This window comes from Amborella trichopoda, chromosome 7 (genome assembly GCF_054954075.1).
Source record: "Amborella trichopoda isolate Santa Cruz 75 chromosome 7, AtrichopodaSantaCruz75HAP2 v2.0, whole genome shotgun sequence".
Taxonomy (NCBI): Eukaryota; Viridiplantae; Streptophyta; class Magnoliopsida; order Amborellales; family Amborellaceae; genus Amborella; species Amborella trichopoda.
The window spans coordinates 27,270,323-27,335,353 of record NC_142342.1 but is presented as its reverse complement, the minus strand read 5'-3'; the positions used below and the strand labels follow the sequence as shown (position 1 = coordinate 27,335,353).

Below are 65,031 nucleotides of genomic sequence, written 5' to 3'. Positions count from 1 at the left end.
AAGGCCCATCTCCTTATAATCCAACATAGAAAGATGATAAAGAAATCGAAGAACTTTAGAGAGGATGTGAGAGAAATCAAACTTGAGAGGGAGGAGAAAATGGACTGGCCAGAGTAGTGAAATAGCCTCTCAGGTTTTAGAAAGTCTAAATAGTTGTCTGGTATTTCGCAACAAATTGACCCAAGTTTAAATTGGCGCCTGTGTTTTTGGATCCCTTTGTTTGACAACGCAATTGCCGACAATTCTCTTGAGTGCCAAAATAAAAACCCTATCCAATTTTCATATTGCCGGATAGGGAAGCCACTTAGGAAAAAAATTATAGCGGGAGGGGGGTGGTGTTCGTAATTTTGGGCAAACGAGTGCCCATTTGATAATTGATCCCTCCCAATAATGTCCGTACATAATTTGCACTCTTTTTTTTTTGGTTTTAAAGAGATTTTAAAAATTGTAAAATCTCTTAAAAATTCAACACTAAAATCACAAAAAAGAAAATAATTTTTTTCCATTTTCAAGTCTGAAGTGCTTTTTGAAAAATAAAAACGTAGAAGCCCCTAGAAACCAAAAATGCATAATATAAAAGCGGAACATTGCAAAAATTAAAAAAATTGTACAAAAGATAAAATTTAAAAATGAATACTGAATGCTTTCAATTTTTTAAAAATTGGAAACAAATAAACTAAGAATATATTTATTCAGAAAAAATAAACTAAGAATATATCACATGGCACTTATTTGGGGGTTGAATAATGGATACTCCTGATTTTGTCATCGGATTTGATTGGAGAAGTCGTGGGAAGTTTGTGCTAACCTGGTTTTCCTGTTGAGATAGAGAGATGAAGAGAATTGCTAAAGCTTTCCTCTCCCTCCAAGGGTCCGTTTTGGAGAGAGAGATATATATTTTTATTTTTTATTTTAGAGAGAAAGAGAGTCTACTTTTTATTTAGAGATAGAGAGTCTACATTTTATTTAGAGAGAGCGAGAGTTGCATTTTATTTAGAGAGAGCGAGAGTGCATTTTATCGAGACAGAGAGGATTGTCAAATTAGTTCTATATTTCCCATATTTACTTTTGTGTACTATTATGGATGTGCTACGAGAAAATAAAAATGAAATTCAATGCAAAACAATAATCATTTGTCCTTATATTTGTGAGATCTAAACCGTCGATTATGTTAAAGATGTATGATCGTTAAATATTTGTCATTGAAACTTTATTGAACGGTTAAAATTTGCTAATATCTTAATGTATTATTTATGGGCGTCATTAGACAAGTGCAGCTTGGTTCGCAGTCTCAACCCCGGTTCGAGAGGATATCGTGCATGGGATGGAGCTTCCTATGGGTCTTTGGTGCGAGTCTTGGTTTGAGTGGTGTAGGTCGAAGCTCTTGAGGTTTGTGGAAGTTGCTTGGGTATGCTTAGTTGGGGTCATTTTGCTTGCACTACAGGGCCTTAATGGGTCAGGGATGTTAAGTTTGGGTTGGTCGTCTTTGGCAGTATAGGCTATTGCTCGCTATTTTATTATGTACTATGGAGCTTTTGCTCTCTTCTAACGATAGCTACTGTTAATTGTTCCAAAAAAAAAAAAGGCCAACTTGTTAATTGTTCAAAAAAAAAAAAGGAAAAAAGGCTAACTTTTAGATCTCCAAGTTTCTAAAACTCTAGTTTCAATCAAACATGGCATATAGCAATTCCCATAACTCCAGACAGGTTATACAACATAATATCACATATTACTATATAGGTAAAGTTTTAGGTTATCGCCTCATGGGTGGTCTATTGCTCATATTTTTTGTGAGGTGAATATGGAAGCTGATGCTCTAGAATCGCTTTATACAAGAGCCGTAATTTGACGTAATCGTTATTTTTTGTTTTTTTTTATTACATGATTTGGCGCAACTGCCTTATTATAAGGTTGTATAATAACGTGTTATCCCTTTTCTATGAATAAAAAATCGGGTAGGGAGCCTTCTCTCCATTGACTTACCCAAAAAAAAAATTTAGGTTCCAATTCCAGAACTTCAAACTCTTTGAGAATTTTCACCTGCCAGTGGTCAAGGGTACCCCTTAGCAGAAGCCTCGCTGAGTGCTTGGACGAAATATTTAGTTAAACACGAGAGAGAGAATATGTTCTCAGATACATATGCTAGCGTTCGAACGTTAAGTTTACATGAGTTATCAATCATATATTATTGAAGTAAGGTGTTCAAAATTTTTCTAAAAGGGAGTGTTCTTATGTTTGGAAACATTTCAATTTAGTGATTTCGATCTCAAGACGTATGGATATGAAGAAAAAAAGAATTTCAAGTCTTAAAAATAATACATCTTGTAACAAATTAATTGGACCACGGTTTTCAAGATTTTCAACTGTTTATAGATCTGCTCGATTTGTAATATTTTAAAAATTTTAAATTTTATAATTAGGGTTGAAAATATATTTTCAAACATTATAAAGTTTTCGAAATATAAAAAGGGTACCTTATACAAACGTCATCCATATTAAGCAAGAGATATATTGTAATAGAGGCAATTCGTGACTATTTTACGTGAGATTAATAAAAAAATTTACCCCAGTTGTAACAAAAGGGAATATTTCTATAAAGGGGTTTACAGCTAGTCCTATATTTTTGAGCTAAAATTTTGTCCATCTTGAATTTAAAAAATAAATAACTTCCAAAAAAGATCGCTGAGTTCTTGAAGACCTAGACCCGCCTTCACCAAATGAGGGGTCCTATTTCTCGAAATGGTACTCATTGTCTCTCATTTTTTTTATACGAATTCTTTTTTTTTTGTACCTAGTTGAGGCCCCATTTCTTTAAAATGTTACTCATTGTCTCTCATTTTTCTTATAAGCAATTATTATTATTATTATTATTTTTTGAGATCTACATATGTAAAATTTTGATGTCCCATTAGACCTCTACTTTTCCATTTTTTTTTTTACCTAGTTGAGATCTACATGTATGTAAAATTTTGATGTCCATTAGACCTCTACTTTTCCAAATGGTTTATGCTACTGCGTGAGTCCATCTGTCCATGTACTTAAACAATATATTTTTTTAAATAAAAAAATTGTCTACGTTTGAAGATGTTTTTCAAGAGTGACATTTTTTTAAATAAAAAAATTGTCTACGTTTGAAGATGTTTTTAAACAAAAACGCATTTGTCTACGTTTTTTTAAATAAAAAAAAACGGATTTGTCTACTTTTTTTTAAATAAAAAAAAAACGCATTTGTCTACGTTTTTTTACACCAAAAACGCATTTGTTTACGTTTTTTTCAACAAAAACGCATTTGTCTACGTTTTTTTAAATAAAAAAATTGTCTGCGTTTGAAGATGTTTTTCAACAAAAACGCATTTGTTGGGGTCCATTGTTAAGGTCTTGTGTCCACATCCAGATAGCCATATCTAAAACCTTAACTTTAGTTTTTTTACATGCGCAATCATGGAAGTCGGTACTTTTGAATTTCTTTTTTTTTTCCTCTCTTATATCCATAAGATTAAAGGGTGTGCTTTGTGACCTTAAACAATTAAAGTAAGATGCATCTCTAAATTTTATCATGAGTTGTAATTTTGGTGTTAAATTTTTTTAAGATAGCCCGAGAATCTATTTTATCTTTAGTTTTAAAATTTCAAATTCCAAAAGAATTCAAATCAAACAGATATATAAACACTTCAAAAGCTTGAAAATGAACGTTCCAGATAACATTTCGCAAGATGCACTATTTTTTGTCACTCGAAATCTTTTATATATATATATATATATATATATATATATATATATATATATGGAAAATGATGAGACTAGCCTACTAGCTCATATAAACATATGAGCCCAACGGCCCAGAATGAATCTAAGCCAACATGATGATCACGGATATCCTGTAGTGCTTGAATTTTTTTTTTTTTTCTATAGATCCAAATCACTTGAAATTTTAGTTGTGTGTTATTCTCATCAAGGCGCACTTAATAAAAATATAAAAAAAATATTCGTTAAAAAAAAGGACCAAACTACCTGTCGAAAATTTTTGGGGGTATTTTGATCAATTTATTTTATGTAAAATATTTTTTAATATTTTTCAAAGATTCACTTGTTTTTGTGAACACATGCCTCAAATTTCAAGTGATTTGGATTAGTAAAAAAAAAACTAAAATTAAAATACTAACGGACATCCGTGATCGTCAAATCAGCCCAAAATCAATCTGGGACATTAAGCTCATATGACCTAGTGGGCTAATCCCATCTTCTTTCTTTCTCTCTCTCTCTCTCTCTCTCTCTCTCTCTCTCTCTCTCTCTCTCTTTCTATATATATATATATATATATAATTTAAACTTCACAACCCTTCAAATTACAAATATTAAAGATAGAAAGAGAGTTGTGAAGGGTGGATTTACTAATTTTGTAGTCTACTTTTTTTAAAAAAATTACTTTTTGTGATATCTTCATCATTAAATAAGGTATTATTACAAGACAATGAGTACTTTTGTTATCTTCATAAAGGGTAAAGTTAAAAATTTTACTAATAGACGATAGCACTTTACAAATAAAATTTGAGGACATTAACTTTCAGAATCTCATATATTTTTGTAAAAATTTCAAATTTACCTTTGCTCAATAGTTAAGTTATCTATTAAAATAATTTTTTAAACAAAAAATAATTATTTTTTTGATATATACACCGATCACAACCCCTTATAACTTTAACCTTTGTATTTTGAGGGGTTATTAACTCTAGACAAGCTATATATATATATATATATATATATATATATATATATATATATATATATATATATATATATATATATCCTATAGGATCCTCCCCCACTCGTGTGTGTAAAACCCCAAAGGATCACCATTGAATTTGGCATGGATTTATAGAAAAGTCAAGTCCCACACCCATGTGATAATTTTTCTAGAGATCTATGCCAACTTTAATAGTGATCCTTTGGGGTCCTACACACATGGGTAGAGGAAGGTCCTATACGATCATTACTTTATATAGACACAGCCTTCTTAGCAGATATACCAATTTCTGATAACGATGCACAAATTGACCCAATAAATTTGCTCCCCTTTACCTTGTAAACCATTTAAATCCATCATACAGGGTCAAAACCCGTGAATGGTATGAATCTATTCTCATGGAAACCGGTTAGGTTTCGATTGTTCATTTTTATCAAGGAACTACTAAAGTATATGCTTATTCAAAATTTCAAATCAAAAAATTACTTTCTTATGACGATTGGGGATGTAATCGTCTCCAAGGGAAAAAATTGTTAAATCCAAATTTCCAATATAAATATTATAAATATGCTGAGTACATAGAAGTCTGGCATAAGGTATTCTCATACCCGAATCCAAATAATATTCATTCTTGGTACTTGCAATTTAAACTCTCTATTTACGAAAGATTCCCAAATTGGTTCTGCCACTGGTTTTTATTATGGGGATCACATACCCAAATCTTACCCGATGCTTTCCAAGCCTTTCAAACCAAATTTGCACAACATAATACCTGTACCGAACTGGATGATTTTCATCTCTACTTCATGGCCATCTACCAAATACCTTGGATCCTAAAATGGGATTATACTATCTCTGAAAATAACACGAATAATTATGAGTACATTCCTAAACTTGGCAAAACCCTTAAAGTTAAATGTGGGAAATTTTTAGTACTGATCCTACCTCCTTATCCCTTAAACGTATACCTCCGCAGAACAATATCCTGAACCTACAAGCACATAATACAATCAGCCTACCTACATTATCTGCTTATCTAAAAAAGATGAGACTAGCACACCCTAATGCTACCCTTGAAGAATTAGAGCAAAATCTTCTCAATATCTTTGCTCTCGATACCACTGCACCGACTACGTCAGAAGAGACAGTTCAATCTGGCAATCCATTGTTATAAGATTTCAGCGAGAGGCCCGACCAATAATTACAGCTCGAGAATACGACCCGACCCGACCAAAACCCGATCAATACAATCAGCATCAGCAACAGTTCACATGATAAGATATAAAGCAGATTAGCGACATAAAGCAGATTCTTATATTCGCGATATGACTCCACTATATGCCGACGTGACTCCACCGACCGCAGACACTCGCCGCGACGCCTCAAGCATAGTACTAAAGATTCTTCCGTCACATCAACTCCCCATCAACTAATACACAACCAACACGTATTTGACAACACGACAAAACGTTACATCCCATCCTTTACCTTCGGCACTAAGCTACCTCCCGCCAATCAAAAGATAGCTTCAACACCAAGATACCTTCAGCCAATCAGAGGAAATACCTTCGTGACCAAGCAACCTCTCGCCCTCTATAAATAACTCCTTTCACTTACCAGAAGGCAGGCAAGGACTCCCCGCAGACTAAAGAAGATCAAGCCCAGACCTCTACTCTTTCCTCTTCTACCTTCTTCTATTCTCCTTTGCTTTTCTCTCCTGTTTTCTCACTCTTTCTAAGACAGTAGTTGAGTAGCGCTGTAACTCTACCGTCTCTCAAGTCGGTAACTTCTTACTCTTTATTTTTAGTATACATATGTGATTGTAATCTATCATCTCTACCCTCTTACTGCCCTCACGAATGGCAGGCATTGTCCAGCCTCTGTATTTGTAATAATCCGTAAGTGTGAATTCCTTTCCTGAATCAATATATGATTTGTATGTTTTTGTACAATGCAATTTAAATTAGTCTTTAGCATAAAAATTCAGAATCATACTCATACTTCGTGGATAGTCATAGATATATCTATTGTGTCTGTTATTTTTATTATCTTAGTATTATTCTATTATGTTAACATATTACAGCAAGTAATTTCTTATCATGGTATAATATTTCAATTCTTAAGATAAGTTCTCTATTATTTCGGTTATTTCGTTTATATTTATAGGTTTCGTTTATAGGGTGATCTCACATTTATGGTATCAAAGCCAACCCTGTATTAGAGGACTAAGAGTTATCACTAGTTCTTCTATCTTAAGAAACTTAACAAATTAATCCATTAAAGAAAGTTGGTCCGAGTATTGAGGTTAGAGACGCTCAGACACCCAGTCAGTTGACCGTTTAGGCCAGGAGAGCCGCTGAGGTCTAGAAGACGTAAGAGGTAGTCAAAGAGGACTGTCAAGATAACACTCAACAGCAACCTAATAATGGAAAAATTTATTAAGAATCTAACGGATAAAACAACTAGTGCAACTAATAGAACTCTAAGGATAAAAAATAAAGAAGAAATTATTATTAATGATATTGAAAATCAAATACAAAATTGGAACATACCCAAAGTTCCAATATCAGATGTTTATAAGAAAGGCACATTCGATTTAAAAATCGGATATGCTATTAAAACAGTAGAAGAGACTCTATCTGTTACAAATAATCAAGAAGATTTTCAATTACTATCTCAAAAAACTATAAATATTTACATATAGGATTAATCCAAATAGCTGTAAAACCTTTAACTCGTTTAGGATTAAATAATTCTATCCTAGTATGCTTACAAGATACTAGGCATAATAGATTTTCTGATTCACTACTAGGAATGGTCGAATCTAGTTTATGTAGTGGACCAATATATTTCAATTGTTTTCCAAATTATTCTGTATCTCTTACAGATCCAAATATTTTAAATGTTTTATCTTTAAATCTAAAAACTCAAGGATTTAATATGATGTTAGGTTCTCAAAACATAGCCATCATTTATCGTATTTATTATAAAGTAATGAATACATTATGTCCAAATGTACTTCAAATAGATACTAGAGGACAAACAATATTTTTTCAAAGCAATATGGAAAAATCTAATACGATTATACCAAAGACAATATCATGGTCAGATATTGTTCTACCACAAACATGGTCCATCCATAATGAAAATCAACCATCACAAACATCTACCCAAAACATTCCAGATAAAATTATTGAATATACAGATGGAAATATTGAAATCCAATTCACCACAAATAATAGAATTATGGATGATGCATCCATCTCAGGTACTTCAAGTACTTATTCCTTCCGAGAACCAGAACCAGCAAGAAAATCTGTTACTACTTACAATAGAATTCCTCCTATCATAAATATTCCATCAACACCAATAAAACCACAATTTGATGGACTATTAAGAACACCTGATAATATCATTATCCCTCAATATAAACAAGCTCAAGAAGAACCTGCTGAAGCAGAATTCATTCAAGTACTACAACTTGAAGAAACGTTGGATGAAGAATTCATCATAAATGATTATTTATCCCTCGAAAATAAAAATATCAGAGAATGGTATGTAGAAACTTTTGATCCTAAATTAGTATCTTTGTTTCACAAAAGATTCAACAAATGGAGAAAACAAGGAAATAAAGGAACATGCTTTTTTGATTGGCTAAAAGACATCCTACGCCAAAAACAAATCTCTATTCTCGATTTTGAAATAAACACACTGGAAACCCAGTATACAGTATTTAATACTACTGAAGGAAACACAATTAAAGCCATACATCCTCCTGAATAAAGTCTGAAAATACAAGGAATAGCTACGAAAGGATCCGCCACTACAGGATCAAACATAGAGCAAAATATGGGATCCTCAACCTCAACCCAAATGATTGTATACGAAACAGTAGCTACTACATATAAACTAAATAATGCAAATTTAGCTCGTATAGAATTACTTTCACACATAATTGAACAAAATAATTATACGAATCTCTACCTTCACACTATTGGACAACAAACTATAAGAATAGAAAACTTATTACATCCTCCCACCTTTAAGGAAAAGAAACAATTATTTTTTAAACCTCCTCCTGAATTAAATAAAGAAAAATTTCATATAGGTGATGATAATAAAACACTCATGGATCAATTAATTTCCAAATTATCCAAATTAGAAATAAAAGATCTCAAACAAAATATTGTTATACCAGACAATGATAAGGGAAAAACAAAAATCCCAGAACATGATAATATGACTCTTCAAGAAGAAATAATGTTCCAAGCAGATGAAAATATGGAACCATCAATTGCCAACACAATAACAAATATACAAAAAGCATTTTCTGAAACTCATATTACTCCAGATACGATAAATCGAGTAAATTATAATAGAAATTGGCAACCAATAAATGCCCGACCATATTATAAGAGACCAACCCCAGTTGATATCAAATTAGAAGAAGACCTTACAAGTCATACTTCTACATATACTGGTCGAACTGTTATAGACTGGAACATTGATGGAATTTCCGATCACCGAATATTAGATACAATGAAACATATGACTATGTATGCTTCGGCATGTAAAATGGCTGGTAGTCATGATCAAGAAATAGCAAAAGCCATAGTCTCAGGATTTACTGGATGGCTAAGAGGATGGTGGGATTCCTATCTCAATGAACAAACAAAACAACAAATATTAACAAATACTCGACAATGGACAACAAAAAATGAACATAACCAAGATATGGTATATTCTGAAAGTGATGCTGTCAATTCACTGATTTATACAATTGCCCTTCATTTCATAGGAAATACTTCAATACTTGCAGCTCAAACTGCTGATCTTTTATCTAATTTACATTGTCCTACACTATCTCACTACAAATGGTATAAAGACGTTTTTTTCTCTCGTTTACTTATACGAGAAGATAGTCATCTTGACCACTGGAAAGAAAAGTTCGTAGCAGGATTACCATATCTATTCGTTGAAAAGGTCAAAGAACGTCTGAAAAATAAAAATAGTGGTGTAATCAATTACGCTCAATATACTTTAGGTGAATTATCCTCTGAAATATGTGCTGAAGGCTTAGCCCTATGCACAGATATGAAACTTAAAAAGCAACTTGATAAACAAAACATAAGTGGTAAAAAGGAGTTAGGAGACTTCTGCCGACAATTTGGCTATTATATTGATAAAAACAAACTACATAACGAATTTTTGCATGGGGGACCGCACCTTATCCACACTTCCTAACGAAGATACACTTTCATACGGTTTGCAACTCTTTCTTGCCAATAAGAATATCAATATGAATAATCCTCCTAATCCTCCAAACAACAAAAGAGGAAAACAACCCATGGACTTAGTACCAAGCAATATGTTTGGGCTTCTTATGCCCATCCATTCCTCTTTGAATCTGACACCTATGTCACCTCTCAGATCTACAAACATACCTGAATAGTTGATTCAAACTCCTCCTCAAAGTCCAATACAAACTTCAAGTCTAAGTCCGGCATTTTCCCCTGCAACATACCCAAATAAGCAAACCTCTACTTCTGCTAAATCAGTCTATATAGACACAGCCTTCTTAGCAGATATACCCATTTCTGATAACCATGCACAAATTAACCCAAATAAATTAGCTCCCCTTTACCTTGTAAACCATTTAAATCCATCATACGGGGTCAAAACCCGTGAATAGTATGAATCTATTCTCATGGAAACCGGTTCGATTTCGATTGTTCATTTTTATCAAGGAACTACTAAAGTATATGCTTATTCAAAATTTCAAATCAAAAAATTACTTTCTTATGACGATTGGGGATGTAATCCTCTCCAAGGGAAAAAATTGTTAAATCCAGATTTCCAATATAAGTATTATAAATATGTTGAGTACATAGAAGCCTGGCATAAGGTATTCTCATACCAGAATCCAAATAATACTCATTCTTGGTACTTGCAATTTAAACTCCCTATTTACGAAAGATTTCCAAATTGGTTCCGCCACTGGTTTTTATTATGGGGATCACAGACCCAAATCTTACCCGATGCTTTCCAAGCCTTTCAAACCAAATTTACACAACATAATACTTGTACCGAACTGGATGATTTTCATCTCTACTTCATGGCCATCTACCAAATACCTTGGATCCTAAACTGGGATTATACTATCTCTGAAAATAATACGAATAATTATGAGTACATTCCTAAACTTGGCAAAACCCTTAAAGTTAAATGGTGGGATATTTTTAGTACTAATCCTACCTCCTTACCCCTTAAACGTATACCTCCTCAGAACAATATCCTGAACCCACAAGCACATAATACAATCAGCCTACCTACATTATCTGCTTATCTAAAAAAGATGATACTAGCACACCCTAATTAGCCATATGCACAGATATGAAACTTAAAAAGCAACTTGATAAACAAAACATAAGTGGTAAAAAGGAGTTAGGAGACTTCTACCAACAAGTTGGCTATCATATTGATAAAAACAAACCACATAAAATACATAAAATATATAAAAAGGAAAAACATCGCATTAATAAACCTGAAAAAACATATACGTCTTTTCCAACAAAACATAAAAAATATAGGAAATTTACTAAACGTTTTGCTTCTAAAAAATTCCAACAAAATAGTAAGAAATTATCTGTTTGCTATAAATGTGGAAAAGTTGGCCATTATAAAAGCCAATGCAAAGTCAAACAAAAATTAGACTCTATTACATTAGATGAGTCCATCAGAAATAAAATATATGACATTATTCAAATATATGATTCGTCTAATAGTTCAGATACAGACACTACTTCATCAAGTAGTGATACATCTTTTATAGGAACTATGCATAATGATTATTTTATATATATATATATATATATATATATGAGTAATGACACTATGAGACCCTCCCACACCTATGTGAGTTTGACATAGATCTCGAGAAAAGTCATCACATGGGTGCGGGACTTGAGTGAATGAATTTATTGATAACTTATATATATATATATATATATATATATATATATATATATATATATATATATATATATATATATAAAAGATTAGCCCATTAGCTCATATGAACATATGAGCCCAATGGCCCAGATTCAATCTGAGCCGATCTTACGGTCACAACCTCATTTCTATTTGAATTTTAATTATTTTTTACAAATCCAAATAACTTGAATTTTAGGCATCCATTATTCTCTTCAAGGCGCACCTAATAAAAATATTTTAAAAATAATTTATAAAACTAAATCGACCAAAATACCTCCAAAACCTTTTAACGGTATTTTGATCAAATTATTTTATTGATATTTTTATTAGATTCTCTTATTTGTGAAGAATACACTTCTAAAATTTCAAATTATTTAGATTTGTAAAAAAAAAAAATCAAATACAAAATGAAGTCGTAACCGTCAGATCGATCCAGATTTAATCTGGGCCATTGGGCTCATATGAATCATATGTTCATATGAGCTAGTGGGCTAATCTCAGTATTTTCTTATATATATATATATATATATATATATATATATATATATATATATATATATATATATATATATATATATATACATTGATGTCGAGGTTGCCAATTAGAGGGTTTCCCAATATTAAAACAACATTTTCTAATAGATTTTTTGGTGCACCTTAAATTTTACAGATTAAGGTTGCAACCTTAGATAAGCTTTTGCCTAAGATAAAACACCAATTTTTTATTATGTTGTGTTGGTAAGTGATGTTCCACTCTTTAACTGGTCCCATGAATATTGATATGGCAACCTGGCATACCATGTACATATATTATGCTATTTAAAGAGAAAGGTTATGTTAGGGTATTCATACATGTGAGCATTTACTTAATGTACCAATATTTTTAGACATTTAATACCCTTACCCTATAATATAATAACTTTTATCTAAAGGTATTTTGGGTAATTATTTAGGGGTAAAGTAGAAATTCATGATATAAAAAAAAACATTTATTAATTATAGTGGAGAATGACACCATCTATATGGGTTGAACATGATCCACATGGTGCATTAAATGCCCACTAAATTCTTCTAGAATTATCATGCCTCTCATAAAGAAGAAAAATATCATTGTTCAAAAAACTTTTGTAATAAAAAGTAACGTACTTAATGTAAAAAAATGTTTGAGTACTTTAAGTAAATGCTTTCATGTATGAGTACCTTAACGTAACCCTTAAGAGAATTGATGTTCTTTTACTAAGAGTTAGTACTCCAACATGTGCTTTTTCTGCACTTGAAAGAATGGAAAGTAAAATGCTTGAGCTAAAGGGCAACCAGCTTTGCCTTGGATTTATATATGGTTTGCACCCCTAAGTCGGCCCTCACACTAGGTTGGGCTTGAAACCCATGCTTGGTGGCTTGGCATTGGCCAAGGGACTTCCCAGGCCATTTTTCTCTTCTAGTTTAGAGGGGAAATATAATTTAGTGCCAACTTGGTAGATTTACTATTTTTAGGTAGGATTGAAATATAAAATTATATTAAAACTTTATTAAAAGGTGAATTAGATGAATTTAAACACAAGAAATAGTTATCACCTTAAATGCTAACCATTAAAACTCCAAACCAATGCAAATAATCTTACTTTTAAAATATGGGATTGTGTACAATGAGACCATTTACCTTTAATACAGAGAGGTCACAGTTATTTATTACCATCTGATGTGAAATCTAGTATCTTGAGTGCATCACAAAGTTCGAAAAAATTCTTTTCAACTTTGAGCTTAGTCAATGAAATAAATGCAACCACCCAATTTTACATCTAGTGGTTAAGATTAATTGTGACCACCTTGTACTAATGATAAATGGTCTCATTATATATTTTTTCTTAAAATATTAAAAATCCTCTTAGATGTGGAAACAAGAACTTCAAATGTTGGATCTTACCATGATCGTGTACCTAACCAGCTATGATCAAAATAGGTGAGACTACGAACCACCATAATTGAGAAATAAATGATAAAACGCATACACCCACCCACCCACAAGAACACAATCATTTACGTGGTCCACCTAAAAGGTTACAACGATGGGCATGACAAACTCAAACCTACTATACTAATGAGAGTTAAATCGTAGATTTTGGGGCACATAGTTACTTCTCTTATTAAAGACTCAGAATAATGTAGAGAACTCTCTCTTTATTAATTAATAAAAAATATACGAGACCCCATATAAATATACAGCTAGTAACAGTTCTGGATAGATACCTATGGATATACACCAATAGTTCTGGAGATGCACCAACATTTATTGATAATTACTAATTAATCTTATCATAGTCCTAGACACCTCATTTTCTCAAAAGATATATATCCATACAATCAAGATAAATATATACGCTAACACTTCCTTTCAAACTCAAAATGCTTTGATACAAAGCAACTGGAGTTTGAACAATAAGTTGTATAAACGAAAGGGTTGGATCTTTAAGGCTTCACGTACATGGCGTGACCAATAGGAGCAAACAGTTGAGACAGCTGAGAAAACATAATGGCACTTGGAAGAGCCAAAAAAAACAAGGGATGAGAAGCATGGTTGGAAATATGGGTGTGAGGCTAAGGGGTGCACAAAGGTTTTCCATGCCTGCTTCAACCTAAGATGCTTGTGGAAGACAACCTAAAAGAGAGAGGCTTTGTTTTTTCTTTTAGAGAAAGAGTTTTTGGGATTCTGTTGGGTTCCTGAATCAAGAAGAGGGAGAGAGTGGTCGTGTTCTTTAAATGGGTAAGGGGTTGAAGAATGGTGTTTCCAAGTCATCTTCTCAAAGGGTTTTCAAGGACGAGGCAAAAACTAAAGAAGAAGAGAGAGAGTTGTTGGATTTGTGTTGTGTTGGGTTTAAGGGAGGTGGGAGTCTAATAGGAAGGGTTTTCATCTATGGAGGTGAAGAGTACAGGAGTCTAAGGTATGACGTGATGCCATTTTGGGGGCCATAGCTTTGTACGTTTCACATGGTCCTGCGATGGGGGTCGCCTAAATAAAGAAAATCCAACTTTATGTGAGATCACTTTAGAGAGAGAAATGGTGCACTAAGATCACTTTACAGAGAGAAAGGGTGCAATGTGTTGATATCACTTTAGAGAGAGAAAGGGTGCAATGTGCTGATATCACTTTAGAGAGAGAAAGGGTGCAACAATTTGACAGAGAGTCAGAACAAATCTGAAGACGAGCTCAGATACGGCAACCTCAGATCTGAGGCACGAGCTTAGATTTGAGGTTGAGGAGCCTATGGCTTTGATACCATATTAGAAACTCAGAATAGTGCAGAGAACTCTCTCTTTATTAATTAATAAATTATATACTAGGCTCCATATAAATATACAGCTGGTAACAGTTCTGGATAAAAACAATGGATAGACACCAAAAGTTATGGATAGACACCAAAAGCTATAAATAATTACTAACTAATCTTATCATAATCCTAAACACCTAATCTTATCAAGAGATATATACCTATACAATCAAGATATATATATACACGCTAACATCTCTAACTCTCACAAAACCCAGTCTAGTAACCTTTTTAAACGCAGCCTCTCGACCGACATCGCTTGCTGATCTCTCATCTCAATTCCATAACTAAACCACTGTCCAGGAAGATAATCTTGAGAGCAACAGAGACTCTCTTCTACTAAAAGAGGAAACCACCAAAAATCTCTACGAGAATTGTTTCTCTATGAGAAACTAGCATCTCACTCTATCAGAAGCATCGTCGCAATGTTTTTTCTATAGGAAGCTCACTTCTCTCCTCTCTTTTTTTGTTTTCTCTCTCTCTCTCACACACACACTCTCTCTCTCTTGTGAGTCACATATCTCATATGGTGACCCAAATAAGGCACATATATTATTTGTTCTCTCATTTAGGATATAGAAGTTAGGAATTCACATTGAATAGAAACCTTCCCATTGATGTCACATACTAAAAAACCAAGAGATATAATCAAGAGTTCTAATTATTTTGGACTTCTATTTTCTTTAGGAAACTTATCAATAACAAGATCAACTCCATAACATGAGATTTCCTTTTGCGGTGATTTTGTATATCACTGTATCTAACAATCTTCATCTTGATCTCAAAATCACGTTATCACCATGCCAACATCTATCAGATAGCTTTATGAATTCTTCCTTTTTGCCAAATAAAATTTTTGTCATTCTTGTTGAAATGCCTTTGCTTTCCATCATATTCTCCACCGCAAACAAAATATTGTATATTTTACCATGTGTTTTTCTTTAGCAGAATGGACAAATTCTAGGCTTGTACTGAACTATGCGCTCTGATAGCACTTGTTAAGATATAAAAGTCCTCTTGGATGCGAAAATATGAACTTCAAAAGTTACCCTTAGTCATCTATGATGAAAATAGGCGAGACTACGAACTATAATACGAGAAATAAAAAGTTAAATGCAAATACCATGAGAACATAATGATTTACGTGGTTCACGTTAAAAGGCTACACTAATGTGCATGGAAAACTAAAATCCACTATATTAATGAGAGTTGTATCACATAGTTTGGGAGATATAGTTGCTTCTCTAAGTTTTAACAAAACGCAGTCGAGCAACCTTTTCACACTTAGTCTCTCGACAGACATCACCAGTCGATTTCTCATCTCTATTCCATAGCTAAACTACTGTCTAGGAAGAAAACTTTGAAAGTAATATAACTTTCTCTTACTAAAGGGGGAAACAACTTAAAGTCTCAATACGAATCACTTCTCCACAAAAAACTAAACTTTCATTTTTCAAGAAGCACCATCGAAGTGTTTTTCTCTTTAGGAAGCTCACTTCTCTCATCTCTATGTGGAGGCCTTGTCTCTCATGCATAGGAGGCCTATATATATCTCTCTCCATAGAAATCTATCTTTCCCATATAATGACTCAAATAAGTTAAACATATTATTTCCTCTCTCATTCCTCTTATAGGACTCCACTCAAAATAGGAAATTTTCTAAAGATATAAAAAATTCGAAAACCAAGAGAAATAACCAAGAGTTATAATCTCTTTGAACTGTTAACTTTTTAGGAAACTTATCAATATCAAGGTCAATTCTATATAACATGGTATTTTTTTATGAGGTTGATATTATATATCACCATATCCAATATTCTCTATCTAGATATCAAAATCACTTACCTTACATGGCAACATCTATCAAATAGCTCTATGTATTCTTCCTTTGTGCCAAATAGATTTTTCATCATTTTTATTGAAATGCTTGTGCTTGCCACCATATTCTTCACCTCAAACTAAACACTTCTAATATTTTTTCATGTAGTTTTCATTAATTAAATGCACAAACTTTAACCATGTACTTAACCATTGGTCTGATACCACTTGTTAGGATTTAAAAATCCTCTTAAAAGAAGAATTACAAACCTCAAAAGTTGGATCCTAACAAGATCATATACTTAACCGGCTAGAATAAAATATGAGAGACTACGAACCATAAAATGAGAAATAAAGGTTAAATGCATACACCCCAAGGGTACAATGACTTACGAGTTTCACTTAAAAAGGTTACATTAATGGGCATGACAAACTGAAATCCACTATACTGGTGAAAATTACATCACATATTTTATGACACAAAGTTACTTCTGCAACTCTCAACAATTCCCAATCGAGCAACTCTTATAGACCGACATCACTATCGATCTCGCATCTCTATTCTACAACTAGACCACAATCCAGTAAGAGAGCTTTGAGAACAACAAAGAATTTCTTTTACTAAAAAGGAGAAAACATATAAAATTATTAGGAATTCGAATTCTGCAAGAGGAAAATCTACAACTAGACCACAATCCCTATATAGGAAAATGATTAAGAACTCGAATTTGGGGATATAACCTTATCAATAGCATAATTTTCTTTTTCTTTTCTCCATATGCACTCTATAAGTATGCATTTAACCTAGACTTCCTCATACTGAATAAACTCTACTTTTTGTATCAACACATGGATATAATCGGATGGGTCCATCAATTTGAATAGTCACACATCAAAATTCAAAGGATAAGATTGCAATTAATTACATTTTTATTATTATTTGTTGATTGAAGAAGGAAACCATATGTAATAAGAACAATAAATGGAATAAAGACCATCTTTTTTCTATACGAGCTCGAAAAATTAGCATTCTCATGTTGAAAACTATCTTTTTTGCATGGTCACATATGTTAGGTTTGGTGATAGTCAAAATCATCACACCTATATTTTATTAAAAAATTGAGGGTATTATGGGAAAAAAAAGGGGGGGCTTCTGTGAGAAACATGAAAAAAGCACAAGTGATATCTAAAAGAGAGCCAAGGAAGACATAAATACTCATCCACCGCTTTGGGATTATGGGAAGGGATTTCTAAGATGGAGATGAATTTACAAGAGAGAGAGAGAGAGAGAGGTGTGACGTCATAGAAAGAGGCAATTTTCCTATGGGAGTTTTGAATTGGTTAAGTTTTTTCTTCTCGAGACAGAAGAAGTCTCTCGGTTGCTATTGAGGTTGTCCTTTCGATAACGGTATTACGGTGGAAAAGAAATATTGATCGGGAATGTTGCTCGATCGGTAGAGTGGGTTTAGAAGGGAAGATCGGTGATGTTCTTACTTATATTTAGAGACATGTATTATCTCTCGTAAACCAAAATTATAATTTTCATTGAGATAATAGATTTCTAGTTACTGAGGTAGTGGACGTAACTCTATGGGTGAACCACATAAATCTTGTCTTGTTGGGGTGTGATTATGGTTTTGTTAATTTCTTGCACTTAATTTGTAGATCTATTTATGTATTTCGCATTTAGCCAATCATGTACACGATCTTGGGTGGGATCTGTTTGATATGGTGATAGTCAAAATACCTACATAAGGAAATCCCATATTATATGATATTACATTGATATTGATAAGTTTATTAAAGAAAATAGAAATCCAAAAAGATTAAACCTCTTGAGTATATCTCTTGCTTCTTGAGATATATGTAACATTTATGAAAAAATTTTTATTTAATATGGATTTCTCACCTTATTTATATGAAATGAAAGAGGAAAGAATATATGTGCCTTATTTGGATTATCATATGGGACATATGGCTTCATCTAGAGAGAGAGGCAGGAGCATCCTGTGCATGAGATGAAAGGCCTCCCATTAGAGTGAATAGAGCTTCCTATAGAGAGAAACATTGCGATAGTGTCTCTTGTGGATTGAGAGGTTGGATTCTTGTAGAGAAGCAGTTTTCATGGAGATTTTTGTTGGTTTCCCCTTTTAATAAGATAAAGTCTTGGTTGTTTTCACCGTTCTTTTCTTGGATAGTGGTTTTGTTGTGGAATAGAGATGGGTTTCTTCTTGGATAATAGTTTAGTTGTAGAATAGAGATGAGAGATCGGCGGGTTGTACCGATAGAAAGAGTGGGTCTAAAAGAATTTTCTCGACTAGGTTTTTTTTAGGGTCAAAGAGGCACCTCTATGTCACAAAATCTATGATTTAACTTTCATTAGTATAGTGAATTTCAATTTTCTGCCCATGGATGTAGGTCCTTTTGGGGTAAACCACATAAATCTTTGTACTATTGCGGTGTGTATGCTTTATGTTTTACATATCGTATTATGGCTTGGACTCTCACCTATTTTGTTTTTAACTGGATAAATACACGTTCCTAGTGGGATCCAACTTTTGAGATTCCTATTTCTGCATCTATGAGGGCTATTAAATCCTAACAAGTGGTATCAGAACACATGGTTCAGTACATGGCTAATGTTTGTGCATTCGGTTGAAAAAAGCACATGGAAAGTATACGAATGTTTTATTTGAGGTGGGGAAATATAATGACAAACAATGTTTTATTTGAGGTGGGGAAATATAATGACAAAGACAATCTTTCTAACAAGAATGATGAAAGAATTTATTTAGTAAAAGATAAAGAATTTATAAAGTTATCCAATGGATGTTGACATGATGAGCAAGTGATTTTGATGTCAAGGTGGAGATTATTGGATACAATGATATCCAAACTCACCCACATAAGGTAATCCTATATTATGTCGGATTAGGATTGATATGATAAGTTTCTTTAAGAAAATAGAAATCCAAAAAGATTATAACTTTTGGGTATAGCTCTTTGTTATATAAATTTTGGATTCTTAACCTTATATATATATATATATATAGACCTTGTGAGACTCTCCCACACTCATGTGTATAGGACCCTAAAGGATCACTATTAAATTTGGCACAGATCTCTAAAAAAATCAAATCCCACACCCATATGATAATTTTTCTAGATATTTGTACCACATTTAATGATGATCTTTTAGGGTCCTACACACATGGGTGTGGGAAGGTCTCGTAGGATAATTACTTATATATATATATATATATATATGGTAAACCTTACAACAACTGGCTAGCCATAATGAATAGTGTATAGGTGGAATAGGAGTCGTTAAATCTTCATCATGCGGTTCAGAATACACATCACTATTTTAATTTTAATTTTTTTTATATAAATCTGATTAATATGAAATTTTGGATGCTAACACTATTGTGCACCATATAAAAATATAAAAAAAAGTATTTTCAGTAATTTAAAATTACCACCCCCATAATTTTTCAGGGGTATTTTAGTTATTTTATATTTTGAAAAATAATTTTTTTTTATTTGTGCGCCCTATTTTTTAGTATCTATGTATAAAATTTCATTATGATGCTATTTATAAAAAAATAATTAAAATTAAAATAGTGATATGCATTATGAACCGCATGATGAAGATCTGACGATTCCCATTCCACCTATATTACTATTCATTATAGTTGGCTAGATATTATTAGATTTTTTAATATATATATATATATATATATATATATATATATATATATATATATATATATATATATATATATATATATATATATATATATATATATATATATATATATATATAAGGCAATGATTTCATGCAACGGTTGTATCATAGTATGATGCAACTACACTTCTAGAAATCTATGTTTTTGGTATTTGTATAACCTAAAATTTTGCACACACTCCAATAGCGAATCTACACCATTCATTTTGTGAATTTCAAGATCTTATCATTTACAAACTCAAAATCATTTTTTCCTTTTTTAACATTGTTCATCTAATGATAATAAAAGCATCTAAAAAAGTTGGAAAATAAAAAATATCTCTAAGGGCTAGATCGAAGCATCTTATCAAAATGGGCGACCTATGTTAATTGAGCTAAATTTTTTTTTCTGGTTTAGGTTTTCAAAATTTTATTGTTTTGTGATCATTCATTAGAATGAAAAGAATGTATATTTCAAATATTGGATCAAACAAATGGCCCTAACATTTTTTTTGAAGATGGTTGCATTCTATTACTATATAACTGTTACATGAAATCATTGCCCATATGTATATATATGGAAAAGTCTTCCCAATGTCTATAGGCGAAAATGAACAGTGATTTCTCCTATGCTCATCACCGTCCAAAGTTCATCGCACAGTCACGATTGCCCGGTAGTATTTCATTTTTCATTTTTTTTTTTTTTATAAATCAAAATGATTTGAAATTTGAAGTGTGTGTATATATTAGTGGGGCTTACCTAATAAAAATATGAAAAAAAATATTTCACAAATATAAATTAATCAAAATGCCCTTATAAATTTTCAAGGCATTTTGGTCAATTTAAATTTTAAAAATTATTATTTTTATTTTTATTAGAGTCACCTATTTCCGATGAACATACACTCCAAATTTTAGATTATTTTGATTTATAAAAAAAAAATGAAAATTGAACACTACCGGACAACTATGATCGTGCAATGAACTTTTGACGGTGATGAGCATAGGCAAAATCACTGTTTATTTTCGCTTATAGGCATTACGTAGTTTTCTTATATATATATATATATATATATATATATATATATATATATATATATATATATATATATATATATATATATATATATATATATATATATATATATATATATATATATATATATATATATATATATATATATATAGGCCGATTTGACGATCACGACTTTATTTCGTATTTTAACTTTCATTTGTTTTCTACAAATCCAAATCACTTTAAAATTTAGACATAGTTTTTACTAATCAAGGCTCACATAATAAAAATATTTTAAGCATAATTCGAAAAATATAAATTGACAAAAATACCCCGGAAACATTTCAAGGGTATTTTGGTCAATTTATATTTTTCGAATTATTTTTAAAATATTTTTATTAGATTCTAATTGTTTAATAATAGATGATCAAAATTTCAAGTGATTTTGATTTGTATAAAGCAAATAAAAATTCAAATACCAAATGAGGTCGTGACCATTGGATTGAGCCCAAATTTAATCTGGGCCATAGGCTGACACTGTAGTTATCAACCTATGGGTTGACATGATCTTTTTCTATATATATATATATATATATATATATATATATATATATATATATATATATAGCAATGATCCAATGTAACGGTTGTATCATAGTATAATGCAATGACACTTCTAGATAATCATGTTTGTGGTATTTGTATGACCTCAAATTTTGCACACGCACTCTCTTCATCTCAATAATCAATCCCCCCCCCCAAAAAAAAGTTCAATTTGAACGCTAGATATGGTCAAAATGAGTCCCCAAAAAAAACGAATCTAAACCATTCATTTTGTGAATTTTAAGATCTTAGCTTTTATGATCTCAAAATTATTTTTTTATTTCTTTAACATTGTTCATCTAATGATAATAAATCCATCCAAAAAAATTGGAAATAAAAAAAGCCTTCTAAGACCTAGATCTAAGCATTTTACCATAATGAACGGCTTATTTTAATTGGGCTAAAAAATACTTCTTAGGTTGGGCTTTCAAGATTTTCTTATTTTGTAATTGTTCATTAGAATGAAAAGAGTATATATTTCAAAATTTGGGTCAAACAAATGGATATAAGATGTTTTTTTAAGGTTGTTGCTTCATATTACTATACAACAATTGCCTGAAATCATTTATGGGTTGACAGTACCCTATTTGGATCGCCATATAGGAAATGCGGCTTTCTCTAGAGAGAGAGGTAGAAGCATCCCATGCATGAGAGGCAACATCTCCCTTTAGAGAGGAGAGAGCTTCATATGGAGAGAAACCCCTTAGGGGGCGTTTGTTTTTCTGAAATATTTCTTTTAGAAAAAAATCTTTCTAATTTTCCAAAAATTCCATGTTTGACACACAATTTCCATCTAAAAGTTTAGAAAATAGTCTTCCAACAAAGTTCCCATTCCTTAATTAAAACATAAAAGATTAAATTCTTGGAAGGGAGTTGGGGCGAGGGAGGGTAGGAATGTTTTTGTTGATCACTATTTACTATATATGATATAAATACATAATATTAGTATTATTAATATGATATAATAAATATTATAATATATATAATATATATTTATGATATTGCATATAATATTTATATTTATCATATTATATATAATATGTAAATATCTTATATTATATTATATATTATATGTTACATATAATATAAATTTACATTAATAACATATATAAAGTACATTATATTATATATTATATTATGTTATATATTTATATTTATATTGTTAATATATATCTTTAAGGAAACAAACACGCATATATATCTTTAAGGAAACAAACACGCCCTTAGAGAGAAGCGAGCTTCATGTTGAGAGAAACACTACGATGGTGCCTCCTTTAGATTGAGAAGTTGGTTTCTTAAAGAGAAACGGTTCTCCTGAAGATTTTGGGTAGTTTCCTCTTTTAGTTAGAGAAAATTTTGGTTACTCTCAAAGTTATCTTCCTGTATAATAGTTTAACTGTGAATAAAGATGTGTCTTTTCCTGGACAGTAGTTTAGCTGTGGAATAGAGTTGAGAGATCGACGAGTTGTACCTATTGGGAGAGTAGGTCTAAAAGGGTTTGTTCATCTGGGTTTTGTCGAGGGTTAAATAAGTAACTCTATGTCCCAAAATCTATGATGTAACTTTAATTGGTATAATAGATTTCAGTTTGCCGTGCCTGTGGATGTAGCCCTTTTGGGTGAATTACTTAAATATGTATACTCTTGTGGTGTGTGTGTTTTATGCTTTATTTATCATATTATATCTCGTACTCTTGTATTTTGTTTCTAATTGTATAATACCATGCTCTTGGTGGGATCCAATTTTTGGGATCTTGTTTCTGCATCTAATACGACGAACCATGTAAATTCTGGTGCTCACTTTTGTTGTTATTAATTTCATGCTTGATTTTTCTTGCTTGTTGCCGGCTCTATTTTTCTCGTATTATATTTACCAAAAATCAACCTGTCAGGTTTAGATCTTCTGCGCACAACAGGACTCTGGTATTTGGGATCCTTAGTTCCGCAAGCGAGGGTTCCCAAGAACCCCACAACATAAAAGTATTTAGGATCTGAAAATCTTTTTTTTCAAAGAATAATAACATCCAATGATTTTTAATTCCAAAATTTAAAAAGATAAAAGATCTCAAGGCAGAAAACACAGCGTATGCTCCCCTTTTTTCACATTGTTTTTCCTTATGCATTCTTCCAAGAGTGAGTTGTGGCTTGCAACAATGTCAAAAACATCATTTCACATTTCAAATTAAAGTTAAACATAGAAATAGATATTTTGAAAAATGGGAGAGAAATGGGATCCACTGTGGGTCACTGTATGAAGAAGAATGAAAAGAAAAGAATAAATAACTACTGGTGTAGACAGCTTTTTGTTGCTTTTTATGCATAAGAGGGAGCTTTTGGGCATCTTTATTTACATACGCTATAGACTATGCTCTTCTCTTTCTAGGAACTAAGAAGAAAAGTTGTCTCCTTGTCTGCTAAAAGTAGTTGTTTTTGCTTTGAGGAAAGTGATAAAAAAAGTTTATCTTCTTTCACAATTGCACGCCAAAGCCAATCCGCTTTTCTCATGAATCACCATGCGCTCCCCATTTTCCCTCCAATTTTCAATTTTTTTTAAAAAAAATTCCTAAAAGGAAATGATATTAATTGAATATTTGAAAATTTGAAAGTCTATATAATACCTCTCTCACTTATCCATCCATCTCTTGAATGCTTGGAGTTCAAGCTGGAAATATGTCGGTGAGTGTTTTCTTATTTTATAAAGACTTATGTTTAGGTTTATCTTCACTAATTAAGTAATATCTTATTAGTAAATATTGTGCTTAGCCTTAAATGTTCATATTTTGTATAATCGGATTGCACGATCGGAACATTTTAATGGAAAATAATTTTATTTTGTGGGTCATTTTCCGGCTAAAATTCTGGCAATTTTGTGGTGTTTAGGTGGTGGAAGTCTTGGTAAAAAACATGGATTGCTGCGGCTGCACCGCCAAGATAGAGAAAGCTCTCTTTAGACTCAAAGGTATACTATCACATGAGAGAGAGAGAGAGAGAGAGAGAGAGTAATGAGATCCCTAAATTTGTATTAGTCACTAGTAACCTCTACAATCTTAAAGGAGCTTATTAACTTAAACTTGCATATCTTTGCATCAATCATATAGTGCATTCCTCTCTACGCGTTCTTTCAAGGGTGATGTATACTATTGACGTAAGGTGCACCTCAAAACGATGCCGAAAATGTAGTTTCATGGCGCAAAGCCTTGTGATAATATAAACTATATTGTTGCCCCCAATTATAAATTTCAAGTTCTAGAAATGACTATGATCAAGCATATTTGCGATGACTTAAAAATCTTGAAAATGGACGGTCTAGATAATGTGTTAGAAGATAAATTATTTTTAGGTCTAAAAATCTTTTTTTTTATATTTATGAATCTTGACATTGAGATAATCGATTTGAGAGTTTTCTAACACGACCTTCTCTCCCCCCTCCCCCCTCTCTCTCTATCAATCACATAGTGCATTCCTCTTTCCTCATTATTTTATTAGGACTCCCTCTCTCTCTCTCTTTCAATATTTATCTCAATCTCTTTGGGCTCTTAAAATAATCGCCTATCAAATCTAATGCTTAGTAAATATACAACTCCAAAGCTTATCAAATATTCAATTGGAATGTTTATTAAATATTCAACTCAAGTTCAAATCCTTGATGTAAACCATGAAGACTTCAAATGATTAATATATAATTTTATTGAAATCCTTGATGTAAACCATGAAGAATTCAAAATGATTAATATATAGTTTATTTTTTTGTCAGGTGTTGAGGCAGTGGAAGTTGACATGGAGATGCACAAAGTAACAGTTCGAGGGTACTCCATTGAAGAGAAAAAAATTGTAAAGGCCATTAACAAAACAGGAAAGGTGGCTGAGCCATGGCCTTTTCCACAATATTCATCCCATGTTTCGTCTTTCTACAAATTCCCAAGTCATGTTGCTGAGCAGTACTACGATATTTCACAAGGCACGGCCGCGGCCCACACATTTTTCCATACCCCTGCGGCTTACTCTGTTGCCCTGGCTTCTGATGAGGCTGCGGCCTCACTTTTCAGCGATGAGAATCCGCACGCGTGCACCATCATGTAAAATAAATATAAATATATTCTAAAGTGATATTAGTGGCTCACATTTTCTCAAATATGATTATCTTGGAGGCCACTCATTTTCATAAAATTTGTGGTTTGCTTTTTTTTTTATATATATAATTTTCCTTTTGGTTTTTGTGTGATGAACACTGAATTTATATCTTTAATTTGATTGTTTGGTGTCCTTATGCTATTGTCACTTGCGGCCTATGAAATACTATGGAATGCTAATGTTTATTAATTCTGTAAAGACAATTTGCTAATGATTTTTCAACATATTATATGAAAAAAAATGAAGTAAATAAATAGGGCAATTGGTTGATTACGTAATAGTGCATACCTAAATAACTTATTATATTGGGAGTAGAGTTACATAAATGACAAAAAGTACAAAAAGTATAAGTTTAAATGGCAATTTAATTTGTGTATAAAACACTTACGAAGTGTTTCATGCTGCTTAGGACATTATGAAATAATTAAAATTAGGAAGAGAATATAAAAGGAATCGCGCATGCATGTGCAATGAAAGACAGTTGGAAAAGAAATTGGAATGGACATGAGAAAGGGGCCTTTTGATGGGAGTACATCATTTTTGTTAAAAGAAGGTCAAAGCAAAGGTAGGCAGCTTTCACCCCAAAAAGAAAAAAGAAAAAAAGGTCAAAAAAGAAAGAGGTGAAAACAAAGCATGGTTTAAATGGACTTAGGGGGAATACACCATGAAAATGGTGCAGGGCATGGGGCCAATTGGTGTGAAAAAGTGACATGGGACCAATTGGTGTAAAAAACTCCCAAAACCCCTAACCAAAAAAAAGTGACATCACCAAAAATAGCCCAATTCTCAAAAGACCCTCACTTAAACCCCAGATCTAGGAAACATTAGCATTCAATAGTATCTCAAAGGTCATAAGCGACAATAGCAAAAACACTCTAAAAGAACCCTAGAAAACCCTAACGAAAATCCTAGATCTAGGAAACCCTAGCCAATTCTCAACACATCCTAAACCCTAATTTTAGATTACAATTTTATTCAAATCCAAAAGCCCAATAACCATGCCCTAAGCATTCTTCAACAAAAGAGAAGGAGATCAACGTAAATAACCCACGGTCTGATACAAGCACCAACTCCAAGTCTTCAGGCTGGCCAAGCCAACCAGCCTGGCTACATTAAGTTTACTTTTTTTCTTTATTTTTCTTTAATTTTAGTTTAATTTAATTTAATTTCAGTTTCCTAGGGTTTGTGAGGTGGATTTTTAATTGATCTCAAGATAGCTTTAAGAAGAAACCAATCTTTGGAAACCGACATCTTTATGGACCATAATTTGATGGTGTTCTCTATCTATATTCAATTTTCAAAAGTTTAGACCAAACATTTGGGGAGGTTTCTCATAAAAGCTTGTAGGCCCCCCCAACAAGTTGTATTGCATAAGATCATCAGTGAAAGTCGTTTCCTTTTGTAACGGTCACAACATATAACGAGCGTTCTCGAACCTTGGAAAATATGCCGTGTGATGCACTAGCGGATGACAAGATTGCGTCCGCTGCTGCATGGGGTCCGAGATAATCTATCTTGCAATATTTAGTATCAATAAAATAAGAGTTTTTTTTTTTTTTTTCTTTTTTTTTTTTGGTTCAGACACCTTTTGTGTCTTTTTATTACCATTTGATGTTTATTTTTCCTAAAAATTACAAAGAACACCCATTCTACGCCGTTGTTTTTCTTACTTTGAGTTGCCCTCGTATGGAGCAATTACAATAGGGAAAAGTTTCTATACTTCCCCTACAACATAAAAGAACTATGCTTCCTTTACCATCCAGCCATCCAATTTTGATCAAGAGAGCCACTCACTGTTTGATCTTAGATCCGGCGTCTTAAAGTATTTTATTTTTAGTTTTTCTTATACAAATTGTATGAATATAAAATTTGACACTTGCCATCTTCTCATTGGGGCGTACCTATAAAAAATATTAAAAATAATTTTTTGATAAAATATAATGACCAAAATATCATTTAAAATGTTCAAAGGTATTTTGGTCATTTTATTTTATTAAAAATATTATTTTTATATTTTTCGCTAGTATGAATTTAATAGAAGATTGGACTTCCAAACTTTGGTGTTAAAATAGTTTATATATAAAATAAAATAAAATAAAATAGTGTAAAGACATGACATTGTGATTGTGACAATATTAATCCTCCATTTAGATTGGAAGGTTGGATTTGGAAAAATATATAAGTTTTATGCTATAGGGCCTATACAAATGGCCTAAAACCCACACGCGTTATGGCCGGAAAATTAAAGAAGAGGACGTACTCCTAGGGGAGTATAGTATAAGTATACTCCCTTGATAAAAAGAGTTTTTTTTTTAATTTAAAATTTTGAGAACCACTTAATAACCATTATTTTCAAAAGTCAAAATTTGAAATTTGAGTTTTCTAACACTTACATCTCCCCCTCTAAATATTGGGATAGGCCCTATTTAATTTTGAGACAATGTTGTTTTTTTTCAAGTGTGCTGAGGGCGCAATTAGAAAACCATTTTTTATTGAGGTTAATCTTTAGGTTGAAGAAGTTGTATCTCAAAATTTGGGTTACTTAAATTAATCTTGGGACAGTTTCACTTGAGGGAGTGAATGAATAATATACTCCCAAAGGACTATAATATCTTTTAATGGGGGCTGGGCATGAGGGTTTAAAGGGAAATAACCCATAAGACCGCTAAAGACGAACGTGTCGGGGCTGCTTTTTTGTTTAATTACCAAAGAAATTTATGCTCCCTTGGCAATAGACTGTTCATTTACTACCATATGTAAAACTACATCTATAATTAATTTTAGGAACCCAAATTTTGGAGATTAAACTTGGGTATAGAGCCTAGGCTCTAAACAATCAAATTAGAGCCTACTTTCAAATAATATCGAGAAATATAGTTTTAATACTGGAAATTTTTGTAATAGCCTTAAAATATATTTTCATATTTATTTATAAAGTTAAAGCTTAAAAAATAATGTAGATCGACATATCTATGAAAACTCGAAAATCTTGAAAATTGACGGTCCAAAAATGCATTACAAAATACATTATTTCCACAACTTGAAATCTATTTTTTTTCTCATGTCCATGCATCTTGACATCGCTATGATCAATTTGAAGATATTTGGGTATCAAAACCACGACTTCTAGTGAAAGTTTTGAGGTAGGTTCAAATTTGATTGTTTAGGGCCTCGGCTCTATATAAACTTTTCCCTATAACGTTTTCATGGATGAACCTCCATACAAAAAATTCCTAATTGCTACACATTTGAAAAAAATAATGTCTCAAGATTAACATAGACGGCCTAATTTTTAGAGGGTAAGATCTAAGTGTTAAAAAACCCAAATTTCAAATTTTAACATTTGAAAATGATCATTTAGTGATAATTAAGTAGATTCAAAATTTTAAATATAAATAACTTCTAAAGTAGGTATTTTTGCCGAAGGAGTAAACATACATTATACTCCCTCAGGAGTACGCCTCGTTCTTTAATTTATTCACAACGCATTTAACGAGCGTGTGCATGTTCATTAATTTAACCACAATGCATTTAAGGAGCGTGTGCCTCGTTCTTTAATTTAACCGCAACGCATTTAAGGAGAGTGTGGTTTATCACATGAAGGGTATTATTGCGGACACGAAGGGCAACTTACCAAAAAAAAAAAAAAAACAGTAATATGAAAAGAAAAGGTGTTCCTCATAATTTTAATAAAAAATAATATCAAATATAATAAAAACACACAAAAAGTGCCCGTACGTTAAATGCTGATAGAATACATATGCATTTAACTGAAGGATGTAGTTCATATAAGGCCTAAAAAATTAGTAAAGCCTCACCTAGAAACTTTGTTCGGAAACCTCATTAGGAAAATACCTTACGTGTAAAAAATCTTTGTGATAGCTTTAAAATCAATTTCTGTAATGGACTATGAAATTTGAAGCTAAAACAATAGTATAGATCTTGTGGATATGTGAACACTTGAAAATAGATGGTCCAGATAATGTATTATAATATATATTATTCTCAGGGTTTGAAGTCCTAATTTTTTTTCTCATTACCATAATGATTAAGGTTGAGATGATCGGTTTAAAGGTTTTTCAAAGCCGAAGCTGTAATTTTTAGTGAGTTTTGAAAAGAAGCTCTACTTTTTCTCGTAAGGTCTATGTCATTTTTAACTATTTTCTTACCTAAAAAAAAATGGGCTAGGTTAGCTTCTTTGGGTTTTCAAGCAAACAAAGGTTGGGATCTTAAGCTCTCTCACCTTTATGTGATCTTGTTGCAAACTAATGAACACTTATATCAGAGTGCCAAGCACCATAATAACTAGTGAAGATTAACATGCTAATCTAGTGCTTCTGATTTGGTGGTGGATAGCAAAAAAATGAACTTCAGTTGGAGGTGGAAATACACAACCACTTTAATTAAATCATGATCCCACGGCTTATTTATAGGGAAAACTAAAATGCGGCACAGTTAAAATGCAACCCGCTTCCAAAATTTACCTTAGAGATACATCTTAGAGTCGAAATATATTTTCACTTTAAATCCACGGCTTTGTAACTTAGAAAAATGTGCAGATTCGCTAAGAATTAAAATGAATAGTTCAAAAATAATAAAACAAGGCTATATTTACATCTTTAAGGATCAAAATACATTTTTCCATTTAGATTGAAGATTGTGGTGGTTGAGGTTATAAACCTGATAAAATTTAGGTCCAAAGTTTATCTTTAAGGTTGATTGCTGGAACCCCATTTCTTATGTATACCTATGCATTGTGAAAGAAAAATATATATTGCCATCAGGTCAATGTCGCATGTGTATATTGTAATTTATGTATTTTGGAAGGGCAAATACAATATCTTGTATTTATAGTTATACCTTCCTTTTACATGTATAATCATGCTCCTATATTTTCCTCTTTGGAAGGAACACATTTATTATGTAATGGCTCTATTGATAGGCTTATGATTGGATGAGGTTTGGCCCCAATTTAGATATATACACTGCTAAAAGCATGCTAGAAAATTTAGATACCATGCCAAAATCCTCATAATGGCATGTAAATTTATGTCACCCTTGAGAACTTGGTGCAGATTTGGTCGATCTAATGATTTGAAATTGAGAATCCAAAATGAATATGAAAAGATGAAACACTTTGAGGGCTTTAAAACCATTTTCTTGCTAACTTAGATAGTTTTCGATCTGGTTATTCTTCTAGTGATGTGCGAAGGGCAAGAGTATACAATTGCAGTCTTGTGAAAGAAAAATTGTTCCTTTCCTTTTTTGTGCAACTTCAATGAGATCCGACCATCATGCGGCCGGCTGGGTATGTCTATTCTTAATCGTAGGTAGGGAATCCCAATCCCCTGCTTACATAGAGAGAAGACTCATAGGTTTAAGAGAGAGAGAGAACCCTTTCCACCATTGCCTTGAAGCAGCTTAATATGGTCCTCTAGTGGAAAATATGTGGGCCCCATTGGAAATGATTGGGTGAAAAAAGTGGCAAAGCTAGAATGAACCGGAAGCCTACTGTAGAGCACTAGAGTATGTAAATAAAAAATTTAAATTTAAAAAAAACAAGGGAGAGAAAAATGAGTAGAGAAAGACAGCGTGAGAGAGCTTTGAGCCTGATCCAAGCATGTGCTCGGGCTGAGGGCCTGATCCAGGCATGTGCTCGGGCTAAGGGCACCTTGCGTCATCAAGTGTCCTTGCACAGCCATACACGTTAAACGCTTCACTTGTTCCAAAAAGACACCCACACTCTCATTTTCGTTTTAGGGATGAAAGGTATGAGACTGTCTACATATATAAACCACTTGATCCTTCCTCTCTTCAATGTGGGTTTAAAACCCACACCTTAAAACTTCGGAAAACTATATAAAATATAATGCTGTTTTGAAATAAAACCAATCGTTTTTCCATACCAAAAATACTAACATCATTCACCCACCACATACCCATGTTGAATCGTTAGAATATGTGATTAGGATCAAGTTTGGATTAGTTCGAATTAGTGATTTAGAAAAATATTAAAAATAAGTAATAAAATTAAAATTAAAATGGAAAAGTTTATGGGACGGGGATTTAGAAAAAGCATTAGACAAGTTTAAAAACAAAATTTTAAAAAGAAAAAGTATATAAGGGCATCTAAGGAATGAACCGGGTCAGGAACCATACCATCTTCGAACTTGTTCGGTCATAACGGATTCCTATCTAGATCTACAATCCACATAAAAAATTGACAAGTTTTAAAATAAGGGTTGATTTGTATAAGGCTGAGGCCATAAACAATCAAAGTAAAGTGCACCTTCAAATAATGTAGAAAAATGTTGTTTTAGTACTGAAAATATTTATGATGACCTCAAAATTTATCCTTATTTATAAAAATTAAAGCTTAAAAAATAAGTGTACATTGTGTAGGTCTACGAACTCTTGAAAATTAATGGCACAAATAATACATTATAAAATGCATTATTTTCAAGACTTAAAATCTATTTTTCACATGTCCATAAACCTTGAAGTCGAGATGATTGATTTTGAAAACTGTTGGAGATCAAAACAATCTTTTTTTTTTAGTTAATTTTTTAAGTGTATCCTAATTTGATTGTTTAGGTGCCTCCCCCTTATATTATGTTTTTCCTTAAAATAATTAAAAAAAAACAATAACGTGTCTTTCTCTTTTAAAAATAACCCCAATTATTGGTCTTGTCTTCCTTATTTTGGGCTATGTTTAATCTAAGAGCCGTAATAGGCCTGATAAGGAAAAAATTCTCTCTTGACAATCAAAATCTCTCTCTCTCTCTCTCTCTTATTCTGGATACGTGGCAGGCATATTTAGGAAGCGGCTGCTTTGGGGAAGAAGCTTCCGTAAGACCTAGGTTTTTTTTTTGTTTACTTTTTTGACAAATACATAATACCTAGGTTTTTACGAAAACAAATTGAAACCTCACCTAAAATTTTTATCCGGAAAATTAATTTCCGCAACAAAAATCTCCATCATGACTTTAAAATCAATTTTTAATACGGACATTCAAATTTGAAGGTAAAAAAAACAGTACAAATCTTGTGGATAAGTGAAAACCTATTTTTTAGGGTGAAATAAACAATGCAGATAACGTGATACAATAACCAATAATTTTAGAACTTAAAATCTTAATTTTTTTTACAACATAACGTTAATCTGAGATGATCAATGCAAAAGTTTTTCAATATTTGAATTACAATTTTTCTATAAATTTTAAAATGAGGCTTTATTTATTTGACAAGGCTGCCGCCCAAGCAAACCAAAGGGTCCACCCTCGGGCCTCTTTCTAAAGATTACGCCAGTTTGCAAGGACACGTCTCTAATTCCCCTTCTCTCTCTCTCTGTAGATTATCTCTCTCTCTAGATTTTCGTGCTCTGAAGGACGAGAAACACGAATAAATCACCGAAAGAAAAATAATAATGATGCCTAAAATAGATCACTCTCTATCCATTTATTTTCGACCTTTCTTTTTTCTTTTTTTTCGCCCTTTTTCAAGAGACATCTCCTCCCTACCATAGTCAATTTTTGCGGCTCTCTCGTTTTCTTCCATTTTTATTGATATATAAAAATCCATTTATTTTCGACCTTTCTTTTTTATTTTTTTTCGCCCTTTTTCAAGAGGCATCTCCTCCCTACCATAGTCAATTTTTGCGGCTCTCTCGTTTTCTTCCATTTTCATTGCGGCTCTCTCTCTCTCTCTCTCTCTCTCTGGTTTGCCATTTGAATGGATATATAAAACGCAGGAATTGGCTGCTCAAAAGCTTGCAAATTCCCCCCACGATTCTTCTTCTTTCCATTCCATTTTCCCATACATTTATAGGTTTTATTCATAATATCCCCTCCTTATTTCCCTTATTTGTCTTTAATTTCCCAAAAGCAAGCATTCATCAGATGGCCCAGGTATGGCAACAATTTAGATACTCAATTAGCAAAATTCATCCTTTTCCTCCCCCCCTCTCTCTCTCTCCGTGTTTCTGTTTTTTTGTTCCTAACTTTCTCTAATTTCTCAGCAAAAAGTGATATTCAAAATCACTGCAATGGTTGATGAAACGACAAAGAAGAAAGCCATGGAAGCAGTCGCTGAGGTTTACGGTAATTTCCCTGAAATTTCACGAAATTAAATCAGTGATAAGAGAGGGAAATTTTATTTTTTAGTTGATTTCACGAATTAAATTTGCCCTTCAAAATTTACCCCTCAAAATTTACCCCTTTAACTGGTTTTTCACTTTTTGGAATAGGAGAAAACCAGAGAAGAAGTAAAACAGGCTTCTTAATTTTACAAAAATATGCCTGAAATGGGCAAATTGGAAACATGAGGCAGTCTTTGTATTATTCACAAATTTCTTTCATTTTATCATAATATTTATCGTTTATTTTTCAAGAACTTAGCAACGATTTTCCATTAAAATCTCCATTTCTGTGTTGGTAGGGCCTATAATCAATCATGGGTTTTGCTAAATGGAATGAATTGTCATCTAATCGAAAGGTTTGAGAAAAAACTTCTAACTGTTTTTTTAGGGGTGGATTCAATTGCCGCTGATTTAAAGGACCAGAAAGTAACGGTAACTGGAGAAATGGATCCCATCACTGTCGCTAAGAAACTCAAAAAACTGGGGCATGTGGACATAGTATCAGTTGGACCTGCAAAAGAGGAGAAAAAGGATGAGAAAAAAGATGGAAAAAAAGATGAAAAGAAATAAAGGCATTGAAACTCAGGCATTGAAGCTGTGTTTCTTTTTTTTTTTGACCTTTTGACAGCCATTGTGGATTATGCCGGGTACGAAGAATCTGAGAATGGGGATTGGTGAGAATATGTTATGTAATTTACTTGTATTTTGTATTAAGTAATAATCTTGCTCCGATATGTCTGATGGACGGTTCAGATCATTGACTTTTTGTTCTATTTCAGTTTTATCGTAAGAGGTAAAAGAAAACAAAAAAAAAGTGACCTCGGACAAAGTTTTGAGGCTTTTTTTTTTTCCAGCAATTTATTTATGAAAAAGCATTTGTGAATCCGGGGTCACTTTAATATGGAGTTCCAGCGCCATAATATTAGCAAGTCAACGGATCAATTATATTTACTTTGATTATCGTGGATTTGAAAAAAACAATCTGGTTTTGAGATGGTCAATCTTGTAATATTTATTTTGACTATCCATTTCAAATGTTTATAAATTCTCCAGATCTACATTATATTTAGAGTTCTACGACTTCTCTAAAGTCGGATTTGATTTTTGAAGGAGCAGCCTTATTAAATTTATGAAAGGCGCATGGTTACCAAGACCTCTCATTTTTATCTACAAAAAGCATTAATTTTTTAAAATAAGAAAATGACAGTGTAGTCTCAAATCGATGCTTTCAGGCGCGTCGTTCTTCCCTTCAATCCTTTTTGTTCCTTTCTAAGAAATTAAGACTAGGAATGGAGGGTGGAATGTTAGGGTAAAGCGCTTAAACCAGTGACCAGTTGGGTCCCAACTCCATATAGCTTCAATTAGCCGTCTTGGTAGAACTCCTGTATCAACTTTTCCTGATTTGTCAAAAAATTCCTTTTCAAATCCCTTAGGGCGTGTTTGTTTTTAGAAGATGCGGAATAGATACGCCTATGGAACTTGTGGTATCGACTTTTTAATCTAAATTTTTTTTTTTTTGGTTGTACTAAGGTGTTACACAAAAATTTGGGGGTCCTAAAATTAATTCTAAGAGACAAAGTAAGTGGACTCTTGTGGGGGTATAATATCTTTTGGCTTGTTTTGAAGAGAGAGGACTATTTTTTTAGAGAGAGATGGTGGTTAGAGAGAGTGTGTGTGAAGAAGTTAATCAATTCATTGTATTTTAAGGTTTTAAGGATTAATAGCCGTAGTCTAAATAATATAAAAAGTATAATTTAAAAAAAGTGAGGGTGATTTCGCTAATGTGATCAACCGGTGTACCTACCCCCATTCAACACTTGATGATGGAATTTTATTATGGATGAAATAAGTTCTCTTTTGCCATGTCAACCGTGAGAAAAATGGTGAGAAGCGCTCTAGCACGGCTTCCCCCTTAACCCTTTCTCTCCCCTACTCTCTCTCTTCCTTCCTCTCCTCTCCCTCCTCTCTTTTTTTCTGTTCTGTTACTCTCTTTGTGACGCCTCCGTATCTATTAGCTATTGCTCCTTATTCACGAAACTCTAAGTTAAAAAATGATAATTTGGATAAAAAATATTGAAGATAAAGGTTTAGTCACAAATAAGTATGCCGCCTGAAAGGAACGTATCGGTGAGGTGCCTGGGACAGCAAATGAGGGGCTTTTAAGCTAATTTCCCTTTTAAATAAAATAATAATTATATTATTTTTATTTATAAAAATTTAAAATTAAGAATTAAGATAATTTGTGGGCTTTTAAGATAACGAAAAAGTTTATATAAGGCTGCAATTTTAAAATGTAGAATTACATATGCACCTAAAAAATCCATCGGAAAAAGTTGTTTTAATATTGAAAGACCTTCTAATTGACCATCTCGATATCGAGATATATGAATATGAAAAAATAAATAAGATTTTGAGTGCAAGAAAAAATGCATCTTGCAATACATTATCTAGACCATCCATTTTCAAGATTTTCATATATTGATAGATTTACTTGATTTTAACTATTTTTAGAGTTTAAAATTTTATAATTAAATGTGAAAATAGATTTTCATATAATCCTAATAATTTTTTACATCAAATTATATATTATAATAAAATTTAGAAGTGCACCTTAATTGGATTGTTTAAGGTTGCAACCTTATAAAATCCACACACCAATTTCATAGAACTAAGGAGAGTTGTCATCATTCACTCTAGATTCTCTAGGAATTGGTGAGATCCATTAAAGCTAAAAAAGAGCAAAAAAAAACAAAAGCAGAAAAGAAAGAAAAAGAACTCACTAGTGGGGTATCTTGTTTTCGCTGTGGCAATTGCGCAACTATTCATGTGGTCTTGGGCAATGAAATTTGAGTGGCAAAAAAAAAAAAAATCGATTTGAAGGTGCCATTTGTGAATACTGGTCTAGCAAGCCTAATTAATAAAGGGTGAGGTCTATGCATAATTTATTTATTTATGGTGTTCCCCTTTTTGAATGGCTGTAACCTTTGACTAATAAATAAAACTTAAGTAAGACCGTCAAAAAAAATAAAAGAAAAAGGGGCAAAGTTTAAAATAAGGTGTGCTTCGAAACTATTCTGAAAATGTAATTTTGGTACCACAAAAGACTTGCGATAATATGAAAATCTATTGTTGACTCCAATTATGCAATTTAAAATTTCAGAAATGGTGATGATCAAGCAGACCCGTGTGCACTTGAAAATCTTGAAAATAGACGGTTGATATAATGTTTTAGAAGATGAATTATTTTAAATACTAGAAATCCATTGTTTTCATGTCAATGAATCTTGAGATTGAAATGATCGATTTAAGGGTTTTCCAGCATAGAAATAACTTTCTATAGCGGTTTTTTAGGTTTACCATACCCGTGTAGTATAGACACCTTATATAAACCTTTTTCCTTAATAAAATGTCAGCAAAAAAAGAGAGAAAAAGTACCAAATGTCACAAAAGTGAAGTCATGAATGAATATCTAAAGAGCCCAAACAAAAGAAGAGGTTCAAAAGGGACAAATTATTATGTTATTGCCTTTTAGATTTGGGAATGTTTCCATGATATTTAATTTTATCTTGAATGTACAATTTTATCTAAAATTATTATACTTTGAATAATTCTATCCTATCTAAAATTAATATAATCTGGATAATATTATTTTTTTAGTTGTTTGGTATATTATATGTAGTCAATATATATATATATATATATATATATATATATATATATATATATATATATATATATATAGGATATTCTAAACTTCACAATCCTTCAAATTACAAAGGTTTAAGATAGAAAGAGTTGTGAATGGTGGATTTATTAATTTTTTTGTCTATTTTTTAAAATAAAGTTACTTTTGTGGGACAAATTTGTAAATATTCTTGCAAGACAAATGTTACACTAACTTCCAAAGTGCCATTGTACTTTTGTGAAAATTTCAAATTTACCTTGTTTAATGATAAAATTACCTATTTAAATAATTTTTTAATGAAAAAATAATGATTGTTTTGATAAATACACTCATTACAACCCCTTCTAACTTGAACCTTTGTATTTTGAGTGGTTGTTAACTCTAGACAAACCATATATATATATATATATATATATATATATATATATATATATATATATATATATATATATATATATATGAGATTAACCTACTAGCTCATATGAACATATGAGCCCAACGTCTCAAATTGAATCTGAGCCGATTTGACGATCAAGGATGTCCAGTAGTGTTTGCATTTTATTTTTTTTTCTACAAATCCAAATCACTTGAAATTTTAGATTTGTGTTCATAAAAATAGATGAATCTTTGAAAAATATCAAAAAAATATTTTACATGAAATAAATTTATCAAAATACTCTTGAAAAGTTTTGGGGGTATTTTGGTCATTTTATTTATCACGAATAAATTTTTTTATATTTTTATTAGGTGTGTCTTGATGAAAAAAACACACACCTAAAATTTCAAATGATTTGGATCTGTAAAGAAAATAAAATAAAATTCAAGTATTGCCAAACATCCGTGATTATCAGATTGGCCCAGATTCAATATGAGCCAGCTCATATGTTCATATGAGCTAGTGGGCTAATCCTTTCTTTTCACACACACACACATATATATATATATATATATATATATATATATATATATATATATATATATATATATATATATAAGTATATTATTTATTTATTTTATTTTTTTGGGTAATTTTCAGCTATTTGAAATATTTATGGCCAAAAAGTACGTGATTTCCAGCCAATTACTCTTAATAAAGTAAGAAGCATAGATACTATGCTCTTGTGAAAGCATACTGTATATCTAGTCCCTTGCTCAAAATATCTATTACGGAAGATTTTTTTTATTTGGAACCACATAAGAATTACTACAAGACTATTTCTAAAAGAAAAAACATTGGATTTTAAGTTTTCTGACACATAGATCTAGCACTTCAAAAATTGGATGTCCTCTATTGGATATATATATATATATATATATATATATATATATATATATATATTTATTTATTTATTTTATTTTATTTTTTTTGAGATTTGTCTATAGTTGCAGAGATTACATCTCTAGAATTTGAGATCTAACTAGCATGTGTTTTATCTGAGGGAGTAAATTGATAGTATACTCTCAAAGTAGTAGGAAACTTTTTAGGTAACTTCAAAACAGACAAATTTAATATATAAAACTTCCTATAAAGTTTCCTCAAATAACTTTATGATGGTCACTATTAAACAACAAATAGTTCTTCATCAGAAAAACAGTGATAACAAATACATCCAAACTGTCTTTGTCTTTGTTGTTGGGAGGTAAGGCTATTATTTTTATAGGGCAAGCTGTCCATGTTTTCCCGATTGTATAAAACTTCTATACTTCCTATTATTCAACCATCCATTCATTTTGAATGGAGATTGAGATGACTTTAATCACAATGTCATATCTCTAAATTATTTTATTTTTAATATTTTTTTACAAAATATTTTGACACAAAATTTTGGGCACCTACTCCTCTCTTAAATGTGCACTTGTAAAAAATATATAAAAAATATTTTCAATAAAATAAAATGACCGAACACCTTGAAAATCTTTAAAAGGTATTTTGGTCATTATATTTTTATCAAAAAAAATTTTTAATATTTTTTTAAGTGCACCCCATTGAGTATACGGGACATACCAAATGTCATATTGATATAATTTATAAAAAAAAATTAAAAATAAAATACTATAAGATGTCAAATCTATATCAAAGAGTGAGCAGCTTACTTGATCTAAACTGGACTGCTCGAAAAAAAAAAGCAGTATATCTTCTATGCTGCAGGGAAAGTAGCAAAGCCTTTCCCAATTTTATATTCTACGTGACGGAAACAAGGATTGTGAAAGCCAATATCCACCGTCCATCCATACTTGATAAAATCTTGAGTTGGGGTAATCCTTTCCATGTCTCAATCACGGTATTGATATTTAATGTCTTTGTTGATGGACGGTGTAGGTCATCTGTCACGCGCAAATCGCAATATTATGTGAAGTCGTCACATAATTTGGGATGAATTGAAAAATAATTTATGTTTTGGAAACTATTACTTTTTGTTAAGTAAAATGTATATATCCACATAGTTAATTATGGTAAGGCGTTTATTACAATGGGTTGTATACATTGAGGCTATTTATTTTTAGTGTAAGGAGGTCACAATTACTTATAATCATACGATATAAAATCAGATAGCTTGATGTGTTTCAAGGTTCGAAAAAATTTGTTTTAACTTTGAGCTTAATCAATGAAATAAATGCTGCCACCCAATTGTACATCTAATGGTCGAAATATATTGTGACCACCGTGTATCAAAGGTAATAGTCCGAGCTTGTCAATAAATAATATTTTTTAAATCTAATTTGAACCTAATTTTTAGAGAATATATAGTTTTTAACATGGAGATCATGAATATGAAAAAATTAATAAAATTTGGAAACTATAAATAATAATAATTATATTAAAAAAACATTTGGGCAGTTAGTTATAATTGTTTTTAAATGGATCACCTATTTGCATCCATCTTTAAGATGGATTTGGACCGTATATGCCGTCCAGCGTGCGTGAAACAATTATTTTCTTTCTCTTTCTCTCTCGATATATATATATATATATATATATATATATATATATATATATATATATATATATATATATATATATATATATATATATATATATATATATATATATATATATATAGGAAAAAGAAAGGATTAGCATATTAGCTCATGTGAACATATGAGCCCAATGGCTCAGATTGAATTTGGGCCGATCTGACGATCAAGGATGTCAAGTAGTACTTGAATTTTAGTTTGTTTTTTATACATCCAAAATACTTAAAATTTTAGGTGTGTGTTTTTCTCATCAAAGCGCACCTAATAAAAATATAAAAAAAATTATCTGTATAATAAAAATGACTAAAATACCCCCCTGAAACTTTTCGAGGGTATTTTGATCAATTTATTTCATGTAAAATTTTTTTTTGATAATTTTCAAAGATTCACTTATTTTTTTATGAACGCACTCCTAAAATTTCAAGTGATTTATATTTGTATAAAAAAAAACTAAAATTCAAACACTACCAGACATCCGTGATCGTCAGATCGGCCTATATTCAATATAGGCCGTTGGACTCATATGTTCATATGAGCTAATGGGCTAATCCCATCTTTTTCCATATATATATATATATAGATTTTATAGGATTAACAATCCCCCGCCGCCCCGCCCGAAAACACTAAGTTCAAGTTAGAAACATATATATATCCTAAAATTTCAAGTGATTTATATTTGTATAAAAAAAAACTAAAATTCAAACACTACCAGACATCCGTGATCGTCAGATCGGCCTAGATTCAATATAGGCCGTTGGACTCATATGTTCATATGAGCTAGTGGGCTAATCCCATCTTTTTCCATATATATATATATATATATATATATATATATATATATATATATATATATATATATATATATATATATATATATATAGATTTTATAGGATTAACAATCCCCTGCCGCCCCCCCCCCCCCCCGGCCCCCCCGAAAACAATAAGTTCAAGTTAGAAACATATATATATATATATATATATATATATATATATATATATACATACATATATATATATATAGGAAAAAAAAATGATTAGCCTATTAGCTCATATGAACATATGAGCCCAATGGCCCAGATTGAATCTGGGCCGATCTGACGATCAAGGATGTCAAGTAGTACTTGAATTTTAGTTTGTTTTTTATACATCCAAAATATTTAAAATTTTAGGTGTGTGTTTTTCTCATCAAGGCGCACCTAATAAAAATATAAAAAAAATTATTTGTAAAATAAAAATGATCAAAATACCCCCCCTCGAAACTTTTCGAGGGTATTTTGATCAATTTATTTCATGTAAAATATTTTTTTGATATTTTTCAAAGATTCACCTATTTTTTTATGAACACACTCCTAAAATTTCAAGTGATTTATATTTGTATAAAAAAAAACTAAAATTCAAACACTACCAGACATCCGTGATCGTCAGATCGGCCTAGATTCAATATAGGCCGTTGGACTCATATGTTCATATGAGCTAGTGGGCTAATCCCATCTTTTTCCATATATATATATATATAGATTTTATAAGATTAACAATCCCCCGCCCCCCCCCCCCCCCCCAAAACAATAAGTTCAAGTTAGAATAAATTGTGAAGCATATTTTTACCCCCTTTGCTCTCATATTAATAGAACCCAAAGCCTACCCACAAGGGTAATATGGACCTTTGGTTTAAAAACTAAAAAAACGAGAATGAAAAAAAGGAGGGAACTTTGAATCTTTCCCTTCACATTGTCTCTCTTCTCTCTCTACTCCTCACACTCCCCCAAGTGTCTCTCTCTCTCTATACCTCACCCTCCCCAATCATCTTTCTCTCTATCTAAAGCAAAAGACGGTTCTTTTCTTTCTCTAAATCATAAGTTTCTCTCCATGTGATCAAGGTATATCTCCTCTGGATCCTATTTTGAATTTTGGGTTTGAGGTTTTGTATCCATGGCATTTGCATGAGTATTTTAGGGTTTTGTTGTTGTGTTGTCTTGTAGGCTTGCTTTCGATTTGCTTGTTCCATCCTATTTATCCTTCTATGTGATATTCATGGTTTGGGTTGTGATTTTGGTTTTATCTATTTTTTAATATATGTTCCAATTTGTATGGATTTATGCTTTACTCGATTTTGATTAGTTTTTTATTCTATAGCTTGTTGTCTCGTCTCATTGATCTATTCTTTTCGTAAGTGTTGCAGTTTTAATGAGTTTTAGGAATTATTTTTTTTTCTTTTCTTTTTTTAGTGGTACATTGAGAAATTTATGCATGGTATTTTAACTATGATTTACCAAAATTCAGGTTATAATGGCTTTAATTTTGGGCAGCTCTATTCAAGGCACAATATAGTTGCAATTTTAAGGCATCAAACAATTTTTGGCAGCTCTACTCTTGGCTACAATTTTGGGCAGCATTGTTCTTGACACAATTTTGGGCATTGTTAATGACTGTAATATGCTTTTGAACTTTACAATGATAATCAGTATTAGGAAACAATATATAATCTGCCTCTTATAATTCTACAATTTTCATTTGAGTTGGCTGAGAGTTTGGTTAGCCAAAATATATATATATATATATATATATATATATATATAGGAAAACGATCCTAAACTCCCGTTCACGTATGGCTTTCTTGTGCGCCCAACAACAGGGATAAGTCCTGCCTATTTCAACGGTGATGCCTGTACCAATGCTCGACATTAACCTAACATTCGCAGGCTATTGGAAAACGCAGGCCCTGACATTCGCAGGCTACTAGAAAATGCATTCCTTTAGAAAATGCATGCCTCTCTCTCTCTATACCGGAAAACGCAAGCTTCTCTCTCTACTGAAAAACAGAGGCCTTTCTCTACCAGAAGCAAGCCTCTCTCTCTCTACTGGAAAACATAGGTCTCTCCTCTCAACTGGAAAATGCAGGCCTCTCTCTCTATTTCAGAGTAAAGCTCCCTCCTCACAGTAGCATGCATCTCTCTCTCTACTTCAGAGCAAAGCCCTCTCTCACATCCTGTCTCTCTCACGCCAGGACCATAGACGCATGCCTCTCTCTCTACTTCAGAGCATTAGATTGATCCTCACAGACGCATGCCTCTCATCTCATCCTCTTTCTTTCTCATGCCAAGACCACAGGTACTCTTCCTCCTCGCTGTTTTAGGTCAAATCTCTCATTCTCTTGGTATAATCTTTTTCCTATACTCTCTCGCTCTTACTCATCCCACACGCCACACCCTTTTCTCTCTATCTTCTCATCCCAAATGCCATACGCTCATGTCTCTCTTTCCCTCAATCTGATGTGCATTCGCATTTTTCCCCTAATTCTCTCCCAATTGGTAGCCCTCTCTCTTTCCCTCAATTTGATGTTCTGTCCTTTTTTTTCCCCTAATTCTCTCCCCATTTGTAGCTCATAAATTCAATCAAACAAGAGGAGAAAAATCCCATAAAAAATTGAAGAAAAAGACACACTGGTTCAATATGTGGTTTTGACTAAAGTCCTCATTGATTCATGGCTTCTTGGTGGTGTAGTAACTCTGGTCGCCACGCCTCTGTTTTAGCCATTTAGTGTTAAGAGATGACCCATTAACTACTCCATATTGTGGTCCTGATAATATTGATCATATGCATAAGGCCTCTCTCTATAACATTTCCCATCTTTGACATACGCACTCTCTCTGTAATCCTTCTCTTATTGTCTCTCTCTATAACAAGTTCGATGAGTTCTGTGAAATGTTTAATAGGTTTTATGATTTCTGTGCTCTGGGATATGGTTCCTCAAGTAGTGTGATTTATTATTAGTGTTTTTGCCATTAAATTTCAATATTTTTGGAGAATTTTAGGGTTCTAAGATTTATGATAAGTTTTATGAATTTGTCTAATTTATGCCTACAAGAAACAAAAAAAAAAAAGGTTTTTGTTGCTTATTGTGGTGAAAACTATTTCTGATAATGCTAGATGAACTAATCTTTGGAGTAATCCAATAATTTATCATGGTGTGTTTTTGTACATTATCAAAATTGAGTCCAAATATTTGTCGATGATACACATAGAATAGAGCTTCAATCACCTTCTAATATTTGATATATTAACTATTAATTTTGGACTGAAGATGGCCCAAAACTTTCGAGCAACAAAATTGAACTTGAACACCACAAGTATAACTAATTTACAGCTATATACACTGAGTTTGATATTGATGTAGTAGCTTATCATGCTATAGCAAAATGATTAAGTAATGGTTAACATGTGTTATTGAAATTCTAAAATTGTACAACATAGTTGCTGTGTTTGGTACAACATAGTTTTGAAAGAGCAAAACAAATAATTCCCACACCTTTAGCTTCAGTTTTGCAACTTTTTTCTCATCACAGATATCCGAGAGCCATGCCTACAATTATAATTTAGGAATTCAATTGAGTTATGTTAATAGAAAGAAACATCTCCTTGCACATAATATACACAACTAAACTATGATAAAGTCCCTTAAAATGGAACTGAAATGGAATGTGATGGGTGTCTGTAATAAGGCTTGATAACTAATTAAACCTAACGAAAAAAAGAAAAGAATATGCAAATTGTCAAATCATTTATTAAAAAATATGTGAAGTGTTGAAATCATTAATTGACAAATAAAATGTGATTTGTGTAGGGTAAGTTTAGTACTTGAGATGGACCTCACCATTTCAGAAAGTGTGGCATCTCGCACATGGTCAGAGGATGACAACATGGGGGATACTGTAGAGCCCATGGAGCAAGATCCCTTGGTTACAACCCCACCCCCGAATAAGTTCACAAATCCCGAAAACAGGGTGCGTCATCGTCCAAGGGGTCAGAAATAGAGGAACCCTACATAGGAATGAAATTCAATGTTGAAAATGATGCATTTGAGTTTTACAAGGCTTTTGTATTGATGCATGGGTTTGGTGTAAGAAAGGGAACTAACAGCAATAAGGATGGAAAGAGAACTGGCAGGGATTTTATATGTTCAAAAGAAGGATTCTGTAGGGTGAAAGAAGTGCTGCCTACAAAAAAAATCCCTCAGTCAAGGTGTGAATGTACAGCGAAGATGTATGTAAGAATAAATGCCAACAATGAGTGGGTTGTCACAAGGTTTGTTAAGGACCACAATCACGACCTTGTATCTCCAAGGAAAGCCCGACTCATCCGATCGCATCGAACAATATCGGATATGACAAAGACAATGATAAAATCCGTGAGCTCTGCTTTGGTAAAGTCTCATAATATCTCTGATATCCTTTTAGAGCAGGCTGGAGGGATTGATAATATCCCTTGCTCACAAAAAGATATTGAAAACCAATTAGGAAACAAGAGAAGAAAATTCAAAAGGGAAGATGGGAACCATGTGATTGAATGGTTAACCGATATGAAAACATCAATGTTTGAAGACATTTTTCAGCGCCATGGGTCCCCGATGCTAAATAAAAGAGAGAAGCCGATCAATAAAGCTTGACAAACAATGAAAATTTCGACAGTCTCAGAATGACACCAGAATTGGTCAAGATCTTCATAAGGACTCCTAAAAGCCTCCTGTCAAGTTTCGTTGCATTCTGATATCTTTAAGGTAGTGCAGCTTGAGAAACAGTTTCGGCAGAATCAGCCTCTAGCACCCTAAAATAGACCCCTATAAGTGGAACTATACTTTTGGAGCATCAAATGGCCGTGGGACCACTGCCATTAGATCCGTGATGGTTGAAAACCCATAGGGGTCAAATTTCAGCTTAAACAGACACTCCAGAAAGAAGTTATAGGTACAACATTAAAACAGGACGAGCCGCACACTATTCTCGTGAGTTCACCCTGCAACTAAACTCCATTAAAGCACAATCACAAATAGTGAACTTGCGACTAAAGCACAATCACAAACAATGAACTTGCGACGTTCATATCTCGATCATCCGAGATCGGATTGTGATCAAACTTGTTGGAGCGTGTTCGCCTCGTTGGAACGAGCATTTTGATACGTGGCACGTTCTGTGACGATGTCCGAACAAGGAGAAAAGCTAGAGAGAAGTTCTTGATTTGAAGCCACAAGTTGTAAAAAATCAGCAGAACCTCCACTCACTCGAGTGGCCATATCACAAAGCTTGCGACCCGATCGACGTAATACCAGTTGTATCGCGTGCATAAGGTACGTTGCTATCATTGGTTTGAACCTTGTGCGTGATGAACGGTCGGATTTCACATAAGATCAAGTCGAAGTCATTGCAGATTATGGCAGCCGGAATTCTAAATTTCAGTCAAAAGTTCAATATTGTCAAATCTTCGTTAGGGCACCAAATGATGTACCGTATGTCGCAACATGATCGTGGTAACATGCTCATTGTAATTCAGCGAAGAAGGCGAATAAAAACATCAAGATGAAGAGGCACTATCAATCAAAAGTTTCTAAGATCTATTCAAATTTCAAGTTACGTGATCATGCCTTTAAAGTGTGATTCATGGCTTAAAATTGATATTAAAATGATCGTAGCATCGAGCCCTACACGATGACAATCATCTTTTGTTCATTCGGATACCAGATTTTCAACGTCCCTAGTTCTCAGCAGGGACTGTTTTTTAATTTTTCCAATTGTTAGGCATGGGCAAATCAGCCATTTTGTGCCCTATTTTCTTATTTTTTTTAATTCACATAAATTGTAATTATCCCCAATTAGCATTAGTTTGGGTAATCTAACCACGTTTTAGCCCTAGTCCATAAATAGACGCTACCTCTCATTGAAGAGGGACCTCTCTTTTGACTCTCTAGAAAATCATTGTACATGGACCTTCGATCCTGCTTTTTGATCATCAATAAAAGTTAGGGTTTTTTCACTTGAATTTTGGACTGCACGTCTTGGAGAGAGAGAGGAGAGAGAAAGTTTAGAGCAGTACCCCCTATCTTCAAGGTATTTTCTCTCTTCAGTTTTTCTTTTTCTCTCTTCTTTTTTTTCTTCTTCTTCGTCTGTTTTCTTCTTCTCTGCTGAGTCTTTCTTAAAGGCCATGCGCGGTAGTGGCAGTGCCGTACATGCGTCTTTCTTTCTTTCTTCTCCCTCTTGCTTTCCTCTCCTTATTCTCTCTTCCTCCTCCTACGCCTTAGCAGGTCGTGCATGGCGAGCGCCATGCGAGAACTTTCTTCCTTCTCTATTCGTTTTTCTCTTTCCCTCAACATAGTCCACGCACGGAGTTAGTCATTGTTATGCGTAGCACCGTCTGAAGGAGCACACGGTGAGTCGGGCCTTACTCATGCAGCGGGTCAGGCTATTGTTGTAGTTCCTGGATTGGTGCCACGAGCGGTGATGTGTATCGCCGACCGTAGACTATCTCTCTATCCTCTTATGGGTCGCAGACGGCGATGCCTATCGCCGCCCACAGGGGTCTTCGCGCCTAGACGGCGATGCTTATCTCTGCCCACGGGGGTCTTACCCTGCTTCGCGCCTATCGCAGACAGCGATGCTTATCGCCGCTCACGAGGGTCTCACCTTGTTGCTCGCCCATCGCAGACGGCAATGCTTATCGTCGCCCATGGGGGTCTCACCCGCGCTTTGCGTCTATCACTGACGATGATGCTCACTGTCGTCCGCCGGCTCTCTTTTGCGCCATCTGCCTGCCGCAGACGGCGATGCCTATCATCTCCCGTGAAGGGTCGTTGTTGCCTTCTCGTGTCACCGATGGCAATGGCCAACATCGTCAGCAGTTCACAGCTCACCCCTCCAACACGAGCAGCAGTGTCCAATGCCATCTAGGGGCCACGACACTATTACTCTCTAGCTGTGGGCGGCGATGCCTAATGCCTTCGGGACCTTCTTACGCCATCTCGCGTCTTCTTTTCATTCTCTTTTTTTCTCTTCTCGCTTGACTAAAGTACAGACTCAGTCTAGCACTATCATAGCGGTCTGGATGTCGAGCAGTATTGTCGTCGTGCTGGTCAAGAGAAACATGCACGTTTTGTTGCCACACCAAATTAGGACGGTCATATTAGCCTAGTTTTGAGTAGTATTGCCATTGCGCCGGTCTGAGTTACTGTGCCTGTCTTGCTACCACTCCGAGTCGATCATTGTACTGGTCCAACTATCATGCTAGTTTTGTTCCCTTGTCAAGTCTTCTTTACTTTTGTCCCCTTATTCAAATCTTATTCTTCATCACTCTAACTTCTTATCTTCTCTGCTATCTGAATGTGCACATTTGTGCATGTTCACCCCAAGACAAGGGTGGGTCCCTCGGCCCACTTATCTTGCAGATTAACCACGTTAGTACTTTACAAAAAACAAGGAGATTGTAGGTTAAAGGAGGCGATTTCGAACCAGCTGAAGCAGTTGGGGGGCTTTCTGTCATGATCGAAGAGGGCGCCCGCATGAGTCAGCCCGAGCAAGTGATAAACTCAGGTGAGGTTGGTCCCCACCTCATGAAAAATTCCTCTTTCACAAGTTGAGCATCTGCCCTTGTTCTGTGAACAAGGTTCCTGAGAGAGCGGTCTCAGGTCTGGGGTCTTCTGAACCCGAGACACGTGTCACCCTATCACCTAGATCCGGGAGGCGAGATTGAGGCATCCGACCAATCGAATCCATCTTTTTTCTATAAGGTGAAATTAGATGAAGAAAATCATATTGTCAGCCTATTATCGGTATATGCAATGTCAATGGTGTTCTACAACCACTTCTTGGGTCTCGCCACTTTTGATACCACATATAAGAAAAACTTTTTTGGCATGCCCTTTGCTCATATGCTTGGAGTGAATCACCACCTTAGCACAACATTTTTTGGGTTTGCACTTATATTTGATGAGAAGGAGGAGTCTTTTGTTTGAGTATTTGAACATTGCTAGAGGCAATAGGAGGACATCAACCGAGAGTAATTATCACCGATCAGGATCCTGTAACGTTCGGTGCAGTGAGACAGGTTATGAATAAAAGCGTACATCATTACTGTAAGTGGCACATACTTTCAAAGGTTAAAAAAAAATTGTGTCATGTCTTGAGAAAGAGTCCATATTTTCCAGACCACTTCAGGAACTGAATAATGAGTGAAACTAAGGAAAAATTTGAGTTAGAATAGAAATCTCTAATTGAGAAATATGATCTTCAATAGAATGAATGGCTCAATAGATTGTACAGATGTCGAAAGCAGTGGATTGATGCATACGTGGCAGATGCATTCACAGCCGGTATGTCATCGACTCAAAGAAGCGAAGAAAATGAATAAGAACTTCAAAAATTATGTGACTTCCAATACAAGCTTGCGCACATTGTTGGAAACTACTCTAAAATTGCATAATAAAAAACTTCTTAAGACGAGAGAAAATTACTTAAAGAACATCACATTTACGGCTTTTTTGAGAACCACGTGTGACATTGAGGCTCACGCTTCAAAGATATATACACACAAAGTTATGAAGTTGTTTGGGGAAGAAGTTGCTGAGGTGTCAATTACATGAGTGAAATTATTGAAGAGAGCGACACAGTTGCAATCTTTAAGGTATCAAAACGCGAAACTGGAATAAGGGTCTGCACTTGAGAGTTCAATAGTCACGACCAAACGTTTTCTTGTACTTGCCACATGTATGAGTGACTAGGCATTATTTATAGGCATGGGATTAGGGTGTTGATGGTTATAAATATTTTTGAAATCCCATCGCATTACATAATGAAGTGGTGGACGAAAAATGTGATCCAAGGTGTTATAGTTGATGCCAACGGGAAACAAATTCAAGGTACTTCTGATCTACCCCGTTCCATTCGTTTTAATGAGGTTTGTCAAGCCACTAGAGTACTAGCAGAGCATGTTTTAGAAAGTGTAGACCTTCATGCATTTAAAATATCTAAAATAGCAAGTACAATTGCAAAGGTTGAGGCCAAGATTGGAGCTATGGTATTACCACATGGTGCTATTAAGACCCCTTACAGTAGTCGTACTGAGAATATGAATGTCGGCAGTAGCCACCGCGTTGAGGTTGAAGTGCATTGTGACGACCAAAAACTTTTGGAAAAAAAAAAAAAAAAAAAATATTAATGGTGTTAACATAAATAAATACAAAATAAATAAATAAAATAATAATTATCTATTAGTAATGATAATAATAATAATAATAATAATAAAATAGCAATGATAATAAAAATACAAAATACTAATATAATTTTTGGATGATAGTTCATTATATTATGAATAAACCATAGGAACTCCCTAAATTTTCCCTTTTCACAAGTTAATACGATGGCATTATAAGAGGATGATAGGTCGGTACCTTTTGAGTGTCTAGATAGTTGTACTTGTGCCCTTCGTATCAGCTATGACTTCCAATATTCAATAGCTGATAACTTCATTCTTTCTTGAGGATGCCAAATGACAGGAGTATTAGCTTTTCTTAAAGTGTTTCCAAACAATAACTTACATTTCCAATTGGGAGACCATTTATACAGCATGGCCCTAAGGGATCAGCATTTCTTTTTGATTCTTTTTATTTGACGTGTTATTTGGGCCTTCTCTTTTATTATTGCCCTATGATGTGGCAGGTTAACATTCACTTGTGTTGGTTCCTTGATACTTCCATTATGACATGTATGCTATGACATGTATGCTATGACATGTATGCTAAATATGTATGCCATCTTCCTAATTCATGTGTCAAGGACATATGTACCATGAAGTGTTACCTTATCAATCGTTTCGTTTTAACCCCACTATTCCCTTTTAAAATGCTTTAGAGGAAAAAAAAAAAAAAGTGTACAGATGGCGCCCCAAACAGCCTGCTGCATAGCTGTTTTTCTCTCTCGTTTTTTTTTAGCATATAGTCTCTCTCTCTCTCTTGATGTTTACCCTGTGTTAATTCCTTATCTTTTGCTGGAGGACTCATGCTTCCATGATTAGCCCCTTACATCTCACAAAAAATTCATGGTCATGGGGTCTTTCAGAGGTTTTTTCGCTTTCCTTCTTACAAACACAGTGAGCTCCTCTCTCTTACCGAATTTTTATCGGAAGCTCCTTCTCAAATATTTTAGGTAAGTGACATTATTATCTTGAAAAATAATCCATTCTTTTTAAAAGTTAAATGAAATAATTATTTCTGCTTATTATCATGAATTTCAGGCGCGATAAATTTTATGTGCACGCGACCTCATTATTTTGAAACATAACCTTTTTAATAAAAATTGTTATATTTTATCTATGTTAGAAATTTTGAATGCTGTAAATTATTAGAAATAAATTTATTTATTTTTCTTGTCTATTGTTGGAAAATTTTAGATACTGTAAAATTATTAGAAATACATGTGATATTTCTGCTTTTAGTAAAATTGTGATATTTCTTTCTACTGTTTTTGAATATTTAGATATTGTAAAATTCATGTGCAAATGACTGTCTTATTATTTAAAAATTGATATTTTTACAATTGATTATAGCATTGTTGTGAAATGTTTATTTGTGAATTGATATCCCATAAATTGTGATAATTCCGTATTCTTGAAATTCTATAAGAGTTTTTCCTATACATATTAAATTGGCAATTATGCTAGAATGCCTTTACGAACTGCTACCTTTCTAAATTTGAGCCCAAAATATTTGATTGGTTTTTTTTGAAATGTTATTGAAAATGACTGTTATTAATGGTTTCAGTGAAATTCATATTAATGATTTCAGTGATATGTTGAGTACATGATATTATTGCTTTTGAATGTTTAAAGAGATTTAGAAATACTTTAAGTATGCAAGTGGACTCATCCGGTTCGCCGGTGAGGTAGAAGTGGACCTATCCAGGACGTCGGTAGGGATTAAGTGGACTCATCCGGTACGCCGGTGGGGTATAAGTGGACCTGCAGGGATTAAGTGGACCTATCTGGGACGCCAAAAGGGATTAAATGGACCCATCAGGACGCTGATGGGGTATATAGGTGACCAACTTGGGACGCCAGTAGGGTAATTTTGTAGAATCTTTGAATTATGCACTGCCGTTAAATCATACATGCATTTCAATGATTTGGATTATGTTTAATTGTGCATTTCTGAAAATGCTTGTGCTCACATTGTTTTTAAATTGACCTCCATTTTGAAAGTTCGTTTATATCTTTCAATCATGATTATTTTTTTAGGATTATGATGAGCACTTACTGAGTAGCCAAACTCATCAAACTATGGTAAACAGTTTTCAGGATAACTGCGGTTTCATTTTGAGTACTCGTCAAGGGAAACTTTGGAAGATATTGTAATTGTGCCTAAGCTTTCGTTTGTTACTTTGTAAGTATTCGCCACTGTAAATTTGTCATATCAAGAGATGTATATATGTTTTGACTGCCACATCTCAGGAATATCAGTATTGTAAATTCTTGGGGTGTGACGTGCATGCATGCCATAACATCCTTGAGTCTCCTCGAGCACGAACAAAGGGAGACCTACCAATGATAGATATATACTTCGGGCAGAGATAGAGGTAGAGAAAGCGAAAGCGAAAGCAAAAGCAAAAGAGAAGGAAGTTACCCGAAAGTGCACAGTTTTCAAAGGGAGTGAACATGACATAAGGAATTGCTCAGCTGTCTCACGTTCAATGTATGAATGATCTATTGCTCTATCTTTCATACTCTTTGTGATGATAATATGAATTTCTTAATTATAAATATTTGAAATGGTTTTTCTTCGTTTAGGTTAAATGTCAATAAAAGATGTACAGATGGGTCATGTGAGAATGTGGAACACGAGTAATGGTAAGAATTTTTAGTGTTTTGCACTGTAATAAGTAAACAAGTATTTGTTGCATTGAATTTGCATTGTAAGAAATTTTATTGCATTCAAATTTTCATGCTTTTGTGGTTGTATCCATGTCATTGAATTTTCCCTTGTTTCATGGTGAAATTTTAGGGTCTTAATTTCATGGTTGTATCTTTTTTTAGATTGGGATCCAATTTTTCCACTGAAAATCATATTGGTGTATCAGTTATCTCTCTTGATATCCATCTAAATATCAGTTATCCCTCATTTAATAGTTTTTTGTTTGAGATATACTTTGGCAGGAGCAATTATGCAATTCTTTGATGAATTGATGTTTCTTTGAGAATTTGTTCTTTCTCTTGATTGGTGGAGGTATGCAAATTTGTTTATAGTGCAGGACTCAGCACCCTAAACAATGGGTTTATGGAAAATTTTTCTCATTTATTATCTTCTTGTATGGTTTTTGGATTGAGGCAGTAGATTGTGACAAGATCTTTTACAGAATGCAATCGACATTTTAAATGGACCTTTTGTAATTTCTCCTTGAAATGGTTCGGTTTGTTTTGGGAGGCTTGCTTTTATGAGTATTTGCTCAATTCTTGTTGAAATTGTTTGCCTTTAGGTTCTATGATCTTTAGAATAAAATCCAGACATTGTAATTGATCATTAGAATAAAATCCAGACATTGTAATTGATCGGTTTTTTAAATTTTGATGAAACCAGACATTGTAATTGATCATTAGAATAAAATTTTGATGAAACCAGACATTGTAATTGATCATTAGAATAAAATTCAAACATTGTAATTGATCGGTCTTTTAAATTTTGATGAAACCAGACATTGTAATTGATCATTAGAATTAAATCCTTGTATAGCATTGATAAGTGGTACATAATTTTTAATGCAAAGCCAATTTGGACACTTGATGCAGTGTAAAGTCGATTTGATGGATGTAAGTTCCATCTTGGTGCATTTTAAACTTACATCCAGTATTGATTTTAGCACCTGCTTACTGGTTTTGATATGTTTCCCTTGTCTTCCTTTAATAGGTTTGGACAATGAACCCATTTGTGCACATGCTAACTATTTCTTGGGGCTATTTGTGGCAATTAGGTGACATACACTTGTTGATCTAGTGCAAGAATTGTGGCAAGCATTGGAGAATGGACGTCGTTGTTCACTCATGTGCAATTAGAAGTGGGCTGGAAAACTATGTGGCTTATGTCAAAAGTCATGATTAGCTCTTTTTGATGATAAGATTGTAGCATTATGGCTCATGGACAAACGTTGTGCAAGGTTTATTGACTTGTTGGATTCTTTCATCTCAATTTAGTTGTATGTATCTAAGTTTGTTTGTTATAACCTGGAGGTACAACATTGTACTTGCAACTACGTAAAATGGCTCAAGACAATTGTTGGAACATTGGCATTTATATTTGGGGGTTATCTTGTTTTGGGCAAATTCATATTTCAAACATGCTAAAAATTATATCAAATTTGTTATGCCTTCTCTGTTTTCTTCTTAAGTTTTTATTGATTATGTTCTTACGTTTTTGGAAACAAATATGCATCTTCCTTGCATCCCTATAAGTTCATTCACAATATAAGTTCATCATCTGGCAAAAACATTAAGCTACCATAGCCCAATGGTTCACACAAAGGCTACACTTGGACTCATCAATCACTCTCTCTCTCTCTCTTTCTTTCTCTCTCTCTAAGATCCTTGGAATCATCGCGTGCAAAATTTTCAAAAGTGAATAAGAGAGAGCAATCTCACTCTCTCTACGGATGAGAGAGAGAGAGGAGAGAGAGAGAGGGAGAGATTTGAATTCCACAACTACAACATGAACCATCATAGGTGAACGAGTTGAATCATAGGTGAACGAGTTGAATGATACAATGGAAATAATTATATTAGTAAAAAGGCAACCCCAAAACACTATCTCATGTGTTTCGAATAAGGACTACCAAAATAAAAAAGAAGAGCGAAAGCAAGCACACATTTATTATACACAAAAAATACAAAAAATGTTGCAAACGCCCAAAGGCACCGAGTAAGAATTGTTGCAAACGCTCTATGGCACCGAGTATCGTATCATGGCCAACACTTCTTTCTTGATTGACCATGACACGTTCTTCTGGTTCATCCATTGGAGTTTATTGTTATGTATTGTGATACCTTAAATTGACATTTTGCACGACGGTAACATATTCATCACATCATTGGAAGAACCCACATAATAGACATTTGTAGTTCATCTTGTTCGAGTTATTTGGGCTTGCCGATGCTTTCGTAGCACAATTTATACTGCACTTAGGGCATTGTCGAGTTGTATATCCTCGATTACTTATAGAATGAGATGACATTATTAAGGCCTATAATAATCGCATCATAATCACATTGTGAAGGACTAAATAACTATGTGCTTCAAGCACATCATAACATATTGCAAATATGTCACTGAACATAGTACATTGAAAATGCAAAGATCACGAGTGAATTTATAGAGTACATTGAAAATGCAAAGGCACATACTGATGAATTTACATCACCCAGCACCAAATGCAGGAGTCACATTCTTCTGAGTAAAAAACTCAAAAAAAGAACACCTACTCCCTTGCCATCACAAGGGGAAGATTGTGATGTGCTCAATTGGAAAAACAAAAAATAAAAAAACAAGGGAACTGGCAGACTGAATTAGTTCACTTGTAAACGCCAAAGTTCAATTATTTTAGTTTATCTTGAACATGATTGTCTAATAAACTCTAGGAACAACATCGAACTTAACCAAAACATTGTTGCAATGCTAAAATCCCACAGTGTAATTCTTGCTAAAATATTAAAACACTGACATTGAAGAAAATAAAAAAAGATATTTTTTTTCAAAACACTTCTATAAGTCAACATATATATATATATATATATATATATATATATATATATATATATATATATATATATATATGACCTAAAATTTGGAAGGTATGTACATCTTACTGAGGCGCATCTAATAAAAATATAAAAATAATTATCCGTAAAAAATAAATTAACCAAAATACCCCCAAAACTTTTCGGGGGTATTTTGATCAAATTTTTTCATGTAAAATATTTTTTTATAATTTTAAAATATTCCCCTATTTTTGATGAATACACGTTTCAAATTTTAGATCATTCTGATTTGTATAAAACAAATAAAAAATGAAATACTACCGGACAATCGTGATCATACGATGAACTTTGGACGGTGATGGGGTAGGCAAAATCACTATTCATTTTCACCTATAGGCATTGCGTAGTGTTTTCCTATATATATAACCTGACAAAAGAACAACAACTCCCTTGCCGCTTTATGGTGAAGAATGTGATGTGCACAATTGAAAGGAAAAAAAAGAAAATTGACTGAATGAATTTGTTTATTCTACACAACAAAGCTTAATTATTTTAGTTTGTTTTGGTCATGCTTGCACAATAAACTCTAAGAATAACATCAAATTTAACCAAAACATGGGTGCTACAATGAAAGCCCCCACAATACTTCTTGCTAAAACACTAAAACACACTATCATTGGAAAAAAAGAATTTGACAATTTTATTCAAAATTGTACTTGAGTGGATAGCACTGTAACGATAACCAAAGTTTCAACGTAGTTAATAAGACATTAGGAGACATGATTATGAGCAGAGTATCACACTTTTCATACAACAAATTTATCAACTATCAAATGAGAATAACGAGTGCTTCTACTCTTCCATTATATAAAAATGAAAAAACTATCAGAAAAAAAAAACTCTCATGTAGAATACCATTAGGGTATATTGTAGAAAACGAATGCTTAAAATCCAAATTCTCAAACTTGCAGCCTCTTTTTTGGAGAGATGAGAGAGGAAGTGAAGGGTAAGTTTGAATTGGGGCGTTCGAGCTACATTTTGACAGTGGTTGGAGGAGTAATTTCATGGCAGTTTTGCTTTATGGCAACCACTGGACTTATATTTCTCACTACTTCTCTTATGTGTGGGATTTGCATGAGTGCTCCGCTGTCCCTGATTTTGGTGATCGGTGCAGTGATTTTCAAAGATGATTTTAGTGGGGAGAAGTGGATTTCTACTATTCTATGTATGTAGGGTTTCTTCTCTTATTTGCATGGAGAGAGAAGGAAAAATCAAGGTTGTGGGGTTGAAGAGAGAGAATGGGGAGAGAGACAGGGGAAGATCAATAGAGTTACATGCTATTAGGGGGCTCTGAATCTATTCAACTTCTCCAAAAACAATTGAAATTTAATGCCTAAAACACTAATAACAATAATAAATCAAACTACTTGAGGAACCATATTACAGAAATCATAAAACCTATTAAACATTTTATATAACTCAACAAACCTGTTATAGAGACAGACAATAACAGAAGGATTACAGAGAGAGTGCATCTCTCAAAGATGGGAAATGTTATAGAGAGAGGCCTTATGCATATGATCATTATTATCAGGGCCACAATATGGATCGGTTAATGGGTTGTCTCTGAACATTAAATGGATAAAACAGAGGCATAACAACCCAGAGTTACTACACTACCAAGAAGCCATGAATCAATGAGGTCTCTAATCAAAACCACATATTGAACCAGTGTGTCTCTTTCTTTGATTTTTTATAAGATTTTACTCCTCTGGTTTGATTGAATTTATGGGCTACAAATGGGGAGAGAATTAGGGGAAAAAAAAAAGACAGAACATTAGATTGTGGGAAAGAGAGGCATGAGCGTATGGCATCTGGGATGAGAAAGATAGAGAGAAAGAGGGCGCGGCATGTGGGATGAGGAAGAGAGAGTGCAGGAAAAAGACCATACCAAGAGAGTGAGAGATTTGACCTAAAACAACCGAGGAGGAAGAGTACCTGTGGTCCTGGCGTGAGAGATAGAGGATGCGGGGAGGGCTTTTCTCTAAAGTAGAGAGAGAGGCCAGTGTTTGTGAGGATCAATGTAATGCTCTGAAGTAGAGAGAGAGAGGCCTGTGTCTGTGGTCTTGGCGTTAGAGAGAGAGAATGCTAGGGAGACCTTTGCTCTGAAGTAGAGAGAGGTCTGCGTCTGTGAAGAGGGAGCTTTGCTTTAAAGTAGAGAGAGAGAGGCTTGTGCTTTCTAGTAGAGAGAGAAAGGCATGTGTTTTTCAGTATAGAGAGAGAGGCATGAGTCCAGTAGAGAGAGTGAGGCCTGCATTTTCCAGTAGAGAGAGAGGCCTGTGGTTTCTACTAGAGAGAGAGAGGCCTGCATTTTCCAGTAGAGAGAGAGGCCTACAATTTCCAATAGCCTGTGGATGTCAGGGCCTGTGTTTTCCAATAGTCTGCGAATGTCAGGTTAATGTCGAGCGTTGGGTACAGGCACCACATCAAAATAGGCAGGACTTATCCCTGCCGTTGCGCGCACAATAAAGCCGTATACGAAGGGGCGTTTAGGATCATTTTAACTATTTTATAAAGCCGTATACGAAGGGGCGTTTAGGATCATTTTAACTATTTTTGGAGTTTAAAATTTTATAATTAGATATAAAAATAAATTTCGAGATAATCTTAAGAAATATTTACACCCAAATTACATTTTATAATAAAATTTGGAGGTGTGCCTTAATTGGATTGTATAAGGTTGCGACCTTATAGAAACCACACCCTTATATATATATATATATATATATATATATATATATATATATATATATATATATATATATATATATATATATATATATATATATAAGATACTACAAAACGCCTATAGGCGAAAATGAACAGTCATTTCGCGTACCCTCATCACCATCCAAACTTCATCGTACGATCACAGTTGTCCAGTAGTGTTTAAATTTTCATTTTTTTTTACTAATCAGAATGATCTAAAATTCGGAGATTTGAAAAGTGTAACCTTGGTGAGGTGAACCTAATAAAAATATGAAAAAAATAATTCATAAAATATAAATTGACCAAAATACCCCCATAAAGTTTTGAGGGTATTTTGCTCAATTTATATTTTACAAATTATTTTTTTCATATTTTTATTAGGCGCACCTCACTAAGATGTACATACGTTTCAAATTTCAAGTAATTTTTATTTTATAAAAAGAAATGAAAATTGAAACATTACCTGACAACTGTGATCATGCGATAAAGTTTGAATGGTGATGAAGGAAGGCGAAATCACTATTAAATTTTGCCTATGAGCGTTTTATTAGTATCTTCCTATATATATATATATATATATATATATATATATATGAACAATGAGTTTTCCTAAGCTCATAACCGTACATATATGAACAATGAGTTTTTCTAAGCTCATAATTGTACAAAGTTCATCCCACGGTCACAATTGTCCGGTAGTGTTTCAATTTTCATTTTTGTTCTACAAATTGGAATGATCTGAAAGTTGGAAAGCGTGTTCATAAAAAATAGGAGAATATAATAAAAATATAAAAAATAATTTTTAAAATATAAATTGACCAAAATACCCTTGAAAATTTTCAAGGGTAGTTTGGTCAATTTATATTTTATGAAAAAAGTTTTTTTTTATATTTTTATTAGGTACGCCTCACTAAGATATACACACACTCTACATTTTAGATCATTCTGATTCATATAAAAAAACAAAAAATTAAAATACTACCAGACAATCGTGACTGTGCGATGAACTTTGGACGGTGAATCGTAGGTAAAATCACTGTTCATTTTCACCTATAGGCATTGAGAAGAATTTTCTTATATATATATATATATATATATATATAAAGATGCTCCAAAACGCCTATAGGCAAAAATGAATAGTGATTTCGCCTACCCTCATCACCATCCAAACTTCTTCCTACGGTTACAGTTGTCCGGTAGTATTTCAACTTTCATTTATTTTACTAAATTACATGAAATTTGGATCGTATATACACCTTAGTGAGGCGCACTTATTAAAAAAATGAAAACAATAATTCGTAAAATATAAATTGACCAAAATACCCCCATATAGTTTTGGGGGTATATTGGTCAATTTATATTTTGTGAATTATTATTTTTTTCATATTTTTATTAGGTACGCCTCACAATGATATACACATGCTCCAAATTTCAAGTAATTTAGAATTGTAGAAAAAAATGAAAATTGAAATACTGCCGGATAACTTTGACCGTATGATGAAGTTTGGATGGTGATGAGGGTAGGCAAAATCACTGTTCATTTTCGCCTATAGGCGTTAGGAATAGTTTTCCATGAATATATATATATATATATATAGATAGATAGATAAGCATCTACACAACGCTTATGGGCGAAAATGTTATAGTGATTTCGCCCATAGGCTAATCGCCGTTTGAAAAATCGGATAGTGTACATTTTCTGACTCTCACAAACGTACTAGGTCTGTAGCGGTCCAAAAATTCACGCGGAACTACCGCAGATGGCACCGTTCATTGCAGGTCTATTCAGTAAAGAGCCACAGACATAGCAAGTCTGTGACGGGGTGAAACACTGTAGCGCTTTGTATATAAACGTTTTTTAGGTTTTTCCTATATATATATATATATATATATATAGATAGATATATATATATATATATATATATATATATATATATATATATATACATATATACATATACATATATACATATATATATATGTGTGTGTGTGTGTGTGTGTGTGTGTGTGGGATTTTCTAAAGTTAAAAACCCCCCAAGAAACACAGGTCAAACATACATATATATATATATATATATATATATATATATGTGTGTGTGTGTGTGTGTGTGTGGGATTTTCTAAAGTTAAAAACCCCCCAAGAAACATAGGTCAAACATAGAGTCCCTTATGAATCTCATTTTTACTTTTACTGCCCCTATATTATTTGAAGACCGAAGCTTATAGAAGGGTGGTTTAGACTTTTACTTTAAACTTTGAAAAATGAATATTTTTAATGAGGGAAGAGTTTGAATTTTGAAATTTAAAGCCCATATCTTTTTTTTTAAATGGCTGTGGGGAATATGTGAGCAATGGAATTAATGCTCATCCCTTCTCTCTTATACGGCTTCCTATTCTCTTTCTCTCTTTGTCGTCTCCCATAGTCATCATGGCTCTAGCAGAGTTGTGGCGCACTGTCACGAACCTGCTATCAAACACTATCCATGTAAACCCACATTGCATATATAAATGTCATACATGAAAAAATAAGGCCTTTACAAAAAAAGTACTTTATATGCCCCATAAATAGGTCACATTCAAGTAAACCTACATTTCATTATAAATGGATTCCACTATTCATAAATAGGTCATTTACATGACCCCAAAAATAGGTCATTTACATGACCCCAAAATAAATCTTTTACATGCCCCCACAATTAGGTCCGTTACATGCCCATATAAATAGGTCCTTTACAATTACAAAAAATGGAATTTACATATCTCCAAAATTTCAAAATTAGTCAATACAAAAATCATTTATGCATATGTGCAAATGAAGGCTTGCAAGTTGCCATATCCTCCATGCGAATATAGTCTCGCAATTTGTCATACCCTCGATTCGAGGTCTTCAATAGCGCTGTAAGAGAAATATGTATTGTCAGTCTAATACATAAAGCAGAAGATAAACGAAAACTAAAACTAAATAAAGACAGTTATGCTTATTATGTCCAAAACATAAAGCAAACAAGCACTTATATCCCACGTGCCCTCACCGGACAATTACACCTATCATGCCCACTCTTATTGCAAGCTTTAGACTTTTTCGAGATTTGCTGAATTCTAGTCAAAATCTAGCTCCTATAATAAATGTTCTTTCCTCTTGTGATTGTTTAGAGTCACTTGCATTTGGGAGATTAATCCACTCTTGGGAAATCAAATCGAGTTCTTTCACAAAATGTAGCTGCCCAAGATGCTACCATCTTCATGTACATAAATTGTGGAGATTTAGAATCTGGACTGTCAGTGTTTGAGGACATTTCTGTGCGACATGTGGTTTCATGGAACACGGTTATAGTTGGATGTGTACAAATTGGATTTTGCAAAGAAGCCTCGAAAACCTTTGACAAAGGCTTCTTATATCTGTAAATCCTGACCCTATTACCCTTGTTAGTGTTTCTAGTGCCTGTGGTGTGCTCAAATTTCTAAACCAGGGCATATGGGTTCATGTATGTATACTCAAAATTGGACTGTAATTCAATATCCATATAATCAATGCATTAAATGCAAGGATATCAAAAGTGCAAAGTTTATATTTGGTAGTATACCTAATCAAAGAAATCTATGCTGATGGAATTCAATGATATCTAATTATACACAGAACAAACAACCCCATAAAGCCAGAGAACTCTTTTATCAAATGGATTTCGAGCCAAATGAGATGACTCCGGTTCTCTCCTTGCTCATGGAACATTTTCCCAATTTCAAATAATATTTGTAATAATAAAAATGGAACAAAATCATAGAAGAAACACATTGATTTTGTAGAGGCTTGCATGCATATTTTTTTGCTACCTAGAGACCATGAATGGAGTGTGTGAGAGAAGAGAAGCTTGTTGCAAACTCAAGTTAGGGGATACTATAACAAGAGAAAAAAGAACAATAGAAACATGGTATTCTGACAATCTTATGGTCACTGTAGGGCTCTTATAGAGTTGAGATGCACATCCCTGTACTCAACTCACTAAGAAGCATAAGAAAGAATCAATTGTTGTTAGAAAACTTTGATGGCGTGATCTTGATGACCAACCAACTGGCCGGTTATTGAGAACCCAACCCCAAGTGTCATCAAATCATATATCGTGAATGTTCAAAAAACAAAAAACAAAAAACTTGTGTTAGAATGGTACTTCCAAATTTTCTAAAAAAAAAAAAAAAAAAAACACAAGTAATCGATATGAAAAAGAAAAACGAAAAACCACTCCAAAATTTTGTTCTACAATCAGTTCAAGACTATATCAAAAAAAAAAAAAAAACAACAACAAAATAGAGGAACTAAAACCACCCATTTGACCCAATGAACGATAAGTACAAATTCCACAAATCAAACCAAATTTAACAAAATAATACCGTAAGAAAAAAATCAATTTCTATCAATATGAAGGAAGAACAAAAGAAAGGGCTTTGTTCACAAATTTCATTTTTGGATATAATCACAAACTTCGGCTTTGTTTTAGACATCAAAGAACAATATCGGTGTTTATTGGTGATAAAGATACGATTTAAACTATGATAAACTACAAACACATAAGTTTTTTTTAATCAAACCCAAAATTTCCTATCCAATATATAGTTTTGTCTTTCATTTTCATTTTTTGTGACTATGATTTCTTCTCCCATTTTTGTTGATTTATTCTGAAAAAAAAGTTAGGTTTTATTGGAATATATCATTTTGGGATCTACCAAAAAATTTTGGGTTGGTTCTTGGACAAAAAAAAAAAAAAGGTTTTATTCTTGATTTAGGGTTGGAGTTTATTCAGAAATTGTGGTTTGGATTTAAGCAAAAAAAAAAACACAAATGAGGATAAGATTTGAGGTGCACTCACCTGAATTGATGCCGAAGAACTTTTCGTGTCTGAGCTCCAACTTTTGTGGCAGCTAGAAAGATCGAGAGGGGTTTGGGGACGTCTTTAGCAGCAGGAGAGAAGAGAGGCATATGTGGTGCTGAAGAGAGGCATCTGTGGTGAAGAAGAGAGCAGAACAGAGGGGTATGGATTCGTTCGTGGCAGAGAGGAGAGCGAGCGGAAGAGAGGGGTACCGGTTAAAATAAATCTGGGTTTGAAGCTTTTGGGCCAATATTTTTCACGCGCAGGTAGGGGTTTTGTTCGATCACTGCCCTACATTTCATTAAATTGAAACAGAAGGCGGATAATAGAGAGGCGAAATCACTCTTCGGCGATATATATATATATATATATATATATATATATATATATATATATATATATATATATATATATATATATATATATATATATATATATATATATATGGGTTATTTTATAGTTAACACCCTCAAAAACCAATTGGTGAAGTTTAGAATGGGGGTGTGAACATCAAAATAACTTAAAATATCCTCATTGAGAATTTATTTTTTTTCACATTAAAGGGTAGAATAGTCTTTTTTATATTTTCACTTAAAGCAAAAAAAAAAAAAAATTTTTTTTGAGGGGGGGAGGGGCTGAGTGTTTCAAATTCATTGTTTCCCTCCTAATCTCAGTCTTGCTTCTGCACCTT

General features: G+C 33.1%; 2 protein-coding genes and 2 long non-coding RNA genes across 11 annotated transcripts; 3 read left to right on the top strand and 1 right to left on the bottom strand.

The window, feature by feature from the left end:
* The first annotated feature begins 24,864 nt into the window (after positions 1-24,864).
* LOC18432822 (Heavy metal transport/detoxification superfamily protein) lies at positions 24,865-26,447 on the top strand. Its single transcript, XM_006842923.4, has 3 exons — positions 24,865-24,901; positions 25,106-25,184; positions 25,980-26,447. The coding sequence occupies exons 1-3, from the start codon at positions 24,872-24,874 to the stop codon at positions 26,303-26,305; spliced, it is 435 nt and encodes a 144-aa protein (XP_006842986.2). The 5' UTR covers positions 24,865-24,871; the 3' UTR covers positions 26,306-26,447.
* A 7,339-nt stretch (positions 26,448-33,786) lies between these two features.
* Positions 33,787-35,250, top strand: LOC18432821 (Copper transport protein family). Its single transcript, XM_006842922.4, has 3 exons — positions 33,787-34,263; positions 34,374-34,455; positions 34,882-35,250. Exons 1-3 carry the CDS (start codon positions 34,255-34,257, stop codon positions 35,061-35,063), a joined length of 273 nt encoding a protein of 90 aa, XP_006842985.1. The 5' UTR covers positions 33,787-34,254; the 3' UTR covers positions 35,064-35,250.
* An 8,597-nt stretch (positions 35,251-43,847) lies between these two features.
* LOC105420542 (uncharacterized) lies at positions 43,848-55,281 on the top strand. Of its 8 annotated transcripts, none has more exons than XR_016059735.1 (6): positions 43,848-44,072; positions 44,159-44,262; positions 53,259-53,350; positions 53,428-53,659; positions 53,755-53,814; positions 54,933-55,281. It is a non-coding gene; the product is annotated as an uncharacterized LOC105420542 (long non-coding RNA). The 8 variants fall into 8 exon arrangements; XR_016059732.1 differs by having other exon boundaries at positions 53,419-53,659; XR_016059737.1 differs by lacking the exon at positions 44,159-44,262.
* Positions 55,282-55,700: 419 nt separating this feature from the next.
* Positions 55,701-58,895, bottom strand: LOC148781311 (uncharacterized). Its single transcript, XR_016059741.1, has 2 exons — positions 58,708-58,895; positions 55,701-56,195 (listed from the first exon to the last, which is right to left on the bottom strand). It is a non-coding gene; the product is annotated as an uncharacterized LOC148781311 (long non-coding RNA).
* Between the last annotated feature and the right edge of the window lie 6,136 nt (positions 58,896-65,031).

Excerpts from the sequence above, each read along its gene's own strand:
- LOC18432822 (XM_006842923.4), top strand. The coding sequence starts at position 24,872 with ATGCTTGGAGTTCAAGCTGGAAATATGTCG. Across the intron at positions 24,902-25,105 it reads TTCAAGCTGGAAATATGTCG|GTGGTGGAAGTCTTGGTAAA; the intron begins GTGAGTGTTTTC and ends TGTGGTGTTTAG. Across the intron at positions 25,185-25,979 it reads AGCTCTCTTTAGACTCAAAG|GTGTTGAGGCAGTGGAAGTT; the intron begins GTATACTATCAC and ends TTTTTTTGTCAG.
- LOC18432821 (XM_006842922.4), top strand. Across the intron at positions 34,456-34,881 it reads AGCAGTCGCTGAGGTTTACG|GGGTGGATTCAATTGCCGCT; the intron begins GTAATTTCCCTG and ends CTGTTTTTTTAG.